This window comes from Mytilus trossulus, chromosome 4, assembly GCF_036588685.1.
Source record: "Mytilus trossulus isolate FHL-02 chromosome 4, PNRI_Mtr1.1.1.hap1, whole genome shotgun sequence".
NCBI classification, from domain to species: Eukaryota; Metazoa; Mollusca; class Bivalvia; order Mytilida; family Mytilidae; genus Mytilus; species Mytilus trossulus.
The window spans coordinates 78,699,743-78,760,690 of NC_086376.1; the positions used below are offsets into that span (position 1 = coordinate 78,699,743).

General features: G+C 31.6%; 2 protein-coding genes across 3 annotated transcripts; one reads left to right on the forward strand and one right to left on the reverse strand.

Moving 5' to 3' along the window:
* Nucleotides 1-8,152: 8,152 nt before the first annotated feature.
* LOC134716051 (large ribosomal subunit protein uL22-like) lies at nucleotides 8,153-17,020 on the reverse strand. The gene is made up of 6 exons (XM_063578755.1): nucleotides 16,903-17,020; nucleotides 16,292-16,332; nucleotides 15,942-16,076; nucleotides 15,271-15,369; nucleotides 10,041-10,137; nucleotides 8,153-8,331 (listed from the first exon to the last, which is right to left on the reverse strand). Exons 1-6 carry the CDS (start codon nucleotides 16,976-16,978, stop codon nucleotides 8,183-8,185), a joined length of 597 nt encoding a protein of 198 aa, XP_063434825.1. The 5' UTR covers nucleotides 16,979-17,020; the 3' UTR covers nucleotides 8,153-8,182.
* An 18,608-nt stretch (nucleotides 17,021-35,628) lies between these two features.
* Nucleotides 35,629-55,748, forward strand: LOC134716052 (dual specificity mitogen-activated protein kinase kinase 1-like). 2 transcript variants are annotated; one of them, XM_063578757.1, is made up of 11 exons: nucleotides 35,629-35,934; nucleotides 39,079-39,310; nucleotides 39,690-39,836; nucleotides 42,150-42,227; nucleotides 43,157-43,208; nucleotides 43,962-44,086; nucleotides 44,641-44,830; nucleotides 45,761-45,846; nucleotides 50,791-50,852; nucleotides 52,450-52,495; nucleotides 53,799-55,748. In XM_063578757.1, the coding sequence occupies exons 1-11, from the start codon at nucleotides 35,819-35,821 to the stop codon at nucleotides 53,895-53,897; spliced, it is 1,233 nt and encodes a 410-aa protein (XP_063434827.1). In that variant the 5' UTR covers nucleotides 35,629-35,818; the 3' UTR covers nucleotides 53,898-55,748. The 2 variants fall into 2 exon arrangements, with proteins under 2 accessions (XP_063434827.1, XP_063434826.1); XM_063578756.1 differs by lacking the exon at nucleotides 45,761-45,846 and adding an exon at nucleotides 47,047-47,144 and having other exon boundaries at nucleotides 35,630-35,934.
* Nucleotides 55,749-60,948: the final 5,200 nt, after the last annotated feature.

The following is a 60,948-nucleotide window of genomic DNA, read 5'->3' on the forward strand; positions in this document are numbered from 1 at the left end:
TATAAAAGGTATTGATTTTCGAGTTTCAGTTAATTTCATGTATCTAAGTGAACGAATATGGAAGATACAATACAGAAATTAGACAAATATGCCATTAAAACATATGTATGTGAAAAATCAACAATGGCTTGCCCTGCATTACATGTTACAGTATTCATCCATACCAATTTTAAGCAAATTAAGTCGTCTTGCAGGCCTGCAGATTTTTTTGAAAATTTAGTGTTCACCCCAAGAACCGGTTTGGCCACAACATAACAATTTCAAGTTTATTTACAATTTACACAGTGTGTATATGTAAAGTATGTTTAAATGAACATATGTTTTCATAGTTTATGACTTTATTCATTATAGGTTGAAAAATACAGGCAAAGTTTAGATGTTTATGAAGTGTCCTATATTTTGACTTTAGTGGAACCTTAATGTCTCAAATGTCTCATGTTAGAAATTAAAAAAAAAAAATGAAACAAAAGACTGTCTTCATATCAGATTGCTTTGAATTTCATTTGTTAACGTGTGGTTTTGCAATGTTGCATGTCCATTTATTGTCCTACTTTACGACGTTGATTTTCATTTGTTAAAAACGTGTGGTTTTGCAATGTATTGTCCTACTTTACGACGTTGATTTTCATTTGTTAACGTGTGGTTTTGCAATGTATTGTCCTACTTTACGACGTTGATTTTCATTTGTTAACGTGTGGTTTTGCAATGTTGCATGTCCATTTATTGTCCTACTTTACGACGTTGATTTTCATTTGTTAACGTGTGGTTTTGCAATGTATTGTCCTACTTTACGACGATGATTTTCATTTGTTAACGTGTGGTTTTGCAATGTTGCATGTTCATCGGATGTCCAGACATTGTGTGAGAAAGTATTTTAAGAATATTCGATGCTACTAGACACAGAAAAAAATGGTCGTTTCTGCATGGAGAATTGAACTTAATATCAAAGAATAAAAAGCTGGCTTTTTTTGTAAATAAAACTAAATAGCTTACATGGTTTGAATTAAAGTAAGATCACCAATTTCCCGGTATCAAATAATTTGAAAAAACAACAACAATGTATTGCCATGTATAGATATAGGGAGGTGGTGAGAGTGCCAATGAGACAATTCTCGAGTCTCCGTCCAAATAGCAATTTATAAAAGTAACCATTATAGGTCAATGTACGACCCTTCAACACTAAACCTTGGCTCACACCGAACAACCATGAAGCTACCATGAAAGAGCCCAAAATTACTAGTGTATGACCTTTTACATTGAAGGGTTAAACTTGCATTAAGTCGTCTTCACTAGTCAATGCATAGAAAAAAAAGAAATTATCAATGGTCAAAGTTTTTATTTTGATAGTTGCTGGAGGGTCTTCAACAAAAAAAGAATCATTGATACCGTAAAACAAGGCCAAGGAGGTCCCTAATGTGGACTTAAGCAGTACTAGTACATTAGAACAATATTGCAGTCACTATATTTAAATCTAGTCATAAAAAACTCACCAAAGTCTAAGCACAATACAAAACAAGAACCGACAGATAGGGGGAGGGTTGAGATCTCATAAACTTGTTTAACCCCTCAGCAATGTTTTGCCTGTCCAAAGGTCAGGAGCCTCTGGCCTTTGTTAGTCTTGTATTATTTTTAATTTTACTTTCTAATCTTGTGTACAATTTGGAGTTTAGTATGGCGTTCATTATAACTGAACTAGTATATATATTATATATTTGTTTAGGGCTAGCTGAAGGACGCCTCTGGGTGCGGGAATTTCTCGCTGTATTGAAGACCTGTTGGTGACCTTCTGCTGTTGTTTGCTCTATGGTCGGGTTGTTGTCTCTTTGACACATTCCCCATTTCCATTCTCAATTTTATACGGTTTGAATGATTATGAGAATTACGAAAGTGGCTTTATCCAACATATCGGTCTTTCAATGTTGTCTCTAAAACCTAAAAGCCTTAAATTACAATGAATTTTATGTTTTTGCTTAGAAAACAGAATATTTTGTCATAATCATAACTAATCAAGAGCATATATTATTAAAATAGTGGAGCTGATTACCCTTCTACCCCAAAACTGTATTTATATAGGGTCATAGTAAATTTAATAAAACTGGAATTCGTATGTGACATAATTAAAATGATCTAAGTCTGACAGTTCACGGCCAATAAAACATAAGTTCCAACTCCCAAATTCAAAGCCAATATTCCTTTTTCTTATGGAACATTGTCATACAATTTCAGAGATTCATACTCTAGACTTAAACTACTTATTGTCCAACAATCAGAAAATCCTTCTAATTTGAATGTTTTGGGTTACAACTTACAACCACCCAAAACCATCTTTTGAGTATGGAACCTAATGACATTATGGTACAATTTCACAGAGATCCATACACTTAAAAATCGATTGTTGTCTTGAAACAAGAAAAAATCTTAAGGGTTCCGTGGAACCCAGTGTCTCGCCTACTTATGCTGTTAATTGCAGGCTCAACAAAAGAGGAATAAAATCAATAAAAATATTCCTCTTGATACTATCTTATGATTCTAAGAAGCTTCTGTCCAAGTTTGGTAAAAATACAGTGTTTTAAAAACTTTAACTGCAGACTGTCTGTAACGTAAACTGGAAGAAAAACTAAGTCCATTTATAAGTAAAATACAGATACACAGGTACAAAAATTTTTACAAAATTTTCTTATAGATACTAGCTTTTGATCATAAACAAGCTATTGTCTAAGTTTGATACAAACCCAGGATAGTTTAAGAAAGTTATTAAAATTTCAAAAACTGTAACCACAGAGTGAATGTTATGTTTCCTGGCAGAAAAACTAAGTCCATTTTTAAGTAAAATATTGAAAAAATGGAATTTTATTTTTCCAAAATTTCCTTCTGGATACTATCTTATGATCCTAAACAAGCTTCTGTATAAGTTTGGTACAAATACAGTATAGTTTAAGAAAGTTATTAAAATTTCAAAAACTTTAATCACAGAGTGAATGTAATGTTTCCTGGCAGAAAAACTAAGTCCATTTATAAGTAAAATACGGAAAAAATGGAATTTTTATTTTCACAAAATTTACTTCTGCACACTATCTTATGGACATAAACAAGCTTCTGTCCAAGTTTGGTAGAAATCCAGTTTAGTTTAAGAAAGTTATTAAAATTTCAAAAACTTTAACCACAGAGTGAATATTTGTTGACGCCGCCGGAATGTAGGATCGCTATGTCTCGCTTTTTCGACTAAAGACGAAGGCTCGACAAAAATGCTTGTTTAATTGGTCCCTTTTTTGTTATAGAATTGTAACTTTTGTGGTACAAGTTCATAGTGATCTATAGACATATCCTAAAGTTATTATCCTGAAACCAGAAAATCTTTTTTTTGGTCACAATTCCTGAATAGTTTGGGACATTACACCCTCCAAGCTAGAGAATACCAGAAAAAATCTTAGTTTTTGTGCCTTTATTCTTACACTTAAAATAACCTCAATTACCTTAAGTAGTTGTTACTTTAACATGTAGTACAAAAATCATTCCAAAAAATCAATTCGTGTTGACCCCAGGTGACTTTTAAAATGTAGATATCATTGAAAAAGCTCCAAATTATCTCCCTTTGGTGCAAAAATGCTATTTTTTGGCATTAAAATTGAAATATCTTTTTTAAATTATCGGTGAACTATATTTTTTATTGTTGTTTTGGAATAAGCTGTACATAAACTAAATAATTGTAAAATTTAAGCGATTTCTGATATTTGGTTCTTTTTAGCTCACCTGGCCCGAAGGGCCAAGTGAGCTTTTCTCATCACTTGGCGTCCGTCGTCGTCGTCGTCCGTCGTCGTTAACTTTTACAAAAATCTTCTCCTCTGAAACTACTGGGCCAAATCAAACCAAACTTAGCCACAATCATCATTGGGGTATCTAGTTTAAAAAATGTGTGGCGTGACCCGGTCAACCAACCAAGATGGCCGCCACGGCTAAAAATAGAACATAGGGGTAAAATGCAGTTTTTGGCTTATAACTCAAAAACCAAAGCATTTAGAGCAAATCTGACATGGGGTAAAAATGTTTATCAGGTCAAGATCTATCTGCCCTGAAATTTTCAGATGAATCGGTCAATCGGTTGTTGGGTTGCTGCCCCTGAATTGGTAATTTTGAAGAAATTTTGCTGTTTTTGGTTATTATCTTGAATATTATTATAGTTAGAGATAAACTGTAAACAGCAATAATGTTCAGCAAAGTAAGATCTACAAATAAGTCAACATGACCAAAATGGTCAGTTGATCCGTTTAGGAGTTATTGCCCTTTATAGTCAATTTTTAACCATTTTTCGTTAATTAAAGTAATCTTTTACAAAAATCTTCTCCTCTGAAACTACTTGGCCAAATTCATCCAAACTTGGCCACAATCATCTTTGGGGTATCTAGTTTAAAAAATGTGTGGCGTGACCTGGTCAACCAACCAAGATGGCCGCCACGGCTAAAAATAGAACAAAGGGGTAAAATGCAGTTTTTGGCTTATAACTCAAAAACCAAAGCATTTTGAGGAAATCTGACATGGGATAAAAATGTTTATCAGGTCAAGAACTATCTGCCCTGAAATTTTCAGATGAATCGGTCAATCGGTTGTTGGGTTGCTGCCCCTGAATTGGTAATTTTGAGGAAATTTTGCTGTTTTTGGTTATTATCTTGAATATTATTATAGATAGAGATAAATTGTAAACAGCAATAATGTTCAGCAAAGTAAGATCTACAAATAAGTCAACATGACCAAAATGGTCAGTTGACCCCTTTAGGAGTTATTGCCCTTTATAGTCAATCTTTAACCATTTTTCATAAATCTAAGTAATCTTTTACAAAATCTCCACTGAAACTACAAGGCCACAATCATCTTTGGGGTATCTAGTTTGAAAAATGTGTCCGATGACCTGGCCATTCAACCAAGATGGCCGCCACGGCTAAAAATAGAACATAGGGGTAAAATGCAGTTTTTTGCTTATAACTATGAAACCAAAGCATCTAGAGCAAATCTGACAAGAAGTTAAATTGTTAATCAAGTCAATATCTATCTGCCCTGAATTTTTCAGATGAATTGGACAACTGGTTGTTGGGTTGCTGCCCTCCAATTGGTAATTTTTAAAGAAATTTTGCCGTTTTTGGTTATCTTGAATACTATTATAGATAGCGATAAACTGTAAACAGCAATAATGTTCAGCAAAGTAAGATCTACAAATAAGTCAACATGACCTAAATGGTCAATTGACCCCTTAAGGAGTTATTGCCCTTTATAGTCAATTTTTAACAATTTTCATTAATTTGGTAAATTTATGTTAATTTTTACCAAATATAGTTCTCTGTTACTAATGGGCAAAGTTCATGATAGATATAATTGTAAGAAGCAAAATCGTTCAGTAAAGTAAGAACTTCAAACACATCACCATCACCAAAATACAATTTTGTCATGAATCCATTTGTGTCCTTTGTTTAATATGCACATAGACCAAGGTGAGCGACACAGGCTCTTTAGAGCCTCTAGTTTTATTTTGATATTACCATTATTTCTCCTATTAGATCAAAAGAAAAAAAGGACATTAACTAAAATGTATGCTTCTTTTGAAGGCAGATTGTGAGCGTAAATGAACGGTGACCCCATTTTTTTATTTCATTTTTCTATTAAGTATAAGATAAAGTTCATTTATAGAAAAATATAGCGAAATCCTATATTAAATAAAAAAAAAAATCATTTAGACCCGCAAGCCCCCTTAAGGGCATACGATACAGTTTTGATCCTGTATTTACAAGTTCGTGAAAATTTACATATAGTCTATTTGTTACCCGATTAAATCAAATATGTTATAAAAAATATAACTTCTGTGCTACTTTTTGAGTAAAATCAGGTCGAAATTTTGTATATTTGCTCAAAAATCAGATTTGTGGCCATAATTTCTTTTTCGAAAGAAAAACATAACTTTTTTGTTATGAAAGATAAACAGAAACTGTTTTTTGTTAAATAATCGATAATGTCTGTATTTTATAAGTACCCTGAAAAATTATGCATTTTTTATTCAGAAATAACTCATATTTATCAAATGTTCATAAATTGAGGAAAATACATCATTTTTGCTGCATGTTTATCAAAATTAAAAGAAATCCTATATTTAGTTTTATAAAATTTGGGTCACATAATCTCCCTGCAAAATGAAACAAATTGCTGTCTTGAAAAATAAGGGTCCATGAACTCGTTTTCAAATTAAATCAGTTTGAATGATAACAAGAGTGCACACACTGAAATGTCTCGCCTTCTTTACTAATCTTCATACTATCTTGATAGACCTAGATATAAAGCTTTATTACAACTGTCACATAAACTCAACATTAACCAAGAAAATGAAACATTGATCAATGAACCATGAAAATGAGGTAAAGGTCAAATGAACCATGCCAGGCAGACATGTACAGCTAACAATTCTTCAATACAACAAATATAGTTGACTTATTGCTTATAAATAAAGAAAAACAGACCAAAACACAAACACTTAAAACTTAGCAATGGACCGTGAAAATGAGGTCAAGGTCAAATAAAACCTGCGTAACCGACATATAGATCATAAAATATTTCCATACACCAAATATAGTTGACCTAAGGCATAAAGTATTAGAAAAATAGACCAAAAAACTAAAAAAATTAACTTCGACCACTGAACCATGAAAATGAGGTCAAGGTCAGATGACACCTGTCAACTAATCATGTACACCTTACAATCATTCCATACACCAATTATAGTATACCTATTGCATATAGTATAAGAAAAACAGACCAAAACACAAAAACTTAACTATAACCACTGAACCATGAAAATGAGGTCAAGGTCAAATGACACCTTACAGTCCTTCCATACACTGAATATACTAGACCTATTGCTTATAGTATCTGAGATATGGACTTGACCACCAAAACTTAACCTTGTTCACTGATCCATGAAATGAGGTCGAGGTCAAGTGAAAACGGTCTGACAGGCATGAGGACCTTGCAAGGTACGCACATACCAAATATAGTTATCCAATTACTTATAATAAGAGAGAATTTAACATTACAAAAAATCTAAACTTTTTTTTCAAGTAGTCACTGAACCATGAAAATGAGGTCAAGGACATTGGACATGTGACTGACGGAAAGTTCGTAACATGAGGCATCTATATACAAAGTATGAAGCATCCAGGTCTTCTACCTTCTAAAATATAAAGCTTTTAAGAAGTGAGCTAACACCGCCGCTGCCGGATCACTATCCCTATGTCGAGCTTTCTGCAACAAAAGTTGCAGGCTCCACAAAAATCAGACTAATGCAGCTTTATGTGGTATGGAACTTGGAAGTACATTTTCACCTAAAAGTATTGACTAAGCTTACAAGCTTATTTTGACACAATTCATATTGCATATAGGACAATAGATAAAAAATAAATTTTCACACTTTTATGAATTGCCGTCAATTAGAAAGGTGCATTTAAACAAAATAAAACTGTTATTCATATTTCTAATACAAATCTCTCCTTTTCATTTGTAGATAGTCATGTTCTAATTCCATTAAAACATTGAGTGAATGTGTGCGATATCGCAAAAATTGAAACAAACTGTATATTGGACAACTTCAGAAGTATGAAAATTTGGAATTCCCACGAGGACTAACTGTGCAACTGTGGATTTTTTCCTATTGAAATCAGAATCATTTAGTCATTCCATGCTCTTAGTTTTTCCCCTCATTTTTGAAGGTTGAATTGCTAATATTAACATCAAATTCATTTGTTTATTTCTAGATAGATGTCTCATTGTCAATATACCAGATCTCCTTATTTTTATAATATCTGTACTATACATTTAATTGATTTAATCACACATTTCTAAGCTTGTAGTGATGAGAATGGAAGACAAGAAATAAATGCATTTTCGATCCATCTCCTTATTACTGTTAGCTGTTCTAGGCAAATTAAAATATCTATGTCCTATTTATGGAGAACTTTAATGACATTCCATCACTTTAATGGTCATGTCCCTCTGATTTATTTGATGAAAATTGGACAACTGATTAAAGATATTTTGCTGGTTGTATAGTTATCCCTGAGGAATGTGGGTAAACCTGTAAATATATGAATATAAGTTGGCCAATAGTTGAAGATATAAATCATTTGGAACCACAATTTATTTAATTTATTTAGTCTCTCATCATCATTTTCTGCTTTTTGAGTTTTTTCTGAGAAACTTTTTTCTTTGTAGGTTCCTCCTCTGTTCCTCCTGGTTTAGGTACTGCTATTTCTCTTTCTGCCAGGATAACCTCTATATGACAGGGACTGCTCATGTAAGCTGAAATCATACAATAAATTCATTTATAATCTATATTTAGGCATGTATAAACAGGTGTTATTTACTCTAAAAATTCAATTGCCGGGAAGAGTTCTACAAGAAACTAAAATAAATGGAATTCGTCATGCTTGTTTTCGATTTACTGAATTACAAATACTATTCCTTTGTTATTTTAATATCTTTTCCAGTAGTTTATTTTTGCACATTTAAAGTATTTCAAGAATCATTTATCAATATTTTCAACTTCACGAGGAAGGGGAACAGTTTCTTTTCCCTGAAAATACTACAAACGATCGAACTTGAAAGTACCACAGTTTCACTAAGTTTCTACAAGTGACATTTTTCCCCCCCCTGAATTCTTGTGGTGAAAAACAGTAAGTGATTATGTACCAATACAGATTATCTCAGACCTTTGTTATGAAGCAGCAAACAATTAAGCAGACTTCTTACATTCAAATTAATACAGTCGATTCCACTTAATTGCATTCCGCTTAATAGCATAATTCGGTTAATTGCATACTTTTCTCCTGCACAAAACCATTTCCCATTCACCTAATGTTAAATTGTCCGGTAATATGCATAGCCTTACAAGTGGCATTTCGGTTTATTGCATAGAAAATAATCGCCAGCTAGAAATGCTCAGTTAAAACTGACGAGATTTTTGACCGGAAACGGCAATTTGGTAAGTATATTTTTCTTGAATGCATCATAATTTTCATTATTATTTCACATTTACTTGTGTGTTATTCAAATAAAGTTTTAAAACAGTATCTTTCGTGTTTATATGATTATAGAAAAGGCCTCGATGTGTACACAGGCAAAGTTTCCCATATTCTATTTTAAGCCTCGAGGTCATAAAAATGTCAATCAGCTGATTGTTGTAAAAACACAACCATTCTATGATCTTCTATCTCAAAAGGTGTTAATTATTGATTGGATTACAAAAACATTAATGCTGCTAATTATCGATCATTATCCGTAATTCAGCTTGGGTGATCTACATGTATGTTAAATATTACAGGGCATTTATATATGGTTGAAGAATTTTATACATCAATCTTTCCTTTTTGATATTTTTTAAAAAGAAAATTAACGTCTGATGATTATATTTTCTCACTTTCAACACTCGTGTCCAGCAAATAACCCGTGCATGGCCCCATCACATGTTAACTGCTTTGCATAAACGAAACTAGCGGTGTTACAGTAACAGTGTCACATCACTGTGTAATCGGTAAATACTGAATATCAAAGGCAGTTCATTGCACAATTATTGTTTACAATGATTATAAACTGTGTAGTATTGTTAAACCATTTATTTTAAACAAAGCGTAACAATTTAATTTGTACATCCGGGCCATAGAAACAAATCTATTTTCGTATCTCAGGTAAAGGAAAAGTTGGTACATAAATAAACTAAAACAAAATGTGTTAATAAACTTTATTGAAAGAATACACAATGAAATAAAATGTATGACAGTAGACAAATAACTTTTATTAGAATAAATAAGCATTCAATATGTTGTAAGTGGACTATGGATGTTCATCTTTCTTCTTTGCTGATCTGCACTATCGATGTTATTTGACTCCGTAATTTGGCATTTCGGATATAAGCATACTCCGCTTTATTGCATAATTTCGTCTGACAAATAGGCTATGCAAATAACCGGAATGTACTGTATTAAAGTTAGGTCTACACTTCATGTACTTACGGTTAATTCGACCATGAGCTCTGTATGTTCTTCTTCTCATCTTAGGAGCCTCATTAACCATGATGTGTTCAATCACTAAGTGATCAACATCTAAACCCTAAAATCATAAAACAGAGATGTTACCAACAGTTAACTAAATGTATTTATCAATGTTATAAAGAACACATGTATTTATTGTGACATTTGTCACATGACTAGATATGCAGGTTTAAGGTATACTCTAGAGTAATGAGTATTTCAGGAGCTAATATAAGCGGGAATAATTGTTATGGTAAATCTGTGTGCAATTATGTGTCATTCGACGCTTATATTTTCGGACAGTTCAGTCTTATATACAGAACAATTTTAACTATCAATTAAATTCTATTCCTCAATCTTATGTATTTCATTATTTACATGTATATTGTGTTCATAGGTAACGGGGCTCGACAATTCATGGTGAAGAATTACAGCACGAAGCCTAGGGTTATTATTCCTGTACTATCAGTGAACCAGAACATGGGACGTTCTAATCCACAAATGTCTTTAGACAGGTTAATGAGAATATGGGACGTTGTAGTCCATAAATGTCTTTAGACAGGTTAATGAGAATATGGGACGTTCTAGTCCATAAATGTCTTAGACAGATTGGAAAGATCGTATCCATCTTATATACAGAACAATTTCAACTATCAATTAAATTCTATTTCTCAATCTTTATGTATTTCATTATGTACATGTATATTGTGTTCATAGGTAACGGGGCTCGACAAATTCATGGTGAAGAATTACAGCACGAAGCCTAGGGTTATTATTCCTGTACTATCAGTGAACCAGAACATGGGACGTTCTAATCCACAAATGTCTTTAGACAGGTTGGAAAGACTATACATCACTAATACAGATTAATGCCTTCTAAGTTCTATTAATTTAAGTTCATTTAACAGAAATAAATCTTGATAAATTACAAAAGCACCTTATTTGCATAATTAAGTTAATAGGTTGTAACCTATGTGTGTTGAAGAAAAGTGGAACCTATTTTTTTGTCAAAATTTCAGCTGATCACTAAATTGTCATTGTGACCTTGATCCTTTTACCTGGTGATTGAATTATAAATTTACCTAGTTCTTTAATGCAATCAAAACAAAGTGTAAGTTTAATTTTTGTGTCAGTAAAAAATTAGCGTCAAAGAATGAAATATGGGTTACTTCCTTATCATTTATAATTCAACAATTTGAAATTCTTTAAATTGTGTTCATAGGTAACGGGGCTTGACAATTCATGGTAAAGAATTACAGCACGCAGCCTAGGGTTATTATTCCTATACTATCAGTGCACCAGAACATGGGACATTCTAATCCACAAATGTCTTTAGACAGGTTAATGAGAATATGGGACGTTCTAGTCCATAAATGTCTTTAGACAGGTTAATGAGAGTATGGGACGTTCTAATCCACAAATGTTTTTAGACAGGTTTATGAGAGTATTGGACGTTCTAAACAAATGTCTTAGATAGGTTGGAAAGACTGTCTACATCTTTTACACAGAGCAATTTCAACTATCTTTAGACTCTATTCCACAATCAACACAAAACAGATCTGACCAGCAGCACAAAATATATTATCTCAAAGTACAATATGAAAATAAAGAAATGTGACAATGGCTAGTGATTAAGACGATAACTTTAAATTCTCCTATCTATTTAAAGGTTATTGTGACCTTCAATCACATGTCATCTTTTATTCCTTAAAATCATATGTAGTCTTATTCTTTGCACGAGACATATTTTCAGCTAAATTTCGAAAACAATGTACATAATGGTGCAAAAGATGTCATTATATGAAAACATTTCTTCCATCACATGCTCTGACCTTTACCTTTTTTGGAAGTGACCTCAAAAGTTCAAATTATGTCAATGATTAGGGTCAAACAAGTTATAGCTATAAAATGAGGGACAATTAAAAAACATTTTTTTCAAGACTTAAAAATTCTTTATATTGTGTTCATAGGTAACGGGGCTTGACAATTCATAGTTAAGAATTTTAGCACACAGCCTAGGGTTATTAATCCTGTCACTATCATTGCACTAGAACAAATCTGTCTATATAAAATGTATTATAACCTTGACCTTATCTATTATTACAAAAATCAAAACAATTCCAGAGAGGTAATAAGAAACCACTGTTTAGCTCTAATTTCATTCCATCGTTTTATGTAACCTTTACTTTTCCCTTAGTGACCTCAACTGTTCAAATTTTATGTCGGTGAAAAGGTGCATAATAAAAGAAATCTTAATACATCATTAGGCTCAAAGCCCTAAATACGAGGTGCTCAGGGACATTTAAACAGACTAGAAATTCTTTTTATTGTGTTCATAGGTAACGGGGCTAGACAATCCACAGTAAAGAATTACAGCACGAAGCCTATGGTTATTATTCCTGTACTATCAGTGCACCAGAACATGGGAAGTTCTAATTCACAAATGTCTTTAGACAGGTTGGAAAGATTGTAAACATTAATATAGGTCAATGCAAACTATCAATTTAAGTTCATCTTAATTAAATAAATCTTGATAAAATACAAAGGCACTATGTTTGCATAAGTTAATACTAATAGGTTGTTATTCGATTGATTTGATTTTTTGTGTTTTTTTGTCACTTTTAAGCACTGTTTTGGGGCAATTTCATGGCTGCCAGTTTTTATTGGTGGAGGAAGCTGGAGTGGCCAGGAAAAACCACCAACCTTCGATAGGAAAACTTGCAACTTTAGTCAATTAAGATTGAAGTCGAGTGCACCCTCAAGAGCAGGGTTCGAATTTGCAACCTCAGTGTTGACTGGCTGGTGTTTACAGTTGCAACTACTAAAGACCACTCTGCCTACGAGGCCTCCGAACAATTCAAAATACTACATGTGTAGCTAGTACTTAATTTTATTGTGTTCATAGGTAACGGGGCTCAACAATTCATGGTGAAGAATTACAGCACGAAGCCTAGGGTTATTATTCCTGTACTAACAGTGAACCAGAACATGGGACGTTCTAATCCACAAATGTCTTTAGACAGGTTAATGAGAATATGGGATGTTCTAGTCCATAAATGTCTTTAGACAGGTTAATGAGAATATGGGACGTCCATAAATGTCTTTGACAGATTGGAAAGATCGTATCCATCTTATATACAGAACAATTTCAACTATCAATTAAATTCTATTCCTCAATCTTGTGTATTTCATTATGTACATGTATATTGTGTTCATAGGTAACGGGGCTCGACAATTCATGGTGAAGAATTACAGCACGAAGCCTAGGGTTATTATTCCTGTACTATCAGTGAACCAGAACATGGGACGTTCTAATCCACAAATGTCTTTAGACAGGTTAATGAGAATATGGGATGTTCTAGTCCATAAATGTCTTTAGACAGGTTAATGAGAATATGGGACGTTCTAGTCCATAAATGTCTTAGACAGATTGGAAAGATCGTATCCATCTTATTTACAGAACAATTTCAACTATCAATTAAATTCTATTCCTCAATCTTATGTATTTCATTATGTACATGTATATTGTGTTCATAGGTAACGGGGCTCGACAATTCATGGTGAAGAATTACAGCACGAAGCCTACGGTTATTATTCCTGTACTATCAGTGAACCAGAACATGGGAAGTTCTAATCCACAAATGTCTTTAGACAGGTTGGAAAGACTATACATCACTAATACAGATCAATGCCTTCTAAGTTCTATTAATTTAGTTCATTTTACGGAAATCAATCTTGATAAATTACAAAAGCAACATGTTTGCATAATAGTTAACAGGCCAAATAAAATAATATGTGTGTTTCCTGTTTCATCTTTGAAAAAAATAGGGTAGGTAGGTAGGGATTTTTTTTTTATTTTACCATTTTTTTTTACATTGAGTCTATGGGAGAGAAATCCTGACTTTAACAGTGCTTATTGAAAAATGACCAAAAAAACTTTAGGGTAGGCTATTTCTAAGCTTAAAATATAGGGTAGGTAGGGAAACAGGAAACACACATGCTTTTTTATTTGGCCTAACCTATGTGTGTTGGATAAAAGGGGAACCTTTTTTTTGTGTCAAAATTTCAGGTGATCAATATATTATCATTGTGACCTTGATCCTTTTACATGGTGATTAAGTTTTAAGCACCCTTCTGTAGCCATTTTTGTACGAATTTTTCAAACCTCAATTGTATCAATTATAGAAAATCTACAGCCTTTAATACAGAGATTTTTGTTCTAAAATTTGAAACATAAATTATTCTCTTGATTTTCTATGATGGTGTTTGAGTCTATTTTTTACAAAAAGTTGTAAGCAACCTGTAAATTCCAAAACACCTCATGCTGAGTCACTAAAGTCAAGCGCACCCTAAAAGGTGTACTTGATTTTGGCCATATTCATATTTGTTTTCACCAATAACTACATTAATAAACTTGTTTTAAGGAAATCAATGCTAGCACTGCATGCAATAATCCTATATCTACCAGTCATCAAATTGCTAAATATGAGAGTACAAGGATAAATAAAGGCTTTGGATTTTCTATAAAAATCTTGATTTATTTGCCACAAAGTCCTCTTTTTCTATTAAATGCAATGGAACAGTAAAAAATAATGCTTTGCATCAAGTTACCCCTTGGAATATGTACAAAATGGCATATCTCTATTATTCATTATATCTGTAGTTTTGATACAATTGAAGTTTGAAAAGCTTGTACAAAAATGGCTACAGAAGGGTACATTAACCTTAAATAATAAATTTACCTTGTTCTTCAATGTAGTCAAAACAAAAGGTGTAACTTTTATTTCTGTGTCAGTGAAAAAATAGTGTCAGAGAATGAAATATGGGTTACTTTGTAATCATTTATTTTTCAACAATTTGAAATTCTTTTTATGTTCATAGGTAACAGGGCTCGACAATTCATGGTTAAGAATTACAGCACGAAGCCTAGGGTTATTATTCCTGTACTATCAGTGCATCAGAACATGGGACGTTCTTATCCACAAATGTCTTTAGACAGGTTTTCGAGAACTTGAACATTTATAGTTTATAGTGCCACAATGTTCACATCTGAAGTTATTATCATTGGTGTATATGACAATGTCAATATATATATATATTTAACAAAACATTTCTCCTTAAATTTTGTCCCATTGAATGATATTTCTTCATTCATTCATTAACATTAAGCTTTCATTCCATATATTCTGTTTGTCAATATCAAATGACATACCTTGTATTCAGCATTACTTTCAGCATTTTTCAACAATTGAAGGAGAAATTCAGCACTTTTCTTTGGCCATCTACCTTGTGTTGTTTTGAATTGTTTTGCCTATATAAACAAATATAGTACATAACTACATGTATATTATAATATTAATTTCATTTTTTAAAGGTACGAGGCATCCCAGTCTTCTGTCCCCTTAAAAAATGAAGCTTTATACTAATAGTTAACCTGATCATAAATTCCACCTTCTAGTTAGTATTTGATTGGAGGTTGATTGGGAATTTCGGTGCATCAGAACAGAGCTAGAATTTGACATCAGTTTGCTGCATTTATTGCCTACCTTAACTGTGTTGCTCCCGCCTTTTTAAATGCATCTCTGTATAATATTGTATATGCTTTATATAGTTCCAAACTAAAATTTGGTCTATGATATAGATGTCTTCTGATTGAGTGATTTGTGTTTATTTTGTTTCCTTACATAATTACATGTACATTTTGGACAAAAATCTTGCAATCTAATCTCGTAATTAATTTTTCTTGGTGACAATTGCAATTTAGTGTTTAATTCTTAGTTCAACAGAATGTACAGACAAAAAGGACTTATGAAAAATTTAATATCACTCAAGATTTAGTTATAAATGATAAATAAGAGTGTCTCTATATGTAGATGTATGTACCTGTGCAGTTCTTCCAATTCTATGATTAAATCTTCTAAAAGGTACACATTCTTTCATGCCCATCACATTTTTCAAGTACCTTGTGGCTCTTTTGACGTGCATGTGTTTTACAGCCTGGGCCGTTTCCCTTGTGTTCTAAAAAATAATAAATTAAACCAACATCATCATCTGACAAATAAATTCTTGTTCATAGGTCATGTTGTTTATAGAAAGAAAATATTTCATTTTAGAAAATTAAGTAGAAGGGCATAAAAACATATCATGAACGGAAGAATCTTCTTTACATGATTGGGTTCAAACAAATATTTATAAATTCTAGTCCTATAAAATGTACATTATTGACGACTTACCTTGAAATGCACTCTCAAGTATGAGCCTCTGGCCTTGGCCGCTAAAACAAAAAAAAAGGAAAATTTTATTGCGATTCTGAAATATAAATGTTTTGAGTATACATTTTTCTAAAGATGTTTATTAATTGATTAGATTACCAGTTTACACAGTGTATGTAGTGTAATTGTATATGAGCTTTTAATTAAGGTAAAAAAATTCTAGGACTATCATCTAGTCCTTGGTAATAATGTTGAGGGTTTCATTTCCTTAAGACATCAACCCACAATATGCAAGTTGGGTATAATATGAGTTTCCATTTTTAAGATGTTTTTGAGCGAGTTCTTGAGTATCGCTAGGTAAATCTAATGAGTACTCAATTAATAATTCACCAAGTAAGCATTCCTAATAATTACATACATTTCTACAACTTGCAAGCATGATTTTAACACTTCACTGAAAGACATTTTGAAACCAGTTTTCCTTTGATTTATGACTATTTCACCCATTTATGATTAAATAGTGTGTACTTTATTTACATTGAAATGTACTTTTAATACTTAAATAAGCCTTCATAAACCAAAACTTTTTAAAATAACATTGCTGTAAAGCATAAATATAGTTTGGTACTTACATTTGGTAGCGTTTTCTGGTTCTGTGGCGTACCGAACCATTTTCTGGAAATAAATTGGTTGAAATTTATTATTCATATTTTAAAATATTTCAAATATTTTATTAAGTCAATTATCTTCAAGCATGATAAAAGAAATATCATTACTATTAGAGCATTTTTTCAGGATCTTTACTCTGCACAAATTCATTAGACTGGTACAAAAATGTCTTGACATGCAACTTATCATGATTAACTATATACCAAATATATATCAAATCTATAATTTTTTCAAGCAGGAAAAAAAGTGTGTATAACAGATTTCCTAGTCTGACCGACAGACAGAAGGACAGAGTAAAAATCTGAAGTCACCTTCAACTCTGTCAGGTAGGGGACTAGTAATTAGTGACAAGGAAACGAATATTCAATCATAAAAAGGTGATAGGAAAATATCTTAACAAAACAAATAATAAGCATTGATAAGGCCAAAGGCTTGTAACTATGCACGAAATATAAACAATTGAGTCTTGTAAAATAATAGGGACCTGAACTGGAGTGACAATTCCCAACACTTTGAAAAAGAAAAAAATAAGTGGCTCTATGGTCTGTAAACTGTCAAAAATTATTGCCATGGACCTAAACTTAAGCTTGGAGGTAGATATGGTTTCTTTGCACATCTCATATGATACATGTAGCTGTGAAATAAATCTCTCATTTCACAAATATTGCAACCTTTTCATTTATTTTGTTAGCTATTTTGAGATAGCAATGAAAGTTATTTACAGTCTGAAGAGGTAAAACGCAACATACAAATGGTGTAAAGGAACAGACGAACAGGTACAAATGTAAGTTGGAAAACAAATTATAAGACCCTGTCGTCGTCTTTTACTGTTTTATAATGAATATTCCGTCTGAGTAATACATTTTAAAGAAGAAATGGTCGAGGTTTCTACTTGTATCACTGATAAGTGTCCAGGATTTCATATTTTTGCTGCAGTTTGAACGAGATGGTGATCCAAATTACTTATTATGGATTTGTTGATATAAACAACGGTGTCAGTTCTTAATGAAGATATGTCATATTGGGAATCTTAAGTAATTGGCTTATATATGTAGAATATATTCATTATTTATTAACATATAGCTGGTAGATTACATTAGATTGCTACAAATATTTTACTCAATGTGTGTTGTACCTAATTTTGACGGAAAAGGAAGTAGAAAGCTGTACCGGAAGTAGTAATATAAAATACCTCATCTCGAACCAGATTGTCCCTTGTCAGATCAAGAACACAAAACTACATTTATCATATATTTATACAGGAACATATATATGTTAGATATGCTGTTCCCAGATTTAGAGAAATAAACATTTGCAATCAAAACAACGTCCATTATTCAAGATTATAACATTTTTCATATAAAGAAATTAAGTTTCTGTAACAAACTCTGCCACTGAATGATATGTCAGTAGATTGTGATGATTAATGTTTTTTTGTTTTTTTCTCCTTTATAGTTTTTTCATTTAATTCATAACAACTTTGTATGCGAATTTATGTATAAATGGTGACTTTATTCTCATATAAGACATGACGATAGATATAAAATCAAATCAAATATTTTATTATTGAAATCAGGCAAGGTCCCACGGGGGGCATTTATGATTATGATAGTATACACATGAAACATTGTACAGTATAATAGACAAATGAAAATTGCATTTTAACAAAAATACATTAAAAGTACTCTTGCGTACCTTTTCTCTCTCTTAATTACCATTAGTATTTCTATCAAAGCAGTGCACACATAAAAAATATATATATTAATAATAATGTTTGAACAAACTTAAATTATTGATGGAAAATTTGTTCATCTGCAGAAGACACAAAGGGACAGTGCTCTCGGATATACTGTTGATTTCAATAGGCAAGAATAGCAATCCTTCCTGTGTCAGAACCAGATGAACAAAATCAATAGAGAAACTGAATCAGGTCAATAAACGTTTTTTTTTAAATAACAACAACAACTAGTATACTGCTAATAATATAAATATGCTATTTAACCCGGAATATACACAACTCTCATAATACAGTTAAGGTCTCACAAGACCGTGGCATTAGCCTTAGCAATTTCTCTTGGGAAATTGGGACATGATACCGAAATAACGTGATATAAATTGTGTCTGTCTTTGAAGACTGCGTTATATTTTATGCAATAAAAAAGAAAATGAACTGTCTCTTCGATATTGCCAGAGTTACATTGCTGACATAGTCTAAGGTGTGGATGAGTACCCTCACTTTATCGTCCTATTTCAATCTGCAAATGCTGAGATGACACCCTAAACTCTGTTAACTAATTATCTCCTAAGCTCAAAATTGTTAATGCTATTTTAGTTACTTTTCAAAACCATAATTATTTTTAAATTTTACATACGTGTTGAGCTTAACATTCCCTTCTGAATTCTTGTCAATTAATCCATCCAAATTTATATCCACGTCTCTTTCAAAAGGATGGACTGGTATATAATGCCTTTTACCGTCAGCAGTCTAACGGCCATTTTCGGCTACCGTTAGCGGCATAATGGTTTAAACTTTACCGTGATTCGTCAAAATATCCTTATCGTGATTCGTCAGATGTCTCAAACAATTATCGTTAGCGTTTTTATTGGAGAACAAAATAGCGTGATTCGTCAAATTCAGCTGATTTTTTTTTTATCGTCATGCACTAAAACTTACCGTTAACTTCATTTGGCAAGAAATTTTACCGTCATACGTCATGAAGGTACCCCCATTACTACCCTCTTAAATATTAAGAAGATATGGTATGAATGCCAATGAGACATCTCTCCATCGAAGTCACAATTTGTAAAAGTAAACCAATAATATATAGAAAAGTACGGTCGTATGGAAAACAACATCAATATCCATGCAGGTCCATAAAAATCAAAAGATATATGATAGCAATGTGAATATAAAAAAGAAGATGTGGTATGATTGCCAATGAGATAACTATCCACAAAAGACCAAAATAACACAGACATTAACAACTATTATAGGTCGCCGTACAATGAACAAATCACATACCGCATAGTCAGCTATAAAAGGCCCAGTTAAGACAATGTAAAACAATTCAAACGAGAAAACAAACGACCGGCTTATTTATGTAAAAAAAAATGAACGAAAAACAAATATGTAACACATAAACAAACGACAACCACTGAATTACAGGCTCCTGACTTGGGACAGGCACATACATAAATAATGTGGCGGGGTTAAACACGTTAGCGGGATCCCAACACTTCCCCTAACCTGGGACAATGGTATAACAGTACAACATAAGAACGAAATATAAAAATTAGTTGAAAAAGGCTTAACTCATCACATGGAAAAACAATGCAAGTGGACGTGGCCGGGTACTTATACATCCCGACACAAAAAGACACAAAGAACAGATCTGAGAGTACTCGCAGTTATCTGACAGCTACTTCAAAGCCACTCACAACTAGTAAAAAAAATCATGCATCTAAAACTAAACTATCAATCTGTACACATCCAACATCCAATGGATTTAGTGTAAAGACGTCATAAACAGCCAGAGAAAAACATGACCTTGTGAAATGCCAAGTTGCAGGTATCGACAGATTGTAGATAACATACTAGTAGTATTTAGTTAGCTTTTAATCTACTGATAACAAAATCAATAGTTATACCAATAAAAACAATATTCAATGATCTTATTACATTGTTGAATAGGTAACCTTTTAGAATAAGTTTATTTAAAGGAAAGTGAAATCCGTTTTGATATTTCAGTGGTGCAGAATCATGAGGGGTTATAAAATATGATATAAAAACATTAGTAATAAAGTCCTATACAATCTTACCTTACAAAGTGACATCAGAGCAGAAATTATGGAAAGGCGAGGGAAATGATTTGGCCATGTTCAACGAAAAGACAAACATGACATCACAAAGATAGCCCATAGATGAACACCTGCAGAGGAGAAACGAAAGAGAGGGAAACTGAAAGAAACATGACAACGCACAATACAGAGTGGGAATTATGGGAATGACATGGGTAGAGACAGAAAGAAAGGAATTATAATATATACAGACAATAGTAGAGGGCGTTGGTAGTGGTTGGTAGTGGCCTCCTGTGCAAGTGCACACGGAGATGATTAAGTAAGTAAGTAAACGTTTTGATAGGCACCAACCTTAACCCAACCTGAAACAAAAGTGCAACATCACAACATAAAAAGACACACTCTAAATTTATCTATTGAAATGATTGCCTTAACTCAATCTGGGATTTGTATAAATCAAATCAAATCAAATATGTTTATTTCCTAATCAAAGGGCCCTTATAGGCATATGAATTACAAACAAAAATGATAATAGACAAAACATAAATTAAAATACATATATTTAGAAACAATATGAAATTAAACATTATAATATGATTCATATAAAAACAAAACAATAGTACATATATATACGACATTGTCAGTTCAGCAAAAGAAAGATAACTTTTCACCAAATATTATCATTAAAACCTGTATTAATTCACTTGACAGTATTATTTCTCACTTTTAAGTTTGAAGTTAAAAATTTAATAAAATTATCATCATCATTTGTCATAATCCATATAAATAGGATTTGTGAATTAAGTATTCTTAGTTTTGGATATTCCATAAATAAATCCTCAAGTAAAATGGTTCTTGAAGTTACATATAGAGGACATTGCAACAAAAAATGGTGTTCATCCTCAGTCACATTCAAATAACAATATTGACAAAGTCTTTCACATCGTGGAATACTCTCTAATTAACCTGACATATTTACCCTGCGTTCATGACGACCAGTTTCAACTCTTAATTTGTAATTACTTAACCTAAATTTAGTAAGAATTTGACAATTGCCATTATTTATAGAGGATAGATAGGTTTCTTTACCAAATGAAAATTTATAATAAATTTGAAATAAGTACTCAATTTACCTTCATCTTGTAAATAAGAATCTCTGGTTACTTTCCAAGTCTCAAGAAAACTGTTTCGGAGACATTGTTTAAGTGATTTTTTTAAATTTATATTTACTTAGGGTTTTACAATAAGCCAAATTAAAGTTTAACTTTTCCCCATAAAAGAGTATATTAGTGTACCAGGAATTATTACCTTTGCTTAAGCTATGTAAATGCATATACTCCTTATATGCATTATTCAGCAGGTTTGATGGGGAATTCTCAAGTCTGTACCAATACATGAAGACTTGTTTTAACATGTCTATGTAAAGGGGATATCTTCCTAGTTCTGTAAGAACTCCTATATAAGTGCACAATTTAGTAACACCAAGGATATATTTACAAAATTTATGGTGAAGTTTTTCAGACTCACAATCCTTAAATATATCAAAGAGAGATGATGATTATCTCTTAGGGGTTATATTAATAGTGCCCCAGTTCTCACAACCATATACAATAATAGGTTTAATACAATGATCAAATAAATGAAGAAAAGTACCAATACTAGGACTTGAGGATTTCAAGTCCCTATAGAGCTTAAAACAGGCTTTAAGACTTTTTTGGTAAAGTTGTTTTCTAGCCTCAGTAAATTTACCAGTGTTTTGAATTATAAGATCCAAGTATTTATACTGCTTTACACAAGTCTATTTTTTCCTCCCCTATATGGAAGTAATCTTTTATCAAATGTCCATTAGTATTAAATATAATTATTTTGGTTTTTTGGGAGTTGACTTCACTGAGACACCATTCATTACAGTAGTTATATAAATTATTGTATAAAATTGTATATATAACAGACATAAGAGACATAAGACGTAGACAAAAACCTTTATGTAATGTCTGTATATGCATTAAAAGTACAAACATAAAACTCGTGGTTACCCTTCTATCGATAAGTGTCATGCCAGAAAATTACTTACATGTCCGCGTCTTTCCACAAAAAATACGGTAAGGTCCACGTTTAATGGTCGCACATTTTCTTTAAATTTTGAAACTGATATAACTTGAAAAACAAACAGTATTATTTATTTGCTCACATGAAAAAAAGCGGGATGTGGTATTCAGTACGTAGTTGAAACTGGACTATATTTATCTAAACACACTCAAGGACACATGTATCGTTTTAAAAGACCCAATAAATTCAAAAGTATCATTTATCAACACCTTAAGAAGCACAATCATCCTATTAAATGTTTATCAGTTCAACCTTTAGAAGTAGTAAATAAGCAGCCTGGTGAATCTCATTCAAAGTTTTTACGATCACGGAAAATAATTGAATTAAATTGGATTAAAAAATTACAGACAGTCCATCCTCTCGGTCTTAATGATAATATCATGGGAATTGGTAATATATCAAGAACCGATTCCGTTAACATTTTTTATATAGTTTCTAAACCTGTTCGTAAAAACCGTTCTCACGGTCTTAGAAAAAATCGCAATCAAAGAACCAATCATACCAATATTTCGGACTTAATTTCTATTTCAAAAAATAACGACAGACATTAATATCTGTTAACAAAGCTCTGTTCATTACCGGTAAATAGGTTAAATAATATTTTGGAGGATTGCAACACATTTTCATATAACAGTCCTAAGTATGAAATAGTTCAAATTATTATGGCATATTGTTATTCTAAACTATTTTCAAAAATTGATCGCCCTGAAGATCATAAAACACATTTTATTAAAATAAAGTATGTCAATAAAGGTTTTGATTTTGTAAATATTGCCGGTATATTTAACGACCATTCTGTTAAAGAACAAATTCCTTGACATTTTGACAATACTGAGTTCCCTCTTATTTGTTATACTAACAAGAAATCTACTCGAAAATTCGTGTTCAATTATAACCAATTGTGTAAAGATGTTAATATCAGTGATAATACACCTACTTCATGTAATTGTATTAATTCCGCATACATTTATGGACCCATTTCCCATGTTATAACAGGATATCTTAACATCGTTAATTCAAGACCGAGAGTTAAAATCATTCCTCAGTAAAGGACCTAAATATCGCCCCCCTTCATTTATCAATTGGAATGAGTGTGGTAATATCATCCACGACTCACTCCGTACTTAATGTTTGAAATGGATAAAACGTGTAAAAGTTATCTTTGGACTCTTTTTTTCAATTGAGTAATCTATATATAGTTGATATACGTATTCAACATTTTAAAGAACATTTGATTATTAACAATAACCACAATAAACTTATTTCTCGTATCGAACATAAACTAAAAGAACTAGCTAGCCAAGGAATTTGTTTTTGTCCCGGCCGATAAAGCTGCTAATAATATTATTATTGTTTGACGTAAATTTTACATTGAGGTTCTGAAAAAATAAATTACCAATTCACCAACATTCCAACTGACTCCATTTTCAGAAAACGACATCTGTAACAAACATAAACCTTTAGCTTCCGCTTTACAAGCAGAACCAAAAACAATGTAAGTCCCAACTATGAGGGGGGGGGGGGGGGGGGGGGAAAGGGTTTAACTGTTATGCTGTTATGGGGCATTTTAATTCTTTGTTATCTGTTATTCTGAAAATATATTTACTGTTAGCTGTTATTGTCTTATTCTTTGTTAGCTGTTATAGGACTAATATGAGGAAGGCACTACCTTAAATGCCAGCTTTATACTAAGACAATGTCCTCTATATAGATTGGTTGTTGATTGTTTAACGTCTAGTGGCAAATATTTATGCATGTTCAGAACGAATGTCCTAGGCTACATTAACGATGGGGGATAGGATCTTTATCGGGACTCCGGGATCGGGTGTTTTTAGGTCGGGATTTCGGGATTGAACATTTCGAGATCCGGGAATTCTTTATTCGAATTTCATGACAACGGGATTTCGTGTTTTTAAGTCCGGGATTTCGGGATTTCGTTTTTTTAAGCCCGGGATTTCGGGATCAGGACCCCTCCTACACCCCCTCCCTAATTAACGTATTGTTTATGTCTAAAATCTAATTATAAGTTCAGATGGATAATGTTTAGGGAACAAACATTGAACTGAAAAAGGCAGAAGGGTTATAGTATTTTTCCTGAAAAAAATATTCTGATTCCCAAATTGACGAATAAAAAATCTGGCCTTCCTTTTCCTTAGGAGTCCCAACATTACTGTAGAAAAATGGAGGGTCCCACTATATACATGTGTTTGAATACATTTTGTAATTGATATATTAAATAATATTCTATTGTATTGATTGTTTATATATTATAGGCTTAAATATGTCCATTATATTAAAACTGTTTATATGGTTTTGGCTTGTATATAGGTTGTGGGACCCTAAAGTAAATGAAAGCATTATAGCACTCTTTTACTTTAGAGGTCACAATCAAATAATCTTTATATGGTTTTTGGCTTGTATATAGGTTGTGCGACCCCTTATAATAAGTAAATCAAAGCATTATAGCACTCTTTTACTTTAGGGGTCCCAATCAAATAATCTTTATATGGTTTTTGGCTTGTGTATAGGTTGTGAGTCCCCTAAAGTAAATGAAAGCATTATAGCACTCTTTTACTTTAGGGTCCAAATCAAATAATCTTTATATGGTTTTTGGCTTTTATATAGGTTGTGGGACCCCTAAAGTAAATGAAAGCATTATAGCACTCTTTTACTTTAGGGTCCTAGTCAAATAATCTTTATATGGTTTTTGGCTTGTATATAGGTTGTGGGACCCCCTAAAGTAAATGAAAGCATTATAGCACTCTTTTACTCTAGGGTCCAAATCAAATAATCTTTATATGGTTTTTGGCTTGTTTATAGGTTGTGGGACCCCTAAAGTAAATGAAAGCATTATAGCACTCTTTTACTCTAGGGTCCAAATCAAATAATCTTTGTATGGTTTTTGGCTTGTATATAGGTTGTGGGACCCCTAAAGTAAATGAAAGCATTATAGCACTCTTTTACTCTAGGGTCCAAATCAAATAATCTTTATATGGTTTTTGGCTTGTGTGTAGGTTGTGGGACCCCTAAAGTAAATGAAAGCATTATAGCACTCTTTTACTCTAGGGTCCAAATCAAATAATCTTTATATGGTTTTTGGCTTGTGTATAGGTTGTGGGACCCCTAAAGTAAATGAAAGCATTATAGCACTCTTTTACTTTAGGGTCCAAATCAAATAATATTTATATGGTTTTTGGCTTGTATATAGGTTGTGGGACCCCTAAAGTAAATGAAAGCATTATAGCACACTTTTACTTTTAGGGTCCAAATGTATTACAAAAAATAAAAAAAGTGAATGTTAGGTCATTTTACTAAAAGCAAATGCATTTTAAAACACCAAAAAAAATTGAAATTAATTAAAAAATTAATACACTTAAAACAGGTATATAGGGAACTATTTTTTTTTTTATATAATAAAATACCACAAACTTTTATTGACTGGGACCCCTAAAGTAAAATCCAAAAATGTTGGGACCCCTATATTAAAAGAAGGCCAAAAGTCCGTCAGGCATAGGACAAAAAAAATATTTTGAATCCAGATCTTCACCAAAAATAATTTTATCTTTCAGATATGCAAAATAAATTTAACTTTTATATATCTAAAAACATAAAAACTTCCCAAACCGCACATGTCAGTCTGTACAGTAACACAGTAGTTTTTTTAGGTGATAATAAGGCCGTATTTGCCAATTTTTTGTGATAAACCATAATACTAGTGTTGTCAACGTAAAGTTGTTCCACCTAACAGAAGTTCCAGTGGAAACTTTATTATAAATAATGTCATAATACCTGTACCTGTTGGAACAAATATTTTATACTATTTATTCCGTTAGGAACATCTACTGTAATATTTATTCCTGTAGAAATAATATTCCAGAATAATTTTTCCATTTGGAACTTACATGTATATTATGAAGGAACTTCTATTCCGTGACAGTGTCACATTTTGACTAAATAATTTTAATTGATAGTACTGAAGGGCTTTGTTAAAAAAAAATCTGACTCGAATAAAAAAACATTTGTATTTCAGATCATCTTCAGTTTAGGAGTTCTACATCAATTTCATGTACTAATTCAGAGTCAGTTTTATGTCATTTCTTGCATATATTTTTTGTTACATGTACATGATGTAGCTTTCTTTTCAAGTTTTTATATGAAAGCAAAATAAAACTGAGAATGGATATGGGAAATACAAGCATGTCAAAAATTTTCTTTCGAGTAAGAAGATGCACTCAAAATAGGGTGTTTTAAATATTTTATCTGTTATTTGTGTATTTTCCTATGATAATGTCAATGTCAGTATCATGATAAAGAAAATATATTTGGTAAGTATATATTCCCAATTGACATGCGCCAGTGCGCTGTAAAAGGATCTTCTTTCCTTTAAATTCCAAAAATTGCACCTGATTTTTTTTCTCTCACAGAAACATGAATTATTTGGTAAATAAAATACTTATCATTGTTTGAAACTTTCAGTATATAAATTTAGTTTAGCCTTTTTGAATGTTTCACTGATTGCATGAAAATTTTAACAGAAAATGTACAAAATATAAAAAAGAAGATGTGGTATGATTGCCAATGAGACAACTATCCACAAAAGACCAAAATGACACAAACATTAACAACTATAGGTAACCATACATTTTATAAAATTGCATTATCTGCAGAATTATTGATAACTTTCCTCACAATATATTCACAAGGACATAGAACTAATATATTGTCCATGCTATTCTGATCTGAGTTTTTATTCATACATACATGTATACTGGCATGGCTGGTGCTGTTTCAAGTTGTCTTCTTTTTCTGTTTCTCGAGAAGTATTTGTTTAACCTGCTCAGTCACTATAAAGTGTTACAATTCTTATTTAGACGCAACACATAAATAGTGACCAAAAAGGTACTGCTTTCACATGAGAGAAACTAGAAAAAAAAAAAATGTAAACATTATCAATATTTTTGTAGGACTTGCTATCATTTGAAATTAAAGAGATTTGTAGTTAGAAACTTCTGCTGAATAAAAATATTTGGGTTCACCTGATACCTGTTTTCAAATTAGTCCATATTGATGTTTAAAGGATTCAAAACTAAAATATGTTTGATTTCAACTGACATAAAAAAAATTGGTGTTATTTATATGCTCAATATACATCTGCAGTCATATCAGGCTGTGCATGGCAAAGCATTTTATTGCCTTCAGGTTTGTACTTTTTGGGGGGTTTTGGTCATGAAAATGAATTTGTAAGTCTGTTGTGAAGTTGCTAACATGAGAATACCCTAATTTTATCAAAATTGTCTGATTTTTTTACCCAACTTTTTTATGTACCAGACAAAAGTTTATTCTGTGCTTATTTTGTAGACTTTCCTTGTTTACAATAGAGTTACACCAATTTAATTTTGAGTCCATGTAGAGTCATTGAAAAATGAGTTTGAAATTACATCCAAACAATCCATGATCCTGTAATGAGGACAGTACCCAAATGTATGGTTAATTTCAAATCCTTTAAACTGGGATATAAACAGAGATTTTGTTTTATTCATGCTGTTACTATTATTTTTGGAAGAAAAGGATGTTCATGGTAACACATTTAATTAGCTCATTTTATTGGAACCCAATTGAACCTTTCCATAGATTCACCTGATAGTTACCTGTCCATTTAAACTTTTTGCAGTTCTATTGTCCCATTGAACAAATACAACAGGTATTGTTCTCTGTATATTTTATAGTCACTCAGACCTTTAAATTTCTTCTAAGAGAAATCTATCACTCATCAATTAATCTACCAGAGTAAAGGATGATAATAAGATAATTTCACATGGTGAAACAAAACTTGTAAGATTTTTGCAGGTATTTTTTGTTGAATAGGTGCAATTTGGTTACTGAGTACAATTTTGGTACTTTGATGTTATATTATATTGACATAAGTGTGTATTGCTAAATAGGTTGAAATATGAACCTGATAGTGATATAGTGACAAAGTACTTGGTAGAGTGAAAATGTTTTGAACAGGGATAAACTGATGCATAAAATATGCAGGCGACTGCTGCAGCTTGAATTTTAAAGGATGTAGCCCACATTCTTCCAAGCAACATGCCCTGTATATACCTATCATGGTTTATTCTCTGACATGGGTTATCATAATAACTCCATCTTCCCATAAAATCCAATTTTGGACAATATTGAAGCATACAATATATATACAGTAGTCACAGTGTTCTCCCCAGAAATTGCATTTAGCATCATGGTTAACAGGGAAATTAGAAATACCATCTTGCTTATAAAAATTATAGCATCACATCCATAACATACATGTTACTAATCTATAAGAAAATCACTTTAGATAGCATCAAATTCAAAAATATAGCATCACATTACCCTGATGCTAAAAGGCCCTGGGGAGAACACTGAGTCAGTTCTAAATGTACTACTCAGACTCAAGTCTCTTTTTATGATTTAACTTAGAGAGAAAACAAAACAGTTTCCATTTCCTGGGACTGTATAAGGTGTAACATAATCAATGAATGGAAATTTGAAAAGATGTCTTGAGAGTTTGCCATTTAGGAAGTACAGAATTAGAAGATTGTGAATTATTTGAATGTTTTAACTTTTGTTAAGTTTTGAATGAGTCTGTGGGCTACCACATGATGCAGAGGGAGACCCTTTTCTTGAGAAAAAAAATGATGATTATATAGGGAATAACTGAAGCATGACTGGAGCGCCCCGTCAGCCCCCCTTTTTTTTTTATGAAAAATGCTAGATTCGCCATTGACTACATGAATAACCGTGATTACATTCAACTGTATAATTATCACTGTTCCTTGGTTTGGGGAATAATGATATGTGGCAGATGAACATAAGGAGTCCTGGTCAACCAGTGCACCGGAGTTTACCCCGCATGCCCGGCATGGCCAAAAATTGCTTGCAGAGTTTTTTTCTGTGTTTCCATGGCTGGGCGGAACTTTTACGCTAAATTTGTTTTCGTTAACTATGATTTTGTGACTTTTGAATGAAGTACCTGTGATTATTTAGGACATTTGTTTTGACCTCACTGATAATGGAATGTTGAAGCAGACGAAACATGGCGTCAGATGTTGTTGTCATAACTTCGGTAATTTCCGTGGTACAATAAAATTTAAATAAGCTACACAAGACGTAGCCAAAATTTCTGAATTCTTGTTTTTGCAAACAAATAAAAATTAATGTCGTATTAAACATCGAAATTATTCCGATCCGTCCCGTTTTTTCAACATCGCGTTAAAACGAGAATTTTGGAAGCCATTAAAAAAAAATAATCGTACGAGATTTAACGAGAGTGACGAAACTTTTCAGATGGGTCGTCTAGCAAGAGTTATCGTTCTTTGTCCCAAAACGATGCTTCTACCATAAGTGCCAGCATAGCTGCCATATTATCTATTTTGTTATCTGTTATTATGAGAATCTATTTGCTGTTAACTGTTATTGAAAATTGGAATGTTAGCATTTTGACCGCCAATCTTCCGTAGAAATTAAAAATAATTGAAAATTGTGATTAGAATGGATAATAGTCTCATTGGCTCGCTTACCATATCTTCTTACAATGTATATCTATTGGGGTCTTTCTATTGGTAATGTTTGTACAAACTATAATTCACTTATTACTTGTACAATAACTTATAGACTGGATTTTGTTATAAAAAAAAGCATTGGTACACCCTATAGATTTATTTATTCAATGACCACATAATAATCTTTATGTTGTACTATTACACCACTGTCCCTGATTAGGGGAAGATTGGACACCAACTAGCATTCTTAAGTTGACGCAGTCACATTCTGTATGTGCCTATTTCCAAGTCAGGAGCTTGGATTCAGTGGTTGTAGTTTTTTACTGTGTTACTAAGTTTCTCGTTCACTATTTTGTGGATAAATTAGGCAGTTAGTTTTCTCCTTTGAATTGTTTTACATTACTAAGTGGTGTGGGTTTGAATAAAGGCTTTTTCTTTTAGAGTCTTTACTATAAGTGATATTCCCTCTCTTTTCATTTACATGAAAGAGAACCCTAACCACCATATTTTAAAAGCTTTTTTAACTGCTTGACATGGCAATCGAAAATTGAAGCTCAGAAACAATTCATGCAAATACAGATGTGTTTTCGGTTTAATTTTTCGACAAATAGATATAGGAAGATGTGGTGTGAGTGCCAATGAGACAACTCTCCATTCAAATAACAATTTAAAAATAAGTAAACCATTATAGGTCAATGTACGGCCTACAACACGGAGCCTTGGCTCACACCGAACAATAAGCTATAAAGGGCCCCAAAATTACTAGTGGAAAACCATTCAAACGGGAAAACCAACGGTCTAATCTATATAAAAAAAACGAGAAATACCCTTTTTAAAATCCTACAGCTTCTCCAATGCTGTACCCAAATTTTCCATATTCTGTAATTTCACATAAGATACATGATTGTTGTTTCACTTGGTGTCATCCAAATTTTTGCTAGGTTCAATTTCTATTTTACTATCAGAATTGTCACTTGAGTCAATTTCTATTATCAGAATAACCATTACTGGCATGCGTGTTTCAGTTACATGTCCTGTCTCCACTCATCTGGGTATTTTTGTATTTTATAAGTAAGTTTTATCATGAGGTCATTAAATAAAAAAAATATATTGTGCAACAGTGTTTTTTTTTTTATTACTTGTAAAGTATATATATATTTTCAGGAAAAAAATCTAAAACTCAAATTGATATCTAGTGACACTGGCTGCACTTTTTTCAAAAATTAAATAAAAAAAACCTAAAGCATAAAAAATTGATCCCTCAAATGCCCTAGATTAAAAATTTCCCTATATCAAAAACAGAAACTAGTAATTTCGTTCAGAAAAATTCAACATCCATACTATAACTTATTGTACAAGTAACGGGAAAAAATCAACCAAGGCAGAACTGTCTCAACGGCCGAAACATCTTGTTTACACAAATTTCTATTTTCTAGGTCCATACCACAAGTTATATACTAAGATCTACGGGTCATCTACTGAATTGGTCCTGGACAGATTTATTTTCATATTTCATTTACTGTTATCTGTTATTATCCCTTTTCAATTCCTTGTTATCTGTTTTTCACCAAATCAATTCACTGATTTGCTGTTATGGGGACCCCCCTTGCCCCCCCCCTCAACTATGTATTGGCTTCCGAAGCTCCACAAAACACCTTACAAATATAGATTTATTTCGTTTTCAAGCCATTGTTCCACAACTAAATTGTCTATTCTTCTTACCAGTACACTTGGTACAATAAAAAACCTGATAATAAATTGTTCAAATAAGGCTTTCGAAAATAGTGCCCGAATTAATTACTTTTGGAGTGTCAATAACTCGTTGGAAGTACTTGATAAATTGCATGCTTATATTGGTGATTTTGAATCTGTTCAAAGTTTTTATTTTTCTACCCTGTATACCACATTGCCTTACATTCTCATTAAGAAAAATATCCCCCACCTATTTAAATGGGCATTTACAAAGTCAGAATGGGAATATATATGTTCAAACTCTTTAAGGTCATTTTTTAGTAGCAATAAACAAAAAAACTATGTCAATTGGACATGCTTTGATACTAAATATGCCCTTATATCCGTATATCGTCAGGTTATCGGAATTCCAATGGGGACTAACTGTGCACCACTTATTGCGGACCTGTTTTTGTATTGCTATGAGTTACAATTTATGACAAAAATCAGCAAAGACCCATCGAAACAACATCTGATGAACTTTTTTTTTTGATAATACTTTTAGATATCAGTTGGATGACATTTTGGCTCTCAATAATGACGGCTTCAGTATGTATACTACAGAAATGTATCCTGTTGAACTTACTTTAAATAAAGCTAACAATAACAATGACCACTGCCCTTTCCTCGATCTTGATATCTATATCACTAACGGAAAGCTTAATACTAAAATTTATGATAAAAGAGATGATTTTTCATTTCCTATCTTTAATTATACATTTTTAGATGATGACGTTCCTTGTCACCATCTTACGGTGTTCATATATCTCAACTTGTACGATTCATTCGTGTATGTAACAATGTTTCAGATTTTTACGAGAGAAATTTATGTATTACTGAAAAATTATTACACCAGGGTTTTCGATATCACAAACTAGTCAAAACATTTACTAAATTTAATCGTCGGTATAACTATAAGAACATCATTCGTAAATATAGCTCAACATGCAGACTTCTTGTACGTTTAGGTCATTTCACGTCCAATTTTTTATGGAAATATTCTTTATAAAGCACAAAAATGTCAGTATTCACCACAGAAACTAACAAAACCTTTAAATGAACTTATTAAGAAGGGATATAGTTACGATACTGTTGTCAGTTCATTAAAGATTGCATATTTTGGCGTTAATATTGATTCACTTATAGGGTCTTTGCATCGGGACTAAACACATTTATTAAAAAAAAACAGTTGTTGGCATGACACGGGTTATGTTATTCTCATATATGTTATGATGGTATGATACTAAACCCCTAACGGGTAGGATTGTGCCTGATACTAGTATTCATATGATTTCAATCAGTTTAATTAAAGTCTGGAGCTGGCATGTCAGTTAACTGCTAGTAGTCTGTTGTTATATATGTATAATTGTCACTTTGTTTATTTTCTTTGGTTACATCTTCTGACATCAGACTCGGACTTCTCTTGAATTGAATTTTAAATGTACGTATTGTTATATATGCGTTTACTTTTCTACATTGGCTAGAGGTATAGGGGGAGGGTTGAGATCTCATAAACATGTTTAACCCCGCCGCATTTTTGCGCCTGTCCCAAGTCAGGAGCCTCTGATCTTGGTTAGTCTTGTATTATTTTAATTTTAGTTTCTTGTGTACAATTTGGAAATAAGTATGGCGTTCATTATCACTGAACTAGTATATATATGTTTAGGGGTCAGCTGAAGGACGCCTCCGGGTGCGGGAATTTCTCGTTACATTGCATGAAGACTTGTTGGTGACCTTCTGCTGGTTTTTTTTCTATGGTCGGGTTGTTGTCTCTTTGATACATTCTCAATTTCCATTCTCAATTTTATAAGCAATGCATGAGGAGCTTTTAAAACCGACAGAGCAACAATAATACAACTTGACATCAAGTCATGCACACACACATTAAACATAGAAAGAAAGAGTTCTTATCAATATGTAAGCATGCTACACAAAACACACACTGAACTTCATGCACTTATGAGATAAAAGCACAAACTTGAAAGGCAAAAATAAAATGTTTTGCTTATAAAAAGCACATATAGTTAAAACAAAACAGCAGAAGCACTATAGTAAAAATAACAACATAATTTTACCATGCTGAAAACAAAGCATTAACCCCAAAACAATGAACAGAATTAATTGGTTTTGCAGGCAAAACATTGGCATGAGCTGTTCGACCAATAATTTATCAAGTTCTTGAATTGGTTTAAATTTGATTCCTTTCGTAGCTCATGGCAGTAAATTCCTAAACTTATCACCCGCATACCTGAAATATTGTAGGCCGTATATATATATGCAGATGTTACTACATGTGGTAGGTCTGCTGTATTCCGGTTTCTAAAAGAGTAAGTGCCAAGTTGTGTAGACAAAACTATTCTTTTCATAAATATGGCGTGTTGATATAGCTAAATTAATCTGAATTTTACTAGTTTCCAAGTCGGGAGAGTTTGCAGGATTAATTTTATCAAGATTTTACAATTTTTCATCAATGGGGCGAGATGGATTACTAAATGCATGTGGTTTATACTATTTTTTTCCTAAGTCGGACCGCGAGTTCATCGGGACTATCTTTTTTCCTAAGTGGCGTGAGTTGCCGGTCCTACTAAAAAAGCGCCCGGGAGCGCCCGAGAGCGCCCGGGAAAAGAAAAAGCGCACGGGGAAAAGAAAAAGCGCCCGGAGAAGGGAAATTAGCGCCCGGAGGAGAAAATTATAAATAAGAATAGAATTTTATAACAATATTTATTTTCTTTAAATATAGATAAGAGTATATTGAAGAATCATGCGGAACGATATTGTCCTCGATCAAAATGTATATTTTGTTATTTAAAAATAATCACTGCCTGAGGTGTAATATTTTCGCAAGTTTTTTTTATACATTTTTCATGTTGATATCGTTTTTTAAAAACATGTCTTTTGATGTCATACATTTTATAAATCTTCCGCATAAACTGTGATCCAGTATTATTTGTCTCTCGAAACAGTATTCATATATTATTGTTAAAATTGAAACATTCATACTTGTTTTTGTGCTTTATTACAAATGTCTATTATCTGAATTTGCAAAATACTTGTCTAAAATTAAAAAAACCAAACAATGTTCATAACTTATTTCAAAGACACAAAATTGTCTCATGCCAATAAAATATTTTTTATATTTTTCCCGGGCGCTTTTTCTTTTCCCCGGGCGCTATTTTTTCTTCTCCGTGCGCTTTTTCTTTTCCACGGGCGCCTTTTCTTCACCCGGGCGCTCCCGGGCGCATTTTAGTAGAACCCTGAGTTGGTAAACGAGAAAGGGGCGAGTTGGTTGAAAGTTAAACGAAGTTGTGGAAAAGTGGGTCGATTTGGCAGTGGGGCGAAATTTTGCTTCCTTTCAATACATGGCAAATTAGCATGGATGCATGTATTTTTAAGAACACATTAGATTGCTTTAAATAGTCATCTGGAGTGCGCGTAAGATTAGTCATAAAAGTGGTAAAATAAATGATTCACTGATGACTTTGTTTGAACGTGGATGTGACTGTGAAATACTATAGCAGGTGCTCGTGCGTAACTTCCTGTCAAGAAATTATTATTGAATCGATCGGACTGACAGATCTGATATTCACGCATTACAAATAGACATTATCAATGGGCAATATAAATGCATTTGATTTCTGAGCTTATTGACCACTTTAGCTTATTTAAACTGTAAACCATATTTGCAAACATTTAAAATATGCCAAACAAGAAAGGGCTTCGACTTCCGTCAACATCGGGCGATGGCATGCCACCAGTTGCAGTGCCGGCACCGACACCGCCTCCTCCGGTTGCGGTGCCAACCGTTGATGCTGAGTATGTTTATTTGCTTAACCTGTTACTCAACTCAAGAAACATTATATTTTGTTACATAGTTTCTTTTCATAATCTTAACACTAAGTAGTTCATGTACAATGATCCCTTTCTTGTCTCGACATTCCACTGGAATCTAGGGGTGTTTGTCTGAGAGCTTATTTGACCAGAAAAAAACAGTTTTCTTGCCAAAGGTTGTTGTTCTCTACATGCATGACATGTACATGTGCTAGGTTTGTCTCCACCGATTAAAACTGACTTCCATGGCACAGCCTACCGTGTAGATATATATATATAGATAGATTACTAATAAATCCAACATTTCCAGTAGGAATAGTTTTAATTCACTAGTACTTTCATGTTTGAATAACAATTTTTAGGTGAAACTAGACATGATTAACATAACTATATAACGGTAGGTATGTTATATAACGTCATAGTTGTCGTTGAGTATATAAAGGGAGATGAATTGTATTACATTTAGTCTATATAATATAAGAACGGAACGTCATGATTAAGAAATAATTCATAGCCCCCATGAATTATTTTCGATTCTAATAGGACAAATACGGCAATTTTTTTGGATCGAAGCGCTCTAGGTGGAGCCCATTATTTGCCGTTCCCATAAATTAACGCACTTTTAGATTGGCGTAAAAGAACGGAGCAAACAGAATAAGTGACATGCTCAAACTATTTACAAAACTTATTTAGATAGATTTGGATGAATTTTAATGATAACTTACTTATACGTCTTCTATGTATATAAAAAATGGGCTTATACCACATTTTAGCATCGTTTGTTTTACGTTTCCTTGTGATGATTTTCGGTATCAAAAGCGTGTATTTTCCCGTAAAATGCTTAAATTATAACGTCATCATTCTATGACGTCGGGTACTTCATTCATAAAAAAACATATGACGTGGGAGTACGATCGGAACAGCCAATGCAATATATTCATATTTTACCACAGGTGTGTACTCAAAGCGTTTGAAGGACGTTAGAATTACACAATAGAAAATACATATTTGGCAATCAATCATGATTTAAATTTTAAAATAAAATGTTTTTCCTTGACTTCTGGTGTAATGTCACATCCATTATTCATTTTAAAAAATGGGAATATTTAAAAAAAATCCCCCGCCAAATTTGTCTAAATGTTTGCTAAGGGGGATTTTTCTGTATTGTGGCTGCTGTATCTGTTGTCTATGAATATGCACTCTTTCTGTTACACTGCTCCCTATTTGGCCGATATAAATTTCCTGACAAACATGACATTGAACATGACAATAAATTAAATTTTCAGATTTACAGGTAATGTCTTCGTAGACGAAAAAAGATTTAAAAGCAAATAAAAACCATAACTATCTTGAAATCAGACAAATTAAATTTATAGAAATTCATACAATTAATTGACCATCTATAAATGTGTTAATCTTTTATTCCAACTTCATGTAGTTGTAGCTACAAACATATTTTATGCAACATCAATAAATATGTTACACTTTTGCTCAAATCTTGATAAGATTAAGCTACAAAAATATTTTTAGTCATGCATCTGATTTCACCTTGAGAGATGCACACGCCTGATGAAGCACTAATTAGCGAAATATTGTGTTTTTTTATTTAAAATCTAATAGAACTTTTACTGTATTAATAAGCGTGTTTAAGTTATATTCTTAGACATTTATATAAATTTAATTCAGTAACTGTATCAGTTTATTTTCACAAACTGATCCACGCTTAAATAGATTGAATGTTGATTGTTGCTATTTTTAGATATATTATATTATACGAATGCATTTAACACCACAACAATAGGGGTAACACAAATGACACCTGAAATTTTAATTTTATCACATATTGGTGACTTTTAAACTAGATTTATAAATAATATTACATTGTAAGTATGTTATAACTTGAAAATAATTTATTAAAGCAGGTACATTGTAAGTTAAAAAAAATGACATTATGATTTTGTGGATAAATCCACATGACCAAGGAAATTTGAATGAGAATACTAAAAGATGGATTGCATATAAATGATCGCACAATGTGTTCAATTTGGACTACCAAAGTGGACCTCATATGTTGTTAAAAAAACATGAAAAATATTCACAGACTTGAAATGTATTTTATTTAACAGTTAAGACAACAAAAATGTATCATTATCTAAATTTTCTAAACATTAAAAGAAATTAACTGAAATAATAGTGCTTATGATCTTACAAAACAGTTTTCTTCATGTTTTTGTACCTCATGTTTTACAGAATAAAAAATGGCATAAAAGGAAAAAATATTTTCATAAGGTCCAAAAAAGCACGGGTCTGTGGTTGTCATTCTGCCAGGCCCTATATATGTCTGAATAAGGGAATAGAATAACAATTGTATATTTGAAATACAAATGTATTTGCAAATTTATAAATCTATTTTCATGATTAATAACAAACGAAAGTGAACCAACGCCTGGTGAGTCTGTACTACGGTAGAGTCCTTAAAGTGGATACAAAACATAAAATGTAGAGAGTCTTATAACAACAACACTTTAGGGACTGCTGCAGAAATTTATTGATCGACATGTTTCGGTGCCTAGGGCACCGTCATCAGGATAAAAACAATACATAAAATCATGTTGAAGTACACAATCAGGTTGTTAAAATTAAAACGTCACAATGTTACAATGGTAAGTAACGTTATTAATAGCAACGTACTGAAAGTGAAAGTGAAAGTTCATTGTAAGTATGTAAATAAACTATAAAAGAAATTAAAATAAAATAAAATGTTTTTGTTGTGAAAATGTTTGTTAAAATTATTCTGCCAACATGTGTTGTCCTCTTGCATCGTGGAAAGAATAATACAATAAGTTGTCAGGTTGTGTATATAGACTGTATCGGTTGTGTGGTCTGAATGTTCTGTTAACTTTCTTCCCCAAAATAGACGACATATTTATATCAGCAATTCCGTACCATTTCGACATTTTCATGATTGTACAAATGATGTATTGTAGAGGAGATTACACAGCATTACAAAAGGTATTTGTTTCTATTTATAACTTATACAATATTATTATTATGCACCAAATTCTTCTTATCTTCTAATCAGTGAATTTTATCATCATGATTATATTAATGTAAATGTTTTTTTTAAAGGAAACCAACAAACACAGGTACAGCAAGTATGGAAGCACTTGCTTTAAAGCTTAAAGAACTTGATATAAACACACAGCAAAGAGAGAGATTAGAAATGTTTCTTACCCAGAAACAACAAGTAGGGGAATTAACTCCTGATGACTTTGACAAACTTGGAGAATTAGGGGCTGGAAATGGAGGAGTAGTACTTAAAGTTAGACACATCCCATCAAGCTTAATAATGGCTAGAAAGGTAAGGCTGTGTGTTAAAATCCATTGAAAGCTGATTATTATGACAAATTGTTGTTCAAAGGTACTAGTTGACCCTCATTCTAAGGCATTGGTTAGATCCCAAATTTGACATCTGTTAGTCTGAATACTTTTTGTCAATATTTATGGATTTCTAATGTTGGTTTTAAATCTGATAATGAACTAACAATTCTATATATTTAGATTTTGTTTATTTATCCCATAAGATTTAGGGTTCGTGTCGTAGGTATGTAACAACATCTACCTATTAAAAGGCTATACCTTATTACTGGTATGTACAAGTATTAAAAAATGTGAAACCAGCAAAAATGAAGAAAATTATATAGCAGTATTTAATGATATTGAATTATGTTTTCTTGTAGTTAATTCATCTAGAAATCAAGCCAGCAGTTAGAATACAAATAATTCGAGAGCTAAAAGTTTTACATGAGTGTAATTCACCATTTATTGTTGGTTTCTATGGTGCATTTTACAGTGATGGAGAAATCAGTATTTGTATGGAATATATGGTAAGTTTCTGGGGTTATCTAGAGAGATTTTAGATTTCAGAAAGACATCAATGCACATATAGCTATAGTAATATATCAGGCCTGGGGTAATGGTAATTTGTAATTGTAATGCATTGTAATATTACTTTATTTGGTTGTAATGCAAAGTAATTTGTAATGCACATTTTCTGCATTACAATTACATGTAATGTAATGATTACTTTAGTTAAAAATTGATGTAATGCCTCCATTACAGTACATTACTTTTCATTACAAATTGGTAAAATATATAAAATTGAAGAATAAATTGTATAATAAAAATAAAATATTAACAAAAACAAAAGAAAGTATGGCATAACATTTTTGTCACAGTTAATTTCTGTATTAAATAAACTACATCAATCTTTAAAACACACATTAAGGTCATGAAGGTAAGAAATATAAAATGGTAAAAAATATCAAGTCTTTGATCTTGGTTTCCGATATTTGTTTCATATGATATGGGAATATTTTGATGTTTGGTGGTCTGTGAAAAATCTTATAATATAGTGTTATTAACTGTCTGTTTCTGTATTGGCACTGGTATAGATTCAAGGTTTGCTGTATTGGCCTTGAGACCCGTAGGGTCGAGGGCCAATACAGCTGACCGAGAATCTATACCAGTGCCAATACAGAAACAGCCAGTTCATAACACTTTTATTAAATGATTATAAGAGAATTAAAAACCTGGAAGTGAACGTCCCGTATTAGCCCATGGGCCAATACAGCTTTTTTCCCCGCTTTTTTCTGTATTGGCCCTATTTTTTCTGTTTCAAAACTTTAAGACGTTACAAAACATTGCACATCATTTAACCTGTTTATTTTAAGACTTTAATTTAAAAAATATTATACAAATGTTTTTATGCATAACGATACTTCCAAAGTTAAGTAATGGCGTAAGAAAATTGAAAACCGGAAGTGAACGTCCTGTATTAGCCCTAGGGCTAATACGGCTTTTTTCCCCGCTTTTTTCTGTATTGGCCCGGTTTTTTCCGTATTGGCCCTGTTCGAAGAGCAATATTAAATCTTGATTTATTCAACAGTGGAACGTTTTTAGTATTGCACATGCTGATTTATCCGTATTAGGGTTTATTTGCTCATATCATTTAATAAAAAAAATTATCAAACGAAACTATATAGATCAATGAAAAAGATATGAAGATGAAAATTTCATTATTCTATACACACCTTACATGTATTTCAATGTGGTTAGGGTCCTGTCTGTGTTGTTATTTCACCTAATTATTATCACAATGTTTTTATTGCAATCAAATCTTCTCAACTTATATTTGTCCTCGCAGAATTCTTAGGCATTTAACAAGATAATCCTTTAATGACACATTTATTATATCCCTTTGAAATCCTTAATGAAGTCTTAATGATTAAATGATCAATGTTAGAAACAAAATTATATGATAATTTATTTACTTTTTACCACAACCTAAGAAACTTGAAAGTGACTTTTTCAGTTTCATGCTCCTACTACTCAATCAAAGGATATAGACACAGGTATGGTGCAGTACATGATGTTGACATCTACTTGTCTGAGCCATGTGAAGAAATTTCAATCAATGCACTGGAATAATGGAAGTCAAATTCAGTGTGCCTTTCTTCTTTGGCTAATACAGCTATCAAGTATTTAGCCATTTCCCACACATAAGCTCCTGAAAGGTGAAAAAAGAACTGATCGCTGTTCTCTTAATGGCATCACATTTAAACCACTTATGATGATAAAGTGCAATGGACATATTAATTAACCAGTATTTGAAGTCTATTTACCTAACACTGTATACATATGTACATATACCTCTGTTTTTGAAATGATTTTTGTTTTTATATTGAAAAAGTAATGTGTAATGTAATGCATTACACAGGCAAAGTAATTGTAATGTAGTGCATTACATGTGAGAAAAAATGTAATTGTAATTGTAATGGAAGAATCACAAAGTAATTGTAATATAATGCATTACATTGCAATGTAATGGCCCCAGGCCTGTAATATATACAGCTCAGTAATTTTATATACTAAAAAAGACAGATTTTTTATTTCGTACTTATGCTTGTATTGAAATCATCTACTGTGGTGTATGAGTAAACTTACACCATTAATTATAAAATATTTGGATTTGCATGCCTGATATCTAATGCTTGATTGGTTATCTTAAGTTCTACATACAGATCCAAGAAGTAGCTTTTGTAGGGATATATTTCATTTTGTATTATTAAATGCATGCAATGTATTTTTTACAAACTAGTTATTTATCATTTTAGCAATAAACTAATTCTATGTTTTAGGATGGTGGTTCATTAGATTTGATATTAAAGAAAGCTGGTAGAATACCAGAACCTATACTTGGAAAAGTAACAGTAGCTGTAAGATTTTATTATATTTATTGTGTCACTGGGTCTGTTTTAAAAGTTGTGAACATGAACCTCTATCCTCTTCATGCTGGTTGGCATTTAAGGCCCTGATACATTCTTTCCATTTTACACGGTCTTCAACTGCTGTTCTTGCTGTAGTCCAGCTGTTCCATCCAAGTGATGTTCTTTTAGTCTCTACAGTCCATCTTCAGGTGGTTTGGGGACTTTCCTCTTTCCCTCAGGTTTCCATGTCAGTGCAACTGACCATATTTTATGAACATAAACACATAGGAATGAATTCCTTCTTTTTGCATCTTTGTCCATGTTGTCTGCATTGTCTGTGTCTCACTGTCTTAATCTGTAATTCCTTGAACACAGATTGATAGAAAGCAACCGCACATGCACAGATTCTTCATGAAAGTTCTGCACTTCATATATTTATAATTTTGATCAAAGTTGCTCATACCAACACAATACCTCAGCCTTTTCTGCTTGTGTTATTTTTGACATTGCAGACAACACACATAGTGGTAGTCCATGGATGACTCACAGATTTTCTATTTTAAAAGGAATTTTCAGTTACCCTTGAAATGAAAGTTTTTGTATAGCTGTATATCTGTTACAAAAATGTACATAGGTCATGACTCTGACATAAGAACTATAAGCTTAACGCTTTTGCATTGCACAAAACATTATACTAGTTGAAACATAAAAAGCTTCTTTTGGTTGATCCAGAAAGATAATAAATTGTAACATTGTACAAAGGGCATAAAACAAAGGATTCAGAAAAAATCAACAAATTAAACAATGAGAAAGAATAGATATTGAGGCACTAGCCAAAATATTCAAATAAGTGAGCAGTTGATGAAATACTGACCAAACAGATAAATGAATCAGTTTTTTCTAATCATTCATATATTTATACGTTTTTTTGCTTTCAGGTTTTAAAAGGTCTAACATATCTTAGAGAAAAGCATCAAATTATGCATAGAGGTATGACCTTTACATTTCTTTTTGAATGATAGATGAGTAATAGTTCAATCTTGTCTCGATCCTCTAGCAACTATATATGAAAAAAGAAGATTTGGTATGATTGCCAATGAGACAACTCACCACAGGCTACCAAATGACACAGAAGTTAACAACTATAGGTCACCGTACGGCCTTCAACAATGAGCAAAGCCCATACCGCATAGTCAGTTATAAAGGGCCCTGCAATGACAATGTAGAACAATTCAAACCAAAAAACTAACAGCCAAATTTATGTACAAAAAGTGAACGAAAAACAAACGACAACCACTGAATTTCATACAGGCTCCTGACTTGGGACACTATGTTGATTTCAAGACAAGAGCATCAGAATGTGTATCAAACATTGTCCTGGATTTTTTTCTTAAATCTTTACCTGAGGGCATTCATCCTTTTTCTAAGTATAGGAAACACAAGCATATATGTTAATATAAATAATACTGGTATGATTGATCATGAGATCACTCTCCATTATAGACCAAACAGCTAAAATAGTAACAACTAAAGGTCAATGAAACATTACCAATTTCTCATAGTAAGCTGTAAAAGGACAAAAAAAAACACAGCCTGATTTTATGTACAATAAAAGCAAATATGATGTAAAGAAAAATTTGACAACCATTGAATGTGTTAATATTTAGGATAGACCTTGAATCAAAAGATAGATATTGCTATGAATAGATCACTAGCTATGTTTCATTTTGCTTTCTATTCCAGATGTTAAACCATCTAATATTCTAGTAAATGGTAGAGGAGAAATAAAGATTTGTGATTTTGGTGTAAGTGGACAGTTGATAGATTCCATGGCTAATTCATTTGTAGGAACAAGATCTTATATGTCTGTAAGTGGAAATACTCATTGTCTATAACTTTCAGTTAATTGCATTAGAAGTAAGCTAATTTCATAAAAAAAAAGAATAAACTTGGGTTCCAAATATCATGATTGAAAATGTTTCAAATTTGAAAACAAGAAAATTTCATAAATCTTGGATATCATTGATTTTTTTTTTCAATTTTTTTCTCAAATACAATTTTTGACTTGTAGATAAAAAAAAGATACCTTGAAAAACAAATTTTAAAAACTACTGTTATAAACTGATTTCAATATGTTCAAAAAATTTGTAATAGTAGACAACAATAGTTAAATTTTACTTTCTTTCTGTAAATCACCTTGATGCAAACCATCGCTCTATGCTTTGTCTTCTCACATGAATATTCTATTTTTTGACTAGTAATTCAAAGCATACCTTCTACAGATTTATCATCAGTTGATTTGGCCATCAAATAATTGAACCTTTTTCCTGAAATAATTTATTTTTATTCAATTCCAAAATAATAAAAATTGAATATAATCTAAAAGCCTTCTCACAGATACTATATTTTTTTATTTTAACAGCCAGAGAGATTACAAGGCACACACTACTCAGTACAATCTGATATATGGAGTATGGGTTTGTCCATAGTAGAAATGGCTATAGGGCGTTATCCTATCCCACCCCCTGATTCTAAGGACTTGGCCAGTATATTTGGTGATAAAGCCATGGAGGAACATTTAGAGGCAACAAAAACAGGAAAACCATTAGTAGGTAGGTCTCACAGACATCAATTCTTTGAAATGGTGAAAGGAATTGTATGTCTAAAAGGTCACTGTAAAATGTCATTTATCAGTTTTCATAAGTTTAATAAACTGCTATTACAAAAAAAGAAAACATTTACTGTTAAAGAATAATACCTCAAATCATAATATTGGTCAAATGTTTGTAAAATGTTAATGGTAAACCAAGATTTCTAAACATGATTAAAGAATTCCCCAAAAACTGCTCGTATGACATGGTTGATTTTTTGAGAAATTGTGGAAACCATTATACATTGACTTACTTAAGTTATGCACTGTGTATCGTATCTTGCTTCTAATGTCTGTCATGAGATATAAGAAGTTTGGAAAGCAGCATAGCAAACACATTCCAATAACATCTTATATCAATACCATTGAAAATAGAAATAGTAATTAATTGATGTTTAATAGCATTGGGATTAAAATATAACAGCCTTGGAACACCCTGATGCTATAATCTTTGGAAAGCACTCCGAGTAAGGAGAAGCATGGGATAAGTTGAATGTGGTTAAAATTGTTATATGGGTGATTTGTCAATTAAAGCAACCAATTCATTAATGGGTCAAACACATATTGTTTGTGTATTTAGTGTCCTGAAAGTTAGACTTGGCATGTCATTTCTGGTGAACATAAAAAATTGTACAATTTTTTGTTTTTGTTTTATACAGGGGAGACATAACTGTGTCAACATATTTTAGGGTTTTGATTTTGATGTTGGAAATATATCTCTGACAACAGTTAATATGATTTAGTATTTTATTACTTTATATCTTTTAGATAACTCTAAACTAGACAAAGAAAGTTTTAATATATTACAGTAATGTTATTTTAAGAAAAATAAGCAATATAGATGACACTTTTAAGTATATTAATTATGGTGTAACATTATGGTGACTTTCAGCTTGTCCAGGAGATTTTCAGGTCGTAACAGGTGAAGGTCCATTACCTATGGCAATATTTGAACTACTAGAATATATTGTAAATGAGGTAAACATGTCCACAGGCTGTGTGAGTTATCTCCCTTGTTTAACATCCAATTATATATGTCGGCCATTTTGTTTTTGTTCACAGAGGTAAAAATGTCAGTTTTGAACTCTTTATTTTAATTTATTAATTTATGAAAATATTTGCCTGAATTAAGAGACAGTATACATTCTTTTAATATTTTTTTGTAAATATTTGGTTGAATTAAGTTTTTAATTTATCACTTTGAATTAAGTTTTATTTTATCACTTTGAATTAGGTTTTTGCCTCTGAGTTCAAATATTACATTACCTTTATATTTATTCAATATATATATATTTATGGTTTATTTCTGACAATTATTATTTTATTGTTGCTGTTTTATTTTGTTTATTTATTATATTATTTGTTTTATTTTGCAGAATCACCTTGTTTATTATTATAACTATGGATATATGGTTAAAATTAAATGTTAAATTTTAATTTCTATGAAAATAAAAGCATTTTGAATTAGAGATCCTTTTAACTATTTTTTAAAACAGTGAGTTGTCTCAACATACTTTTAACAGGTTATCTTTTGTTGAATTTCTATTTTTCAAATCTTAAAATTTTTATTTAATGAAAATGTTTTTTATAAATCTAAAAAGATATATTTTATTGAGGAATATTAAGTTAAAGTGAAGAAAGAAAAAAAAATGTTTGAAAAAAAAGTAATTCATTTACAATCTTAGATGCCATTCATCTCATTTTTTACAGCAGAAATATAAGATTAAGACTAAGGAGTACACTTTATTTTATGTCTATATATTGTAAATTCATTTGTATAATTTATTTTTAAACATTATTTCCAGGGTGTTTATATTTAGTGCTGGGGTCAATGACTTCAATATCAAATTATACAATTTTTATTTTACCAAAACATTTTGAAAATTTGGATGTAATTATTTTTATCGGATAAAAACAAGTCTACATTACTGAATTGCTACAATTTGTAAATTATTATTTCCCAAATCTGATCCCAGCATGCACTATTTTGTTGTTTCTTTCAGGGGAGATAACTCTTTGCATCGTCTATATTGAAATCAGTGTTTATGGCGCTTTGATGATTGGATGTTTGCTTTACAATCTACTAATAACTATCTGCTTTTAGTAAACAGTTTTTTGTTATCATACATGTTCTTATTTTTTGTTTTATTTTTGTGTTTTTCATTCTATGCATTTTAGGAACAAACCGAAATAGTTTTAACTTCCCCACACCGCCTGGCAGTGATGGGCCTCGGCCAATGGCCATATTTGAGCTTTTAGAATACATAGTAAATGAGGTATGTTAAGACTAACGGTAACCGATAGAGTAGCAGCGGACTAGTGCTAACAAGGTGTAATTATGTTCATGTTGCTTTGGCCTCTGTTTTCATTTTAGTTATGTCGCTTGAATTCTTTTTTTTGTCAACATGCAACCATAGAAATTTCTGTTTTGTTTTACATTTCCGAGTTCATTTGATGATAGTTACCCTTTTAGTTAGTTAAACCCTTCCTAAAATGTTTTATCTACAGATATGAATGGATGACCAATCAGCAGTTACTTTCACTATATAAAGTTTTCTGGATGATACAAAAACTGAAGCTGAGCATCATAGTAACGAAATTAACAGTGTGAGAGAAATGGCAAATATATAATGGAGAAATTCACAGTTTTGTAGTCTTTTAGAATTAGTTTTCTGAAGATGGTGTTTTTAAAAATGACTGAATATTTAGGTGGGAATCTTTCAGTATTGTTTAATCTTATTAATTTCTAGGCTGTTGTCCATCTGTTTTCATTTTAAACAATATAGGAGAAGAAGGGAATAAAATAAAATGCAGAATTTATATTTACTGAAGTGTTTTGGACAAAAAGATTACTGATTTATTTTTCTTCAATGTAATTAGCAAACATCATGCTATTGGTCCTCTTTAGAATTGTTTCACATTTTTTCTGTTGGGCTGTTATATAGCTCTTGTTTGAAAGCAATGTAATAACACCTTGTTCTTCACATTCTTGTCCTTTGATCTTTGGTGAATAGTTGTCTCATACCATATCTTTTTTATAGAAAGATTTTTACTGGTAATGTTTATTGTCATGTCTATCTTGATACTTTTGCAAGGTCATTTTGTTCTTTTCTTTGTCATTTGTACTGGTTTATTTGTATAAAGCAGCTCTATATACATTGCTTTGTATATTTGGCATTTTGTTGGAATAGAGGTCAAGATTATAAATTCTCAATGTCATCCATGCTCCTAACATACCTCTATTAAGTAGATCCATTAGAACATGTTTTATGTTACTATTGCAACACTGAAGTTGTGGATAATTATAAAGGCAGAGCAAAACTTTGCTTGAAAAAGGTAAGTGACCATTGTAGTTAACAGGTAATTAAATGCTCAAAAGTCACACTTCAAAAATAAAATGGATAAGCTCTTCTTAATTAATTGTTACATGTTATTCTTTTAATTTATTATTTATCTTATAACATCAAATGTACATTAAAACTGTATAACTGACAAGACCAACTTCCAATTCATGTCCATTGAAGGTTTAAATTTATGAGAACGCTCAATTTCCATGATGGCAGAAAAAGAAATACCAAAATACATTATTGCTGAATTAAGTAAAGTAGGATATCTTATGCATCTGCACAGCACATTGTCATAGAGTGACCATTTTCCAATTTCTTTGGAATATTGTCATGATTCATAGAAATTATGAAATGGGTTGATTGATGGAAATGAAAATCAATATTACTTGAAAGTATCATACAAAGAAATTCTGACTGTCAGATAAAGGGCCAACAAGGGGCATGAACAGTAATCCAGTTGTTGTCATTGATAGCTATCTGCCATAATTGTTTGCCTTTTATTTCAAGTATAAATCTGGTTGTATGGATTACACATTTTGTCATTTTGTGTCCTTTAATAGTTGACTATTATAGTATGTGTATTGCTCATTGTTAAAGGTCGTACGATTATCTGCAGTTGTTGGCATCACTGTCCTTTGGTTCGTGCTGGATAGTTGTCTCATTATTACAGCTCCTTATTTTCATATATGTCTGTCTGGAGATCTATCACCATTCAGTGTTACTGTATTTATTCTCTCTAATTATCCTTTTAGTTTATTTGTTCTCCCCATTTGTGTTCTGTTCTAAATATTTTGTTGTTTTGTATAATTTGATATAGTAATGGTTGTCACATATGTAATATAACAATACAAAATATGATACGACATAATCTTTGTAACCAAATAGCCATCTTGAAAGAATCACCCCTCTGTATTTTAGTACTGGCTTTAAAAGGGAAGCTTGTGGTTCATAAACACTATTACAATCATCTTGTGTATGAAAAACTTTTTCAGTTTTTTAAGGTAAAAGTAACTATGAAATTAAATGGAAAGTGAAACATTTTCCCTCAAACTACAGAAATAATAGAAATAATTTATAGCTATAAGAGGTAGTGTAAATCATATAGAAATCATAAGAAAAGAGGATAAAAGGCAGTATAAAAGGTACTTTGTTGTAAGAAGTATAAAACATATATAAGTTGCTTGTACTGATGTATAGAGCATCCTAATTCTTTATTTTGGATCAGGAAATACTATTGGTGATAGATAACAAAGTTTAATGGTTTATAGAAATTTTTCTTTTATAATTTGTAATATTTATTATATCACAATGAATTTGGAGCACCTTTTGTGTCCATTTGTACATTTTAATCTGAATAATAAAAAATTATATTTCTTTTTTAAGGGCTACACAGCTACTTTTGCATAGGTACTATTTCTGTATTAAAAATTTTTAGTACTGGAAATCTACTTTTAAAATTCAGTACTATTTTGTTACTCTAAAACTATTGTAAAATTTAGGTACCTGTATTTTACAGTACTTTATTTGTACTTGAAATATAGGTACTACAGATTTTTGGTTACTACCGTTACATTTTCAGTATTTTACAAGTTTTTCTATTTCAAATCTCTTAAAGTTATGATTTTCAAACATGGAATGTTGTATTATTTCTGTACCAAAATATTTAGTACAAATCAAGTACTGTAAATTACAAGTACCGGTACCTAAATATTACAATAGTTTTAAAGTAAAAAAATAGTACTAAATATTAAAAGTAAATATCCTGTACTGCATTTTTTTTAGTACAGAAATAGTACCTATGCAAAGTAGCTGTGTAAGTGTTGTAATGGTCTTATTTATCCTCCAATTTTAAATTGTTTATTTCATTACAAATAATTGTTTTGATCTGATTGTGCCCTTGTGGCAAGAACCTTGATTTTTTGCTAGAAATCTTTGGTATTTAAGGCCCTTATCAAACCTGCTCCTTGAAGCATTAGATGTAATAAGCCTGAAATTCAAAAATTAATGCATAACAGAAAGAGATAACTTTATCTTAGATTGCCTAATGTTTTTTCTCACTACCTTTCCTAATCGCACAGAAAATTTCACTGCACATAATTTTGTATTATTGAATTTATTTTTACTTTAACCTAAATTATCTTTTTACATTTCTGTTTTTGAAATGAACTATGAAATGCTACTTGATTTTGTTCAAGTGTAATTGGTGTTTGTGCCATTGGAGTAGTAAATCATGTAAATGGGGATTCATTTATTTTCATGGGTACCAATTTTGATGGATTGAGGGAAAACTTAAATAATTGATTTTGTGGTTTTGCCAAAGTCTGCATACAAGCCTTAAGAAAATCGGTAATTTGTTAAACACTTTGGTTTACATGAACCCACAAAATCACAAAATGTTTTAGCCAACAAATAAGAATTAATCCACAGTATGTAAATTATACAATACAAGTTAAACATCTTGTATATCATCTAAAAAACCTCTGTAAATTGGTCAACCTTTGTCCATTATTCTCCTGCATTCAAAAATATATAGTAGATGTCTTAGTATAGTAACAATATATAATTGTCTTTACAGCCACCTCCCTCATTGCCAAAAGGAAAATTTTCTGACGAAGCCATAGATTTTGTAGATAAGTGGTAAGTTTTACCTAAGTAATAAGTTTAAGGATGTATTCTTCTGACATTTCAGTCTCGTTCAGTCTCGATGAAATCTCGTTCTGGAATTATGTCTAAAACATGTGGTACAAGTGGAAAATATGAATGAATTTTAAAAATGTTGTAATCAAACTCAACTATTTGAAAAAATTGGGTATTTCCAATGAGTAGTTTTTGAGTAATCAATTTTTCAAATTTTATTACCAATCAAGTCAGTATTTTTAGCCAAAATTTCGAGAAAATGGGTGAGGGATACAAAAAATTATTTTACCAGAAACATATACATCGCACATCCCTTTTTTCTTTTCAAATTTCTTAGATATGTATGTTTTCAAACATTTATAACAAAGAAAAAATGCAATTTGTACTTAAAACGGAGAAAAATCACAAATTTACAAAATTGACAACATGGTAAATTTGGCACAAAAAAGCATCAAAATATGATAAAACTTTCTTATATTAACACCTACCTATAGTTTTTGTAATTCAAATTTATTCAGATTGGTCCCCTTTATCTTTATTGAAAGTATGACAAAAAGTTTAATTGTGGAAAAGTGAATTTTTTCATGATTATAGCCCAAAAATAGGTAAAAACTGATGAAAAATGAGAAAATCATCAAAATTGGGTACTTTCAAAGGGCCGTAGCAAAGAAAGAAGTGCACCACCATATGATTTTTTCTTCACCAATTATTTTTTTACAGTCATATGAACCAAAAAAACAGGGTAAGAAAAAAAGTTTAATTCTAGAAATTTTTGGCTCCTCAGAGGTGTACATCCTTAATAACATTCTGTAAAGTTAAACTGTGATATGAAAACAGATTATAAAATTTAAGGGAAAGATCCAGATATTTAGAAAACATTCTGTGTTAAAAGTTTCTTTGATGGCAGAAATCGTTTAATGCTCAAAATATTGAGATCTACCTACTATTCATTAGCACAAAAACTTTTCAGGCAACTTCTAATGGGAGTAATTGCTTTTTAAGAAGAGTTTTCCTATTTATTTCAAATTTGTCCATTATCTTGGAAATTAGAAAAAGAGAAAAATTTAATAAAGAAGCACTGAAGAAAGAAAAATGATAAGCAGGAAGATCTAACTAGTTGTTGATATGTCTAAAATTGTTGGTCGACTCCCTATAAGGTACATTCCGAGGAAATGACAATTATCACATTTTTTGTTACTTTTGATCAGAACTATAGAAGATAATGATAAAATAACTGTTAAAAGCAAGACAAGATCAAGAAAAAATAAGAGCTTGAATAAGGAATTATAATCTAATCTTAAAATCCCTTGAATTTTACCAAGAGGTAAGAAAACAGGGTCATTTAAAATTATTGAAAACATACATTTTGTTTATTAAGCAAAAATTTGATCATGGCACATGTGACAGTTGATTCTGTGGACTAGAAACAAATCTTTATCATACTGAGAGATAACATGTTTGTTTAAGTTGAACACCAGCATAATGATTTATATACTGACATCTCATTTATAGTATTTAAAACAAACTTGTTTTAGATCAACATGCTTAAAAAAAGATAATTGAGTACATTGTATATAAAATCTTACTTTTATTTTAGTTTAAAGAAGAACCCATCAGATAGGGCAGATTTAGCTTCATTAATGGTGAGTTTTAATGACCAAATCGGAGGGTCATTCCTTCACGATGATAGCATTTGCACACTGTAAAAACTGTTTTAAAAAAAAATCTCTTTCAACGAAACAGGAATCATCTATAATAATGAGAAGACCTGGTTTTATGTCATGCATCTGTGTCTTCCAGTTCAAATCAATCAATTTGGCTCTCTACCCATGAGGTTGTATACAAACCATAGTTTATCTTTCATAATTTATCATTAACTTTGGATTATTGGGGGAATAATTCAGAAACAAAAGTGATTTCCTGATGTCCTTTCTGTAATAGACCACTTTCGAGTTCATCCGTCACCGGCAAAAACTCGTCAATTATGCACGCCTTTATGACGTCATTTACCAGATAGAGGGGCTCGCCTGTATCCCTGCACTATTTACGTTCATCAAGCGTCTTAGTGATCGTTTTTGTGCAGGATAAACTAGAAATAATGGTTGCTCTGTAGGTACTTACTGACAATTCTCTAATGACAACAGTGTTGATTGTCTATTTTTAGAATTCAATTTGCCGAATAATTCGTACAATATAGAATTATAATTTTCCAACCACTCGCTCAACCTTGTAAGGAAGTGACAACGCCCCTAAACGCACAGATGACTGCGATAAAGGCGCGTATAATTGACGAGTTTTTTCCGGTGACGGATGAACTCGAAAGTTGTCTATTACCATGAGTTTTTAATTTTATAGTTTATTCTTCTAAAACTCCTTGGTGACTCTGTCTATAAAGAACTCAAGACCATTAACTGAACTCAGATACAATTATCACCACAATATTATGTAGTGTATTTGAAGAGTATAAATGAAATTGAATCAATTTTTGTGAAACAACAGGAGAATTACAATCTGGTCTTTTTTGCTAGCGTGAAGATAAAAACCAATGCAGGCCTTCAAGTTTGAGGCTTTTAAGATGCTCTGTTATTAAAAATTTGATATGTCAATACTGTAAATTCAGAAATTATTGTGAGGTTTTTATTATTGCGAATAATGCGAAAGAGTTGTAAACACAATAATTAAAACTCGCATTTTGTAATATTTTATCTGAATTAAGCTGGACTTTTCTCAAAATCGTAAAAATTAAATCGCATTCCAGTTTAAAATGACAAAATCGCAATAATAAATGCACGCAATAATTTCGGAGTTTACAGTATTGAAACATTTCTACAAGCAATGTTGTAAGTTTTTTTTTGTTTTTTTTTTTTTATCATTTTACAGGTACATGTACATCTATTTGTTAACACAAGATGGAATATCTCTTATTAATGTATACATTTTTTACAGGTCCATCCTTTTGTTAAGAAATCAGAAGAGATGGAAGTTGATATTGGCAGCTGGGTGTGTAAAGTAATGAATATAAAACCAGACACCAAGTCAAGCTGAACATATATACAGTCTTACTATTGTATAGGTTGTAATAACATCACCCAGTTCACTGGGACCATGCCCTATATGGGCACTTTCTAAGATCTGTTTCTCTTATTCCAATCCTACAAATTATAATATATTGATAAAAAATGTATATATATCAAGGACTATGGACCATTGACATGATAAAAGAAAATACAAAAAAACAATGTTACTTTTATAATTTTTCAGTTCAACAGATAACATATACAACATGTCTATGAGTTGATATGCCACATTCTTTCTTTTCCATTAAATAACCTGTCTAGTTTTGAAAAACATACCACTGTTAAACAAAAATATGTTCTTTCTTCATAGAAAGGGCAAGGCCAGAGAATTTTATGGATTACTTCCCCTCTACATTCTCTCAGTACTGCATTGGCATCTAGTTGAATTAAGTTGTCACTTCTGGGTATATCACACATTCCTTATGTTCCCTAGGGAACTTATTTACTTGCATGACTTAATACTACCCTGACCAATCTTACTTTAGATGATTTTCCAACAATTTTAATGACAACTGTGCCATATGATGTAAACCAAGTTCCATTTTCTGAACAGTGCCAAGCATAATCAGATAGGCTGTTCTTGACTAAATAATCAGTAAGAAGAAATGGCTTCCATTTTGTTCACAAATATTTTTGATTTTTTTTTTACATTTTTGTAACTCCCAGATTGCTGATTTGGTGAAACTGAAATCATATTTACGTGTTTATAAAGCAATGGAATATCAAATAAAATATGTCAATGGTTCATTTTCCTTGGTAATTATATAATGTGTTGATGTTTTAAAGCAAAACAAATGACGATTGAGTGATCAAATATGTGCAAATGAATGCTATATAGTATATGTACTATTGCTATGTATATTTTCTGGTACAAATGTGATTTATTTAGGAATTAGTATTAATGTAATAATGAACCCTTTCAAGTGTAAAAATCAACCATAGTGAGTCATAAGTTTGTTATTTTACCTGATTTGTGGCAAAAAGTCAAGATCTGCTTGCCTTGTTTTGTCACTGAGCATGGTAGGTAAACTATTTTATTTTCACTAGTTTCTGATCACATGATTGACCAGATTAAGATGAATATATTTTTTTTCTTTTATTAAAAACAATATTTATGTCCAATTAAGCCAAAATATTGGGGTTATTTGGAAGGTAAAAAGTTAAATTTATGTCATTATTTAATAATGTATATACAATTAACTTGGCATCCCACTTTCAAGTGAATGACAACAGAAAAAAAATGATGAAAAATTAATAAGGATAAAAAGCAGACCAGTAAATCATTGCAATATTCACATTTAAAATCAGACCTATGCAGCCATCATAGACATATCTAACTTTGTCATGATCACACTTTATTTGTCTTTTATTCAACGCTTATTATCAACATTTTAAGAAGAATGGTACTCATCAAAATTATCATTTATACACCTTTTTGTATGATGAAGCTCAAAACCAAGGTTGTCTCAGCCATAACATCATTATACCAGTAATCATTTATAGATCTGCTTAACCATCAAATATATTGTGATTTTCTGTGTCAAACATTGTCCATATTTGATAGACAAATATGAGAGCCTATTCTATGTTTCATTTATGCTTGAAATGGAATCAATTTGATGGAGTTGTTCCTCCAAATGTAATTTATGATTTATAAGTAACAGTTTCAAAGGTTTCTTTGATCTTTTGTTTGTCCTGACATGTGGTCAATATACTTAAAAAGACAAACTTTTAAGGTGTTTTGTATCATTATGACAAAACTAAAGGATGATGAAAGGTGACCGATGATGAACAGATTCTGTCATTTCACCAATAGAATTATTTTTTTTCCTGGTCACAATCTTCGTTCATTCATTGCTCATTAAAGTGGTTACGGTATTTCAACAAATAAGAAGAATATGCTTTGCTAAGGACTTGGTATTGTGAAGAAAAATGTTGTTTTTTGTCTCTTAATTCTTGTTACATTTATAGGGCTTCTTTCAAATGCATTTAATTTTGATATTTTTTTTTTCTTTCTTTTATTCATCATAGGGATTTATACATCTATGATTATAGTTATTTAACTGTTACAGATGTCAGTATCATCATATACTACAAAGGGGTACACATGGGAAGAGTGAGAGAAGAAAATAAAAAGTCTAAAATTAAGTAAAACTGTCTTAAAATATTAAAGGGGAAATTACACTCACTCTTAATCTACCATGTTATATCTTAAATTCAAATTTTTAAAAACAAATAAAAATCACATTTTGGATTTTGGAAGATAGGATGAATTTTCAAATGTTAGTAATTTTGTTTTATTTTATTTTGCTTTCAATATGTTTCCTTTTGAAGGATTCAAATATATTATCTTAGTGTAATTATTATGAAGTGTAAAACTATGTACAGTATACATATTTATATAACTTGTGAATTTGATGTTTATATTCGTTTTGTTTATAAAAAAAGGTCTCTTCTCAAGATTGCAAGCTGAAGGAGATTTATTTATAATGTTTCAGAAGTAAATAATTTAAGTTTTGACTATAACATTTCCAAATCCACTTGTGGATAGATTCAAAATTTTAGCTACAGCATTATTTTCATATTTATATATATTGTTCATCATAGATAAACAAAAAATTACATATCTTAATGTTTTTAGTTGCTCATCAATTTTCATAATTTTCTATAAAAATATTGTGAAGCACGCCAATTTAAATGCTTGCATTTTTGTTATTTCATGTTAAGTATGTTTCTAAGATGTTGAATTTATAAAGCATAGAATTTATATGCTATTATTTATCACAAATAAAAATATATAGTGCTATTTACATTGCTTCATTTATACAGTTATCCATAATACTAAATGAGGGGACCTGTTTTTTTTTGTGTGGCTTCTCTGTCTTCCAGATCATATCTATATACTGTAAATTCAGAAATTATTGTGTGCATTTATATTTCTGATTTATTAAGAAAGGACAAAAAATGCGAGATTAATTATTGAGATTTCCTGAAAATCTGCATACAGATATATATATATATACCCATTGGTGGCCTTCCGCTGTTGTCTGTTCTTTGGTCTGGTTGTTGTCGCTTTGACACATTCACCATTTCCTTTCTCAATTTTATATATATATCTGATACCAGATTGTGAATTCTTATAATTGCAATACTTACCCAGTTGCATTATTTGCATTTATTACAACCTTGCAATAATTTCTGAATTTACAGTAGCTGTTTCTCTATCCTGACAAAGGATACAAACTAGTTTGTAATCCATCGTAATGACTATTCAATTTGAGTTGGTCAGTAATTTGGCAAATTGGCCACATCCATCATTTAGGTATCTAGTCTATTTCTTGTGTCAACTGGTCCTGTCTGACAACCGACATTGCGAACATGGCTAAAAATATAAACATGATATGGGCTTTGTTTATTGTTGAAAGCTGCACAGTGACCTATAGTTGTTAATTTCTGTGTCATTTGGTCTCTTGTGGAGAGATATCTCATTGGCAATCATACCGCATCTTCTTTATTATACATAAGGTAAATGGAAGTTTGCTGATTATTTTTTAAAACAGCTGTAGATAGAGAAAGTCTGACAGTGCAGAAATGTTTAAAATGTACTGTCCATTACTATCAAAATTGTTTCTGAAATAACAGTGAATAAGAAAGAAAATGTTAACAGTAAAATTGAATTGCAGGACATAATCAACAAATTGGCCAAAAGGCTGAATTGTCAGTTCATTACTGTAAATGACCTTGAATGAAGACATTTACCCATTTCTGTGTATGGGGCAGAAACTGTAATACAGAGAAACTTCATCAACAAATATCAGTAGTTCAAGATCAACGAAAAAGAGATTTAAGCCATGAATATATATATATTTGGCAGAAACTGTTAAAGAGAGAAACTTCATAAAAAAATATCAGCAGTTCCAGATCAACAAAAAAGTCATTAATATATATGATGTTGTAGGGTGGCCATAGCTGAAAATGCATTAAGATCCAGGTGTGCAATGTGTAAAACGAACTGATGTGTTTAAAACAAAATTCTACAAATGTATTTAGCTCTCCAAAGAACTAACATGGTAATACTTGACAAGAAATTTCGCAGTTTCCAAAACGAAATTGACATTCAATTTATTGGAGGCTCAAATTATTAATAATTCAAAATTATGTAGATGTGGTATGTTGTAGAAGTTGACTGCTATAGGTCAACACCAAGGAAACCTGTACAACATAGAAAACTATAGGCACTGAAATGACAAATGTAAAACAATTCAAACCTTGAATCTACATTAAATGTTAAATGTTTAAAAGGGATGTCCAATATGCATAGTATATCTTTCAAAATCTACATGAAATTATTGGTAAAAAATTTACGGAAACTAAATAAAAAGAAACGACCCTAAATACAAAACCAACCACATTTTAAATGCAAGTAATAATAAAAGATCGTAAAAGGTTTATCTTTGCAACGATGTATATTGGTTGTAATTAAAATGAGGACTAAAAGTTAAAAGATGATTAGAGTGCAGTATAAGAATTAAAATTCGCTTTGTATTGGAAAATAATGATTAGGTACCACAAAAACCAATAACTCGGAGTGCTTTAAATTAATTGCTGGAATAACATCTTCGTGTTGAGCGATTAAAACAAAATTTGCAGTATCCCCTTCATTTAACATTCGTGAATATTTCAATTCCTCTACATGTAAATCAGATAAATCATTTGATGCCGTCTTACAGTATTACTTCACTTAACAATAGTTAAAACAGCAATCATGGCTATCACTACGATTCTATGGACAACTCTGTATATCCAGGCCATTTATTGTTCCCAGTCCCAGCCAGGAATGAGTTCGGTATTTGCCATGGAGAATTTAAACCAAACAAATAAGATCGTGGATAAAAATTCTATCGGAACATTTAAGACGGAAAGTACAAGAAAATGTGCGTTCCATTGCCTCCAGAACTTAGCATGTATGGCATATTTCTACCGTCAGAATACCACAGATTGTCGACTTATGAGTGTAAATACCCCAGTTAACAATGGGAAGTGGAAAGATGATATGGGTTGGCGGTACTATAACGTTTATGAAAGTGAGTTTTACTATTTATAAATTCAAGTAACTGTAATAGCTTAATTTGATGTAAAACTACTAACTGAAATCTAGATCACCTACCCTGTATCGTAAAATGTTTTAAAATATTTGAGTTTGGATATCTCTGACCAGTATCTTAAAGACTTTCAACTCTCTTGTAATTGATCATTCTTAGACATGTGGGGTTGATACAGAATGAAGAAATGCTATTTGTGTCATACATTAAGTCACTCAAAAGATTAAATAAAAGCAGTATTATCCATAAAATTCATTTTGTTGAAAGAAGACATAGATGTCAAATTTGGCAATTTCCAACATTCATCTAGTTGTCACATACAAATTGTCTGATGGTTGGATTCACTCGCAAAAGAAGATTTCACCGCTGTATTATAATGCCATTTGACGCTGTATTATAATGCCATTTGACGCTGTATTATAATGTCATTTGACGCTGTATTATAATGGCATTTGACGCTGTATTATAATGCCATTTGACGCTGTATTATAAAATGCCATTTGACGCTGCCATGATTATAAAATGCCTTTTGACGCTGTATTATAATGCCATTTGAATAAACTGGTCACTCGTCAAGTTTGAGAACAGCAACAATCTACCAAGCGTAATACTAGTTTAAAATGATATTTTCTTAGTATAGGAATGTGTTTTGTCTCCATTCTCGCTATTTAATTTTTAGATGACTGTCCTCCTGAGAATGGTTTCAGTCAGAACAGGAAAGCTGCTCTGTGTTACCGGTACTTTGACGATCTTAAAACTGTGTATGAAGCTGACATTACTTGTCATCACATTGGCGGACAACTGCTTAGGGTCCAAACTCAACTACAACAGACTCATTTGATGACATATTTGGGTAAAGAATTATTTTTTTCTTCTCGGTTTCACGTGTATAGATCACTAGCTGATGTCAAATTTGAGTGAGGGAGAAACGAATACCGGGACTCTTTTACTTTGTACAATTACTTATGAGTGGATGTACAAGTACTTATGTTTGAATGTGCAAGTACTTATATTTGGATGTAAAAGTACTTATGTTTGGATGTACAAGTACTTATGATTGGAATGATTATTGACTTTAAAAGTTAGCATGTGTGCGAGGGGATAGGACCTTTATCGGGACTCCTGGATAGGGTGTTTTTAAGCTCGGTATTTCGGCGTTTATCCTTTCGGGATGCGGGAATTATTTATTCGAATTTCGGGACCTCGGTATTTCGTGTTTTTAAGTCCGGGATTTCGGGATTTCGTTTTTTTTAAGCCCGGGATTTCGGGATCAGGACCCCTCCTATCCCCCCTCATGTGTTAGTTGTATGCATAATCTTTTGAAATATCTATTGCATCACCATTTTTCTTAAGGCCCCGGACGATTGTTATATGATGATAATTTCTACCTTATACACATATATGGTAATATATCAATCTTATTTTCTACAGTCTTATTAAAAGCTACACAGCAAGCAATTAATTAAAACAATTTTCCATTTCAGATTTCTACAACGAAAATTTAGTTTACATCCAGGGAAACGATTCTGCAAAGGAAGGCACGTGGTCGTTCGACAATGGACAGCTTATGAAATACTTCAACTGGAGTCCTACCACGCCTTTTGGGCATGATGCGAAAGATCATCTCGCTATGAATAAAGCATCGTCTTATGGATGGGAAGAGACAGATGGTTCAACATTAGGAGGGTTCTTGTGCGAGAAGAACATATGACTTGATATAAGAAACTAGTTGGAATGGGCATGCAAAGCAGGCTTTTTTTTTTTAAATACATTACAATTTTATAGTTAAGACTTCTTTATGCTCAGGCTTTATTGATTTAGTAGAATTTTAAGACAGAAAAATAAATAAAACATTTTGTTGATTTTCAAACTGTTCTAATTTTGGCAATGCACAAGGTCAATTGTCTTGCTGGTATT

Coding starts and splice junctions, on each gene's coding strand:
- LOC134716051 (XM_063578755.1), bottom strand. CDS start 16,978: ATGAATAATAAATTTCAACCAATTTATTTCCAGAAAATGGTTCGGTAC. Junction 16,077..16,291: donor ACTTGAGAGTGCATTTCAAG/GTAAGTCGTCAA, acceptor ATTATTTTTTAG/AACACAAGGGAAACGGCCCA. Junction 10,138..15,270: donor AAAGTAATGCTGAATACAAG/GTATGTCATTTG, acceptor TTATGATTTTAG/GGTTTAGATGTTGATCACTT.
- LOC134716052 (XM_063578756.1), top strand. CDS start 35,819: ATGCCAAACAAGAAAGGGCTTCGACTTCCGTCAACATCGGGCGATGGC. Junction 35,935..39,078: donor GTGCCAACCGTTGATGCTGA/GTATGTTTATTT, acceptor TTTTTTTTAAAG/GAAACCAACAAACACAGGTA. Junction 44,831..47,046: donor AACAGGAAAACCATTAGTAG/GTAGGTCTCACA, acceptor TATGCATTTTAG/GAACAAACCGAAATAGTTTT.